The 72,089-nt window shown below is 39.7% G+C and overlaps 2 protein-coding genes across 6 annotated transcripts in view; one reads left to right on the top strand and one right to left on the bottom strand.

Annotated features, from left to right (window-relative positions):
* Positions 1-7,401, top strand: part of oprd1a (opioid receptor, delta 1a) — a 12,355-nt gene extending 4,954 nt beyond the window's left edge. For 2 of the 3 annotated variants that reach the window (XM_040121821.1, XM_040121823.1), the window contains exons 2-3: positions 4,619-4,974; positions 6,872-7,401. In XM_040121821.1, the coding sequence (XP_039977755.1) occupies positions 4,619-4,974; positions 6,872-7,401 (886 nt within the window). Of the gene's footprint in view, positions 1-1,462; positions 1,471-4,618; positions 4,975-6,871 lie in introns of all 3 variants that reach the window. The other variant, XM_040121822.1, reaches the window with a different exon arrangement.
* A 29,969-nt stretch (positions 7,402-37,370) lies between these two features.
* phactr4a (phosphatase and actin regulator 4a) lies at positions 37,371-71,703 on the bottom strand. Of its 3 annotated transcripts, none has more exons than XM_040121673.1 (14): positions 71,364-71,703; positions 63,557-63,599; positions 55,058-55,228; positions 54,890-54,970; positions 53,524-54,798; positions 51,105-51,485; positions 46,757-47,333; positions 44,215-44,447; positions 41,903-42,065; positions 41,543-41,598; positions 39,792-39,853; positions 39,534-39,671; positions 38,993-39,069; positions 37,371-38,842 (listed from the first exon to the last, which is right to left on the bottom strand). In XM_040121673.1, the coding sequence occupies exons 2-14, from the start codon at positions 63,567-63,569 to the stop codon at positions 38,827-38,829; spliced, it is 3,243 nt and encodes a 1,080-aa protein (XP_039977607.1). In that variant the 5' UTR covers positions 63,570-63,599; positions 71,364-71,703; the 3' UTR covers positions 37,371-38,826. The 3 variants fall into 3 exon arrangements, with proteins under 3 accessions (XP_039977607.1, XP_039977608.1, XP_039977606.1); XM_040121674.1 differs by lacking the exon at positions 71,364-71,703 and adding an exon at positions 68,043-68,129; XM_040121672.1 differs by lacking the exons at positions 63,557-63,599; positions 71,364-71,703 and adding an exon at positions 60,848-61,050.
* Between the last annotated feature and the right edge of the window lie 386 nt (positions 71,704-72,089).

Here is a 72,089-nt window from a genome sequence, read left to right as displayed (position 1 = left end):
ATGCTAATTTAGCTCAATTTGAATCTACGGGGCGCTGCGAAAACGACAAAAGGCACTAAAAGGTTATCAGAAGAGTCAAAAATACAATTGAATATGTCACCGAAAGGCTTATATCTAGTCAGTTAAAAAAAATAAATAAAACCTTATTCATTTTTATTTATTTTTCACTCCTCTGTTTCTCTTTGACTTGCTCATTTTGTTTTTTCAAGGTTTTAAAACTTCTTTTTTTTGGGTCTGGGCTTATATTTATTCATGTATCAATTTTCAAACGCTAATTAGAACTTTTAGAATTATAACTTTTTAAACTAATGACTAATTTAAACTAACTATCTTTTTAAACATATCGTCACATTATTTCCAATGTGATGATATGAAAATAAGAATGAATCATTATTCATTATATGAAGCGCACCAATCAAAGTTATTTACCAACTGCACTCACGCTGACAGTCCACAACACTGTGTCTTTCCCACAGACTGACAGAAACAGTTAGCACGGTGTGTCTTTCAACTGTTAATTAGCTCTAGCCTTTCATTTTCGTTAGTGTGAGCTTTTTATAGTTTATACAATGAAACTAGTTTACACAGTGAAACTGCAGCAGCTTGCTACACACTCCTTGGATTGCTCCATTAATGTTACACACGCACAGTTCTATACGTGTGAGGACCAACAATGACATAATGAATTCCCAAGCCCCTTAACCTAACTTTAACCATCCCAACTAAATGCCTAACCCCTTTACTCTAAACTGAACCTAAACCTAATTCAAACTCAACCTTAAAACAAAGTCTTCACCCTCAAATAGCCCTTTGAAGGTCAATTCCACAGTGAGGACCAGCCAAAATGTCCTCACTTGGAAAAAATGTCCTCACTCCAAAGGTCCAAAACTAAAATTCTTCATCACGGGAAAAGATATACAAATACACACACACATTGGACTAATTGTAATCCCAAATATGGATACGCCAATCTAATTATCATATAATGATTGGAAATGTGGTGAAATAGGGAATAGATAAATTAATAAATGTGTGCCAACAACCAAACAATAGGAAAACTAATAAGTTGAAACAAATTAAATATTACTTTTATAGGAAAAAAAAAAAAAAGGCAGTAAATAATAATTTACTGCCTTTTGTCACTTTCACGACTCCATAGATCTGTGTATAACTTCTGCAACTCTGGCTGGTTAGTGAGGATTTACATAGTGCCCGAGCTGGCAGCATTTGATTAATGGCAAGCTGGATGATAAACCAACACCAATGGACCGATGATCAATGGCACTCCATCTAGGTGAACAGGCAGAAATTGTTCACATGTTCTTCCCTACAGAGACTAGAGTCCAGGATGGTCAATATTTTCCACTGTCAGTGGAGGCTCTACTTCACTGTTTGTCTAGGGATGAGGGCCAGAGAGCCCTATGTCATTTGCTGGTTTGAGGGTTTTTGTTTTTTTTTCCAGACAGGTCGGTACAGCACCGAGGTCCACTCACCCCGGTGATTGTTTACTCAAGGAAGGGAGGAAGTGGCAGACTTGCCACAAAGTTGGATCCACTGTGTGCAAGCCTGTCTTGTCAGCTTGGATTAGGCAGAGGGGAAAGCAATTTCTTTTGAATCACGGTTATGAAAGTGACTATGATGATAAACATAATCCTCTCCCAGTGTCAAAAGCTGAGCTGTAGGTGCTGAATGCAAAGCTTCATACAAAACCAAACAGAGAGCATTTTTTGTTGACTGTATGAGACTATAAAGTAGTTTTGATTTTGTCTCATTAAATGGCTGTGACCCACGACTCCAACTGGCCTTTTTTCATATCTCTTCCTATGCCATTATACATCCACGCCTATCTTTTCTCTTAGCAGGAGGTGGTTTTATCTGTTTTTTCTAAGGGCTCAAAGCATTTCATTAATATTGTGCTGGCTACACGGACAACACTCACATAATTATTAAAAGCTCATTGCTCTCCTTCGCTGCAAGTGGAACCTATTACAGGATTAGGATGGTCAAACATTCAAGGGAATGCTCAGAACCAGCCAGCTGCTGCTGACTTCACTTATTGTCTAGATTAAAAATTAAAAAAAAATTAAAAATAAAGCTGAATTTATTTTATAGAGTTGAAGCCTTCTGGAGATGTGTTGCAAATCCCCATTGGAATGAAAGGCATTAGACCCACAAGCCTCCCCAGGGGGGTATGGGAGAGTTGAGGGGGAGGCGCGGAGGGAGAGACGAGAGGCAAACATACTCTGTGAGGTGAATTTGAATCAAAAATCACACTCCTTCTCGGAGTCATAACTGAGTGAAATCGTAACACGCAGATATGAAACATCTCAATATCATTCAGTGGTCTTCACACTTCCTGAAGATGTCATTATGCCCGATCAACATGAATAAACGTCCATAATAGAAATTATGGGAAAATGACGCTCCAAAACTTTCCTGAGAATCATCTGATTTTTAAGTTTTCTTCAGAGTAATCACAGTGATAGTTGTTGGTACATCCATGGATACACTGCAAACAGGAACTGCTAGCAACTGATTCGGCATATACTTTTAATGGTACCAAACAGGAGTTGAAAGACAATGCCAGTACCTACATGTAGCTGACGTTACAACAGCCCATATGATGAGTTGTTCCTCTCCTGATGGATTTTTTTTTTTTCCGTCATCATATTGGTCCAAAAATAAGCTTGGATGTTGGTTGCAGAATGTTTCCATCTATCAGATTAACAAAAACATGTTTGACTTTTTTACCCTCCTTGAGCTGAACCGAGGAGACACACACGATACTGATTATGTCCGAGACTAATGCTGGAGTTGACAGTGAATAGTGGAATAAGTGATGGCACTCTTTGGCAGCATTGTCATTACATTTTCTGATTCACCTGAAGCATACATTCACATTAAACTGATTCATTATATCAGACAAAATTTTTAACACCCCGCATGGTTAAGTGACTAATATATTATCAACTGACCAACTCCGGACAGTGTCATCTGATGACATTAACAATTTATCTCTTGATGATCTGAGTTGTATCTTAGACACTGACTTTATGTATAATCTCAACAGTTTGCAATATCTTGTCAAGAGGAAAGCAGGAAGGAGGACAATCATACAGACATGGCATGAAGATCTGAAAGTCTGTTCTCCTGAAAGACCACAATGTGTCAAAGCCCCTTTAAAAAATTTTTAGTTATAGCTCTATTAGACTACGCACAAATATAGCCTTCCTGTAATTATATTTACACTTGATAGGGCTTTATATTTGTCTTTCACCATAGAAATACAACACAATGAGGCAAATCAAGTCTCATTGGAAGGATGGCAGTAACATTTCTGTCTGGACAAAGTATACATATACATATAACAATACAATTGATATGCAACTAAATTAGCTGGATTCTGCTTACATTTAAGTTTATTTATATATATTTGCTCAGCCTCTCTGATAAAAAAAAAAGAATAACTTCATATTTCCACGAGAATAGACAGAATGATATTTCAGACACATTTACAATACAGTGGGTGGAACATGATCTGTAATCTAATGATACAAGTGACTCATGGAGTCTGTATTTGTGCTTGTGTGTTGGGTTTGGCCATAACTGAAACCCCTTGTTCCAAAAATGCAGCACCCTCCCATCACTGTCACCCCAACACCCCCAGTTTATTGCCTATACAGCCCCTTTGAAAAATGACCAGAAATAAAATCAATATACATATCCACTAGACATTGGGGTTGGGTGTATTCTAATGGTACAAAACAATGAAAATCGAATCATTAATATGGATGTTATTTTTTTATTCTTTTTCCCATTCAAATGTCAGATACATTGGTCATTATCTAGTATCCTTGTTAATTCAACCAATTCTTTGTCATTCCAAACTGTGAAATAGAAGATAAGATATTCATAAAGCACTGTAGGTATATATATATTTGTATATACGTATGTCCGCAGTGTATGTGTGTTGGATTGTATTTGAATGTAATGATTTATCTACTAGAAAACTAAAGCTGAAATTTATATACGGTATGAAAACATCTTGCAAGGTTTCTGATTAGAGGTGCCTGTGTGAAAATAAGCATTATGCCCCAGAGGAGAATTTCTGACCCCAATAACATGATATTATACCAAATGAAATGAGTTCAGTCCTGATGACCAATATTTTTTTCTTCAAATATGTGAGAATAAATATCTTCATATGAAACACACAAAGAAAAATGCACAGTCCCATGCTAAAAGCAGAATCCAGCATATACAATATATATGAACGTCAATTCAGTAGCAGTAGCATTTTCTATTCGCATCTCTTTGGTGCTTTCCCTTCAAGTTGGCTGATTGATCAGATGCCAACAAGCCAGTTTTAACCATTATCTCCAATCATTCATATGAAAAAAAGCAATCTATGACGATCTAGCATGATATTTCCACAACTCTACTGCACATCTATAGTTTTAGGGAATTAGCTATTCCTCTAAGCCATAAAAACACACTGCATAGTGAATATCACTTTCAAGTCCCTTTATCCCATAACAGAGACTTCGATACTCAGCTGCTGTCATTACCACTGCTGCTTATTGCAATCACTTTTTTTCTGCTCTGTGATCACAACCAGGTACACCAAGATGAAGACGGCCACAAACATCTACATCTTCAACCTGGCTCTTGCCGATGCCTTGGCAACCAGCACACTGCCTTTTCAGAGTGCCAAATACCTCATGAACACCTGGCCGTTTGGGGAAGTCCTGTGCAAGCTCATTATTGCCATTGATTATTACAACATGTTCACAAGCATCTTCACCCTTACCATGATGAGCGTGGACCGCTACATCGCTGTATGCCACCCGGTCAGGGCACTGGAGTTTCGTACACCAGTCAAGGCTAAGTTGATCAACGTGCTCATCTGGGTGCTGTCCTCAGCGATTGGGGTGCCCATTATGATCATGGCTGTGACCAAAGTGGCAGATAATGGTGGGAATATGTTTTCTTCCACTGTTTTGTCTTTCATTTTTATTCAAAGTAATTAATGTTTGGTACAAGTGTTAACTGCCTTCCAGACTTGAGTGAGAGTTGAATCTGTATGGCTCACCTGACTGAATCTTTACCAAAGTGCTTGAGAACAGGTGTAATTAACCTTTGGAAAGATCCTAAAGACCTTCACAAGAGCTTACAGAAGAATAATAATGGTGGTTATGAATCCAGTTCAACCCATGACCCCAAACGATCCATTGTGGATGCTCTGAGTGACTTGAAAAGCCACTGAAACATTTAGACCACTACATCCCAAAATCCTCCTTTGAAACCAAGCATAATATTTGATATTCATCACTGGTTCAAGGGTAGTTCCTACTAGGGGAACTGCACTACTTTTCCTACTCAGCCAGAATCACAAAAACTCACAGATGCCTTTCTTGTGTCTCTGCTTCGAAGAGGGAAAATATCTTACTAATCTTTAGAGAATCTTTAGAGGAGAAAAACTGTGTCTATAACAGGTTCATGTTGGACGAATCACACAATTTACATCCAGTGCCATCGTTAAGTCCCAGTGCAGGAGGCAGTGTTTCCTTTTATGTAGCAAAGTGGAAGTGTCTCCTGGTTCACACATTCGGGCACTAGAGACCTGACAGGCTGCGATTCATAGTGAATGGAACCTCCAAATGACATCCAGAAGCAGCCCAATGTGGTTAAAAACTCAGAAGTCGTCCAGCAGAACGACCTGGAGGGGTTACAATAGACACCAGACATGTGGGAGTGACAACTTGGAGACAACCAATCATTCTTGTTTTGCTTCCATCAAGAAACAGAAGCACAGCTGCTTTCTACTCCAACTCTGCTATATAAATGCACTTAAAATAAATGGGCAAGAGGCTGATTCTTACACTTCTGATTTAAATAAGATATAATTTTAATGAGGGACTACGACTTGTTGGGGAAACTACTTTGTTGTGCACCAGTATAGTTGCATCAGAAGAAATAACTGTCCACTTAGAGCTGAGTATGTAAGTTACGATTACAATTTATCCACAATAAGCTTCAAGCTCGTAAGAGATGAGAGAGTCTGCTACTATGAGTCAGACTATGTGCTGTAAGTCTGACCTTTTCCTAACCCTAACCAGCTGCTTAATGTCCTCAAAGGGGCCAGACAATCCGACATTCACACCCTCATTACACAGTGACTGGCCAGGTGTGCAGAGGTGGGAGAGTTAGTGACGTTTGAACGTATCCCTCAAGCCAAGTTTTTCATTCTTTACACATCTATTCCTGTCCCTTTCTGTGTGAACAAGCAAGTGCCATTCTATGATTGCCTTCCAGGAGAGACTGAAATATGTGTTAATCTTCATAACTGAACTATTATGTCATCTCCCGTTGCCTTTTGACAGCCAGCTTTTCACCTGGCCTTTGTGTATGGCTGTTCAGAAGAACTATATACTGTATGATACTTTGTCTTCCAACGTGGTCAGATGGCACATTGTTCGAACTAGTTCTTTTATAGCATTACCTAGCCCTAACCATACTTTAGCCATAGTTTATTTGCATTAATCATACCATGGATGCAGAGATATTGTAGAAATAAGTTATTTTAAAATGCTTGCATTGGAAGTTGAAAAATGTCACTGAAAGTAATCAAAACATTCTTTCCTGGTGATAGGGTTAGAAAAACTACTCACATAAAATGTATTCTTGATAACCTTTAATTTGTACAGCAGCAACAACAATTGTATTTTGGGGCTGAAGTGTGTATTTAGTAAAGTTGTTTTTCTGTAGCTTCACCTTTTGAAACAACATACCAATGTCAGTCTAACCCTGTTCGACAATGTAACCCTACATTAACTAATTCTGTCTAATGCTACCTGCCCTCTTTTTCCAGGTAAAACCATGTGCATGCTGAACTTCCCTGACCCTGACTGGTACTGGGACACAGTGACTAAGATCTGCGTCTTCATCTTTGCTTTTGTGGTTCCCGTAATGGTCATCACCATATGCTACGGTCTGATGATCCTTCGTTTGAGGAGTGTTCGTCTGCTATCAGGCTCCAAGGAGAAAGACCGCAACATGCGCCGTATCACCCGCATGGTGCTGGTGGTGGTGGCTGCCTTCATCATCTGCTGGACCCCCATCCACATCTTCATCATTGTGAAGACCATGGTGGAGATTGACAGCAGGAACCCCTTCGTGATAGCCAGCTGGCACCTGTGCATCGCCTTGGGCTACACCAACAGCAGCCTCAACCCTGTCCTTTATGCATTTTTAGATGAAAATTTTAAGCGATGCTTCAGAGATTTCTGCCTCCCCTGTCGGACCCGCGTTGAGCAGAATAGTCTGACCAGAGGCCGCAACACCACCAGGGAGCCCGTGTCCGTCTGTGCTCCAACAGAAACGGGGAAGAAGCCGGCATGACTAGGCATGGACTGGGTCCCCCATAGCTCTCGCTCGAGGAGGATCCAACAAGATCTGCAATCAGAGGTCACTCAGATCTCTACAACAGAGTTTTAAGATATCTTTACAAGAAAATCTAGTCTCAAAATACTCCAGTTTCACTCTCTAGTTTGACTAGACAAACTGAAGGAATAGCTAAAGATAATGGAAATGCAGGAAATATGATGCTTTACAAAGGCAGTGACAATGGATGGGGTGAAATTGATAGATAGAGTGAAAGGATAAAAAGACGTTACAAAACAGAAAATCGCCAGCTCATGATTTGTCTGCCCAAAGGAACAGAGTACGAGTGTACAGGGCCTCTTGATGGTGCAAAAAGGACAAGAAACACCTGCAGGTTTCTGTCTTGTCAAGCACAGAGTGCTTTGTTCAGACATGGCCCATCAGAGAGCATTGTAATTAAAATAGACTGTGTCTGTCAGGGTGAATAATGTGCAACAATGGCCGATTCAAGTCAAACTTTGTCTTTTCTTTTAAGAAACACCAGCCTGTAAATTCAAAGACACAAAGAAAATTTTGGGGATGAAGGGAGTGTTTTGAAGGAGAAATATCAACATCAAAGAGAAAGAAAACTTTAAAATCAACATGAAACAAATTAGCCTCACCGAGCAGAACTATACCACTTTGGTATTCTGTGTGATTCGGCCAACTTTTTAAAATTTATTTAGTTATTTATTTATTACAGCAAAAAGAGACACATGCCTTTTGCTTTTTCTCTTTAGACTGATGTAAAGGTCTGCCAATTTCAACTGTGATGAAAGAGAAATTTGGCGCCCAGTGTTCCATGGACAAAAAAGACTGTCATAAAAGGTATGAAATCATAATCAAGCCTACTTTGTGGGGGGTTGTGCTCAGATGGAAAAATCCACAATAGCCTCAAACCACCGATGCTTGGATTTTCTATGGACTTCTTTTCAGCTCAGCTACTTGACTTTCATAGGGTTGGTGAGCCCGCAGAGAGCCTCTGAGCAGGATTACTGCAGAATGATAAACTTGCCACTGAAGAACCCTGTTGGCAGCCACAACACTTCACTCTCCTTATTGGTTTATTGTTTAAAATAAATATAAAGGCAACAAACATGCTTCAACTTGGACTGAGAGCAGCTCCATCAAAGCGTAGACGAAGATGCTTGACCTGATGTCAACAAGCACACTGTTTCAAGGAGTTTATTTTTCTGCATTTAAAGGGGCAAAAAGCCTTTCATCTGTCACATTAAATCTGTAGCACTTTTAAGACAAAGTGAATCACATTAGCCGGAGCAGTAGATTATTCTGGATAATATATTTACTCCAACAGATCTTGACACCAATCGAATTGAAGAATCAATAAATGGAGGCCAGGAAGTTAATGACCATTTAAAATTTGCATATCAGATGAGGTACAGTATGTCAGCCGTAATAATGCAGGGTTGATTGCAGGGTTGCTCTATTTTGAAGGCTAAATATGTGTCGGAATATTAACGCTTGAATGTAAAGTTGGCATTCTAAGAAATGTGCAACAGATAAAACGCTAGCAAACAGAATATAAATCAAAAAAGATATTTAATTAATTGGGAAAAGTTCATAATTGTGAATTTGTAGATAATGTAAAGATTATGCATTTCAACAAATTTGGCTTCAGCCGCAGTTAAAATGACTATAAGGTGTGCCTGTGAGTCTGTATGCTTTCATCACATTACAGACTTCAGTGTTTCAGCAATGTGTTTGACGCAGCTCGCTCGAAATAAATGAATAAATAAATAAAATAAGGGAAGGAAAGACAACAGTCTAATGCTTGGAAATGGATTTCTGCTCTGTTTACAGATTCAGAAATTTCCTTGTGGGTTGAGTTACCCACAAAGACGGAGATAGAGACATTGAATGTTGACTTTTGTGTGTGCAGTAGGAGATTTTTGTAGTGTGATACATTTCTGAATATTTTCTCAAATTAACAGCGGTGGTTTAAAGTGTACTTTACTGTATCTACCTAGCTTTGACCAAGTGCTCCATCTATCAGGTGTGCAGAATATCTCTCATTATTTTTGCAAAATTAAGATATATAAGGGTAGAATGTATAGATTACAAAAATCTTTACAAAAAAAGACAAGTTATTATATTTTGGGAAATCATAAAAAGAAAATCCCTTCCAATTAGTTGATGACTTAAAATAACTGTAATAAATACATTCAGGGCATGATCAAAGTTAAACTGTGTGGGTCTGTGTGCATGAATTTTCATTTAATTATCACATGAGGATGACTAATTAAAAAATGTTTCTTTATGTCATTTTTCATCACACTGTAGATGAAAAAAGCAGAATTAGTGTCATTGTTGATACAAAAGATTCAAATTGTTTCAGTTGTTGGATACAGTTAGTTGCATAAACCTGTTGTCATTGTTGGAATTTTGGCTGCATGGTTGAATTCAAAAGGAACAATCAGTAATATTTACCACCTCGTTGCACAAGTTGCCAATAACAAAGTAGCGGAAGTAGTATAAGTGTTACTGATCAATGCTGGACATCCAGTGTTGTCTTAAAGGCTGTGACGATTTCAAGCAGTCTGTTCCACACCCAAAGCAATTCAGTAAAAAAAGTCCCACCTACTGGAGACCTTTTACTATCATGAAATATGGAAGAGCAAACAGCAACTAAGTAAGCTGTAATGTCAAAATGTCTCCCAGATTATCCCCTAAAACACGTTTCCCTGGCAGCTCTTCACCCGTTACTCAGCCGTTACTCAAATATTCTTCTTAATGAGCCTTAATTAGCGTAGTTGCATCGTGCAGCAAAATCGTCTCAGTCACAAAAATCTTCACCAGAGCATTTTTGTTTGGTGCGTATTAAGGGTCATTTAACCGGCCAAACAACATTTAAAAAACATTTCACAGGTGAAGAAAAAAATGAACATATGTGATCACAGAAAACCCTGGATTCTGTTCCAAGAGAAAGTCCAACAAAAAAAAACATTGGTCTTTTACAGTATCTGTGCATGGTCCCTGTGGTATGGTTAAGGCTAAAAAAAAGCTGTGTCTATAGCAACTAAAACACTTGGTTAAAGTTATGGAAAGATCTGCCAATTAATTAAAAGACCAACATTAATTGCCACATCCCATGTACCACTCCACATTAAGGGTACACTACTTCTTGCATTGGCACTGAGCGTTTGAATTGTATGTAAAGTCTTCAGAAATATCCAATATGGATGTAATTCCAGGGGAGACTGTGCTGAGATGTGAAGCTTGGAAACAGGTTTTGTTTTTTGTTAAAAAAAGTACCTTTTTGTCAGTTACCTCATGGATGTTTGCTGACATCAATGTGATTCTCGGTAGTACCAAACCGTTTTATGGCAATTAGTTATCATATCTTTGTTTGTCATGTTCTGTTAATTACCTGTATCTTATTGAGTTAAGTTACACTGTGTGAAATAGTTTATAAAGTGTGTAGCAGAGATGGGAGGAAAGGATGGCGGAGCCTGTTTAGTGGGGTGAGGTGGCAGAACTGAGGCTGTTAGCTAGAAATGTTAAAGAGGAGTTGTGTGCACTGAATTCCTAGTGATTCAAATCAATATTGCCGGAGAGTTCATATTACTGATTGCTCCTTCAATCTGTCTCCTTTGTTCAGCTCTCATATGCTTCTTTTTGTACCTTCGAAATGTACCTTGCATTAATATTGTCATTAACTATTTTGTCTTTTTTTTTCTATTTGATAGACAACTGCTTTACACTGTAAACTGAATCCTAAAAAGCCTGTGTGAATATAAATAAGACTGTACATTTTTGTAAGATGCTAATTTGTTGTATAACCACCGACAAATGTGCTGATAATACTTGAGACTATGGTAGTTCTGCTGCAGTGTTAACATGTTACTCCTTAGCCTCTTCTTGTGCATCTGTTGTAGAAAAAAAATTCTAATGTTTCAAGCCTAAGTCAGATTGTTGGTAAAAATAAATAAAATAAAATGACGGTGAGAGAAAATTGCATGAGCTCTTTTTCTGAAAAGGCTCCGTTCAGGTTTCCTGGAAACAAGAGGAAATGAAATAGCATTATAATTTCTCGTAAATTATGGGGCCCATAACACAATAATCCATCTTGTATGACTTTGATTCAATTAAAAGTGGAGAGTGCTTCAGAGTAGGCCATCGTGACATCAGATTGCAAAGTGCTTTTGCACTGTTGCTCAGATAAACACAAGAGATGGCTGCTCCGAGTCCCAGAGTGTGCCATCCATGACTGTCAGAAAATTAAACATCCAGCTCGGCATCGCCTTGGCAAATTCAGACCAGCATCTTGCAGTCGCCATGGAGACTGGCAGCAGCCAGAGCCGCAGAGTGCTCCAGTGAACGAGCTGGAGAGTTTCGATTTAATTAGGGTGGTTTCCTTCACTAGCAGCCACTTCAATTATCCTCATTGCTCTATCCACAACAGCAGAGGAGCCCCCCTGCAGATTAACCGAGGGAGGGGAAGGCTCATATCCCTGTTGTGATATTCAACAGCAGTGTATGTATTCTAATATAATATTACATTTATATAGAGAAATGTAATACTGCCTGAATTACAGTTTTTCTTTTATCAGCTAGGACATTTTTTAATGAACGTATCTTCCAAGTCAAAACATTCAACTGACAATCTCCGCTCATGGCAACTAAAGCATGATTAATGGTTTTAATAGTTTTATGCACTCATAGCACTTGGTCTTTGTTAAAAGTGAACAAGACTAGGAGTCTACATCCATGCTAGCAGCGCTGGGAGGCTGTACTTGTGCACAGTACTGCCTTGAGCTAAATGCCAACATCAGCATGCTGGCATGTTCACAACAACAATGCTAACATGCTATGTTTAGGAGGTACTGTATAATGTTTACCATTGTCAGAATCTTAGCTTAGCGTGTTAGCATGCTAGCATTTGTCAATCAGCACCAATCACAAAGTACAACTAAGGCTGATGAGAATGTCATTAGTTTTGCATACAAGTATTGGAAAAACCGAAAATTTGACCTAATAATGGAGCCAGACGAGTCAGAGTACCACCAAAGTTATTACATTTCATCCTGAAAGGCACATGAAAGTCTGAACCAAATTTAATTGGAGTCCATCCAGTATCAAGACACTTCATCCAAAACCATAAATGTAAACCCCATGGTGGTGCTAGAGGAAAAGGCAGGGGATTACCCAAGACAGAAAGATACATTGTGTGGGGACAGTAAATGTCTGTACAGAATTTTGTGCCAAGCCATCCAGTAAATGCAGAGTTATTTCCCTGGTTAACTGAAAATTCTGGCCTACTGGAGGTGCTAGATGAAAAGTCATGGGATCACCAAAGAGCTGGAGCTGGACACTGGGCGCGAGGCGGGGTACACCCTGGACAGGTCGCCAGTCTGTCACAGAGCCAAAAAACCACGCGACCACACACATAGATGTTATTCTTAAGCACCAGTCACAGAGTACAACTGACGCTGTTGAGACCATTCAATTCAAAAATGTGTAGAGGACAGGCCAGTGGAAATGGATGAAGAGACGGTCCTTGAGTCTAAATGCCTCTGAGAGACGTTAATTAGCTATGCCCCTCTTATCTTTAGTGAAAATACTGCAGATCAGAACTTATGAACAAGAGATTGATAACATGCAGTATAGATGGCATTATGCTCTTTCATTGTGTCAAGATTAAAAAGAATGGCAGTGGAGAGAACAAAGTACAGTATTAGCAAAAAAAAGAGAAGTGTTTGAAGATTAGAGAGGGCCAGAAGTAGTGAATAATATATGTGCCACGTTCTGTATGTGTGGAGAATAAGAATGCAGTCGAACAGAGACAAAGGGATTTAGGCAGCATTTATGGCAGTCCTCTCTTCTCTCAGCTGCTTCCCAATTTATTAAAAAACTTCTTCATATGCATTTCAATGATTATGATGTAACCGAATGTAGAAATCAGCAAATACAACACAACGGCAGCAGTAAATAAGCTAAATAAAAGATGAGAAGAGTTGGTGGAGTTGCTGAATGCCCACCAAGGTTGGTCAAGGTTGGTGTTTGTTTTTTTTTCATTACCATCCTCATCATGCTGTTTATCGCAACCACTGACATGGCCCATTAGTCTCACCTTCACTCCCAAGATTACTGGCCCACTCACACGTAATCAGTATAACTCCTCCTGCATCTGAACTAGCTGGACTGACAATGGATTTGCAGAATCCCGGGGTTAAGGATTTGGTCTCACTTTATATTACATATAGTTTTTTCTCAAACTTCTATTCCACCAAGACAGTGTTTCTCCATGCACAGCATTGATTGAACACTTTATATTGCTGCTCCACAGAGCCACTTCAGTTAAACCAACACACTAATCAGTACTTGTCAACACCCAGTAATTGCAACCAAAGAAATCTATACTTACTAAACTTGGAACATTTATCATGTACTAGCTCAGTTTTGGTGTCAAATTAGGTGTTTATTGTATTGGGGTGGCTGAATTTGAATCAGTTCACATTAGTGAGAGTCTGTGAGAGGGAGAGAAATGGAGGCTTAATTAGTTGGAGACCACAGGGTGCATGTGCGCCACTGTTTGTCTGTATGAAGGCTCTCTTCTAAAATCATTCCTCAATGGTTTTTTTTTGTTGTTGTTGTTGCTGTTGTTGCAATCTCTGCTGTCCTGCTGTTACTATGAACCCTTCTGAGATAACTGTGGCCTTTCGACTTGATCGTGGGCTCACCTCTGTCAAGCTGTGCTGTTTAGCATCTGGCTCGGGCCTCTGGGAAATGGTGCTTGTTAAAGGCAGCTGAAAAACAGAAATATTAAATAAACAATATTGGATTGTTTTTCACAAAAACTACCGTCCTTATCTAAACTTATGCATAAACACGAGAAAGCCACACAACATGCTGTTGAGAAGGGCTCCGTTCCAAGGCTAGATTTTCAGTCATTGGCCTTGTTACAAATGTCAATGGGATTTGGGATTAAGTTTCGGTTTAACTTCGTCTGTCTAAGCCATAAAAAATGGTAATACTTGATTTTCCCTTTGGAAATGATTTCTCTGTCTACACAGACATAACCACATTTTGATGAGTATATACACAGGTAGAGGAACCCTCATGAAACCAAGTGATACAATTTTTCTCGTTCTGCCTGTTTTCTAACAAGAGAGCAATGGAAATGTAATTTGCAAAGCAGGTCTGTATGCTGAGATTTATAGTCCGTGGCTGAAAAAAACATCCAATTCGATTTTAGGCAGATTTAAACACTTTTGAATTATGCAAAGGTGGTCCACATACCGTATGAATGTAATCAACTACCGTATGTAAGTAAATCTATACTGTAGTCATTCCCAGGTGCTTTAGGAAAACGCTGTCAAGTGCTTTTACATACCGTATCTCAACTTTAAAATTGCTGCACATCATTATCCATGTCTCAGCCCTGTCATGGGCTCAGCTGAAGTTGTCACGGCTACATAAAGCTCCGCTAGTCCATAAACAGTGCGGGCCTCCGCCAGCATAGGCATGACTGCTGGACTGAAGGTTGCTTTAATCCATGGAGCTAACCTCTGTGAGGGATTGAAATCAAAAGCAGGCCTCATCGTTTACACTAGACTGCATGAGGACATAATGACAGGGCTTACCCCGCAGCTTACATTTAGGTGCCCACCTTATCAGACTCATACAGGGCTTTACTCTGGCCTGTGTGTGGCTGTTGGTGCGGACAGAGGCAGCTTTGATGAACCGCATGAGTACATCTCTGGCTGCTGAGACAAAAGAGAAGAGAGACGAAAACCGCAACAGTTATGATTGTAGGAGTGTGCGTTCTCTTCATTCGTCCTCTTCTTTCCAAACCTGAAGTGGTGTAATCATGTGTTCAACTGACGAGGGTCAGCAGCGTAAGGAAGAAAGGAAATTTCTTATTCGAATGATTTCTGCCAATTATTTCATCAGGATACAGCTGTAAAAACCATGTATCTGCATAATGCCAGCCTTTCTTAAAATAAGAAAAAACAGTGACAGTGCTTTGTACCGTAAGACACAGAGATTTGTCCGAACCCACAAAAGAGCATTAACTTCTTCAGTTATCTTAAAAACTTAAAATTGCTAAATATGGAGATGGATGGTTTTCACTGGATAGTGACACTATGCAATATTTCCCCCTAGCAAACAAAGCTAAAAGCGTTTTAAATGAACCATTCACAATTGTGTCAGCCACTGGTTGTTTTAAATTGCATGCGTTCACAATAAAGCATTAAGAGTCATGAGTAATGAGGTCATAAAACATTAATGACATTTTCTCTATGAATGCATTATAGATCTCAGTGTGCCTATCATGAGCTAATGATGTGTCATATCCAGCTCTGCCACAGCCAAAGACAACGTTGGATTGGTTCTCAATCAGCCACAAAATCAAAACCAGTTACCATTTTAATGTTGTGGCTGTATGGTTTATAGCTGACTTAATGAAGGGGGAGGTTAATGGAGGTTTTGCTTATTGGCCCAGTAATAAGAAGACACGATCCAAATGTCGGTGACACAGACACCATTTGCTCCCTTTCAGCGTGTCTTCTCTAACATCCGTCCAAACCTTTTTCCCCACTCCCTCAGCTGTAATGGCACAAATGGACAAATGTCTAAAATGTCATTACATTTTAGACAAAATGCAGCTCACCTCCTGACATTCCCTTTTCATTTTGTGTCTAATTATTTCACATGTATGACTGTTGAGTCAGCGACTCATCAGCGAGAGTGTCCCGATCATTAGGGTGAATCTGTGAATGGTGAGATGAGGCGAGTCAGGGGCCACGATGGTTTGCGTCCACCGGGTTCAGAAAAGGTTTCTGTCATGTTCTCTAGTCTCTGATGGAAGCTGCAGACAAGCTAAATAGATTTCTCTCCATCCATGCTTTGGCGTCAGTTACAAATGTGTGAATAGGAGCTTGTAGCTTCTGATGGGGTGGTGCTATATTCACTGTTGATTGCTGCCCAGAGACTAGAGGCATCCTGGGTAGTAGAACCTTTACTGTTGTATTTCATCTTTCACAGACAAGAGATGATATATTTATTTTCCAGTTTTTTCTATAATATAACATCAGACTGCCACATTCATATCAGCAGTTTTCACATATCTCTACTTATATTTCACATTGATTTTCTACTTCTACAGAAATATATGCAAATGAGAAGACTGGGGAAATGAGAAGACCGTTGCTGGGGAATATAAGTTCAGTGGCAGATGTCGGACCTGTAGAGTATCATGCTAAGGAAATCCTAGAGTGTCATCCACCGTCAGTCTAACCACATCAGGGAGTTTTTATGTTGAGTTGCCATATTTGAAATTCTGTTCATTGATATATTGACGGATTGATACACTCAAAGTGTCATCAGTTATCAGGAAACTAAAAACATTTATCACTGGGTCTAAAATACAGAGGTTAACATAGCATATCTATTTTTTGTTTCACTCCCACTATCTATCTATCTATAGGGGCATCCACTAACCGGAAGGTCGGCGGTTCAATCCCCAGCTCCCCCAGTCCGCATGTCGCAGTTTCCTCGGGCCAGATACTGAATAGATACTGGTGGCACAGGTTAATTGCCCTGATGCCTGTGCCACCAGTATGTGTGAATGTGTGTGAATGTGCTGTATGAATTTGTTTGCCAATAGGCGAATGTGGCATGTAGTGTAGTTGATTGGTTGATAAGACTGGAAAAGCATTTGAGAAGTGCCTGTATATAAAATGCATTAAGTCAGTAAAACTGCTTCTTTCTCTCTCTCTCTCTCTCTCTCTCTCACACACACACACAAACACACACACTATAAAAAGCATGAACCACTTTGCAGCGCTCACCGCTACACGTCAGATAGCAGTATTTCATGTGGCACTGACAGCTTTTTTCTGATGACACGATGAAAGAGATTTCCCGCTCTTCCAGTGACTAAGGGTGAAAGCTCCGGAGTTATGAAGCACACACTAACATGTGCATGCATAGAATTTCCTATGCAGCCATCTTGTATTGCTACAGTACATATGAATTTACCACCTATGCTCGCTGTGCACTTCCACATGATGTGCGGTTATTAGCAGGGAGTGGGTAGAATGTATATTAACAAAATCTGCCTTGACAGTCAGCCCTAACCTGATTGGTGCATCCCTATTAGGACTCGTGACAGGCCAGTGGATGGCACGTGTCACTGTGCTGCTGCCAATTATTTGTGCAGGGGTTCTGGGAGACTGCATTTTCCATTTCACATTTCTCTACAAGAGGACTTTATGCTTTGGTCCTATTAATCCTACTCACAGTTAAAATTGGTGCTCGAGCTTTTTTTATTCACCGGGAAGAAGACAGCACCAGACTTCATCAGCCCTCCTGCCCAAGACCCATCTGGGATAACTGAAAAATGTGACTGTAAAACTTTTTAAAACATTGACATATAAGACTTTATTTTTCCACCATTTTCAAAGGACTCATTATGCAGAAACAAAAGTGATGCACCTGTCCTCTGGATAATCCCACCACTTTTGTATGAAGTAGTTAAAAGTGTTACTCCCAGTATTTTTAAGATGTTGGCTCAGTTTCACCTCACAGCCAAAGTTCTGCCTTTGAACCTGACTGGGTCTTTTCTCTGTGCAGTTTTCAAGCGCTGCCTTGTGCTAAGTGAGGTTTTTTTTTTCTTGCTTTTCCAGTTACCGCCCACATCCCAGACATGATTGCACAGTATGAATTCTCTGATACATTAGTGCAACTTTTGTTACTATATGTCACCCAGTTTTACCTGGACCCCTCGATCACAGAGCTGAAGAAGACCGTTGGATAAGGTCAAAAGCTCTGGAAGAAGGTAGTAAGTGAACATTGAGTTAGGAACATTTGGTCACAGAAACAACGCTTTTATTCTGCAACTTAATCTTGGGACAAGGTTCAAGACTAGCTACTGTACGTATCTAAGCTATGATTGGACAATTGCGGTTCAGGGGTGGGGTTTAGTGAATGGTCAGTTTAGTCTTTGCGTTGTTTCTTGGACGCTTCAGGAAGGAAAGGGCCATAGGTAAAGCGTCCTATTTCTCAACCCTACCGAAGAGGTTTTTTTCAGCTTGGTGTCGGAAGGTAGACAAAGAGCATTTCTAGCACCTCATACCTCTTTACATGCAGTGCAGGGAAGCATGTGGTGAACGGCGCAGCTGCTGAAGCTTAGCCGGGCTGGGCGTGTCACACCCGGTGACACTGTGCTCACAGGATGGCCGGAGAAAATGCTGCCTGCGATGAAAATCGGGATCCATCCTACTTTTCATTTTCTTTGGTACATGCGGAAGGCTCCTGTATGTACAGCATGTGTGTATAAAACATGGCTACACCGAAAATCCCAGAGACCTACTGATACACTCATTGTATGAACGTCATACCGTATGTTCCATTAGTGTTCACTGTAAGTAAACATTAGTGTTCCACTGGGGTTTTTATACATTTGATGTGGTGTGTTCATTTGAATACGAAGTTTCAGTCTTAGATCATATGTTTTATTTTGTTCATTGTTCTGAGCTTTCTCTTTTCTGTTCCTGTCGAGGAACGTACTTAGCAAAAGGGATTTGATCCTCTGTGGATTTGGGCGAGGTTATCCATTTTTTTTGATGATCTCATTTGGACTACTGTGAATCCTTTTACATGAGCCTCAGGCAAACCTTGTTCGTAACGCAGTGGCAAGGATCCTGCAAAATGAGCAAACCATTTATTTACTCTGGCTGCCAATGTCGAGAATTTATTTTGATACTTTACCTTTCATTCTGAAAGCTCCTCTGAAACCTGAAGTCTGTTCATCTCATGTTTATTTGTGGAGCATAAAGAGAGGGTGCACTGTGGAAGGAAAATACAGGTGGTCTAACACAGAGATGTTAACAGGCTTTTAACTAAGGAGGTGAGAAAAGGGGGGGGTATCAAATTTTTACATGGACCCACTAATCAAAACCCTGTTCTACTATGCTAATAGTAGTGAAAGGTCCCACTATCGTCCACGTATAGATTTCTTTTTTTGCAATGAAGAGGTTTTAATTAGCAATAGTGCATTAAAATGAAAAAACTGGTGGCTCTGCGCATTTACATCATCAGAATACATTAATAAAGGCAAATAGGTTTAAGGAGATGTGATGTTCCTAAGAGCTAGTTTTAATTTTGTCAGCTATATTTAGATTTAGTCTTATTCTTAGTCCTCAGATCAAAAGTCTGTGTCAGTGTCATATTTAGTAAACCTCATCCTTTTTACTTTGAGTCCATGTTTAGCCATAAGATTAGTTGACAAAAATGTTGTGAAATTTTTAGTTTAGGTCAAGGCCAAGATTAAGCGTTTCAGTCAAACTCAAGATTTCATCCAGCTGATTTTAGATTAAATGAAAATCAGCCACAAATGACATATTGTATTATTAAGAATGCAGCTTTGCAGAGAGAATGTCTGGTCTGTTATTGATTAAAGCACAATGTCCAGTCATGAAAGAGGATAAAACAATGACGTCTGGAATGACACAATAGCAATAGCAAGTCCCATGCAATCTAACTCTCGCAATTTGAATCAATCATTTCTGTGATCTCAACTCTATGTCTAATAACACAAACCCCGAGAATCCATTAAAAAAAAGAAAAACCCAACACAAGAGAACAAAAAGAACCCTGTACAAGGGCCCTGCAGTAAATCCTACCCTTATAATGTGCAATTATTACCTAGTGTCTGTGTTGTGTGCAAATGTCAAAGGACATTTGGCTTATGTCATCGTTTGAAAAAACAGGCCATGTAATTTCATATCCTCTTTTCCCGTCATGAAAATTTTTAAACTCCATTTTAGTCACCTCTTTTTTCGTCAGTGATCATCAACATCACGTCATGGGGAAAAAGGTCATTGACACATATACTTTGTCACAATTTTTATTAAGGAAATTAACACTAAGAGCAGCCTACAAAAAGCCGAGCAGGATCTAATGATTCCATCAAGATTATGTATGTGACAGCATCCCTTATTACTGCCAACAGCCTATAGTCACTATTGAAATGTGTGTGTTGGTGGTAGCAACAAATGCAGATGGCTGTCATGTTAGCACCCCTAATTAATGTATGATGGATTGAGGAGGAAGGTCTTTTATATAGTATTCATGGTTTTATCCTCAAAGGCTTTATCATAAACCCTACAAGTATAACAGAGGGTTTCATTAGAGAGACCAATAATGAATATTAGAAGTGCAAATAAATCAGTACGTATGGATTTATTGGACTACACACACTGTCATATATATATATTATATTTATACCTGCACAGTACTTACTGACGTATGCCAGCCTGGTAATGTATTAAATCTGATTAGTCACTGTCACGCATATTCATCCATTAACATGTCTAAAATCGATAGCATAATTCAAGTTCATCCGTCAAGTCTTGTCAGACAGGTTGAAGATGGCTGAAGCACCAGTAAGTGGATTAATCTGTCCATACAGTCAAATGTAATGTAACGCAGGTATCCTGCAGGACAGTGGAGCATTAACATGATGAGTAGCATCAATGCCACATCACTGATACAATGAAAATAGCAGTGATAGAAATTTTTTTTTTTTAACCAACAAACCAGTTAATGGAAGCCCCAGGCCCTTTTTTACTCTTCTGCTGTGTGGAAAAACCTAGAAAGAACCTGAGTGGGATTAGTATCATTTCAGCAGCAACTTTAGCAGCAACTTTATTCTCTTGTACCCAAAGGCAAATTTATCTTGCAGCCAGATGAAACAGAAAACTCAAACATGACACTGAAAACAGAGGACTTGAACACAAGATACATAGTTAATTATAAAATAAAACTTTGAAACATTTACGAAACCTAGCACGTAAGCTAACATAAAATGGCATCGCATTGCCACCCTGTGATCATTAACTGTAAAAGAATGAAGAGACATGTTGAAGCTTGCTTGAGGTTTACTGCTCTCTGCCGTCTTGGCGGTTCTTGGATGTGATACTAAAAATTTAGTCAAGAGAGAGGACATTTGGGTAACTGGTATGGGACCGGAAACCAGCTCCCATCACTGCAGAGTTTTGTCCAGCTTAGGAAAATGACCTTACTACTATATTGATAGTAGAGATTCTTGTGGAGACAAATACAGAGATTTGTATTTTTGATAGAGATGGGGTGACTTTTTAATGAATTCCTACAATATGTGCTCTGAATCATCACCAAGTGGATATTAAAGGCAAATTAATGCACTTTCACACTGGCTTCTCCTCATCATTTGCCTCTATCAGAAGGGCAGGAGCACCAGAGCAATTAGCTCTTAACAAAGAGCTGCACAAGATAAAAGAAAAAAATAACACAAAATTTCTCTTATCAAAAAAGGAATTAGGCTTCTAATGTCAAAGGCTAAAAAGTGTGGCTCTGTGCGAAAAGTAAGAGGTTTTTTAAGCGCAAGGTGCTGGAACACTGTGATCCTCCGTGGATGTCATTATGTTTAGCAGGAAGGAGAAGACGAGACAACATCATCATGCAGCTGATTTTAATGTCAACGGAAGTGCTGTGTGTTGAGCAGCTGCATCTTTTAATGGCGTAGCGATGAGAAGCTGCAGTACGAAGACGGAGCTCTGAAAGCTGATAATCACAGGGAGTCAATTCTCGACTCCTTCACGACTCCTCTCTGTGTTGCGCTCCTCCTTGTTTATGTTCAATTAACATCTGATATAGTACATACACTACACTAAAGACTTACTAGAGGCTAATTTATTTCAAAGCTCCCTTCCTGAAATCACTTCATCTGACATCTATTCAGCCTCAGCGTTGCCGGCCCTGATTATTCTGTTGTATTCCCGAAAAAACAATTTAATGGATCCCTTCGAAGAGACGCACTTTCAATCATGCTAAAGACCTCAGTTAATTAAATGCAGAGTCCAATTTGCATTATTATGTTGCTGTTCTTTAGGTTAAGGTTTGTTCATTTTTCCCGCTATTTTTGTTCCTTCAGAAATCACAGTAATATATTACAACATAATTTTGATTTGATTTGTTTGTGTGAGAAAGAGAGAGAGCGGAGCAAGGAGGAGCTGAGCCAATCAATGCACGGCGCACGACTCCACAATGAAATACATCAGTGGTTGGAAAAGTCATTATGAAACTGTGGTGGGACAAATTAGACTGGCGGGCCACCACAGTCTGGGAGCAACATTGAAATAGTTCAGCATTTTGGGAATTACACTTATTTGCACTCCTGCCAAAAGTTAGATGAGTCTGTGGGTTTAAGAAGAAGCTACAGCCAAGAGGCAGTTAGCTTAGCCAGCATACAGACTGAAAGCAGGCAAAAAAACAACTTACCTGGCTCTGTCCAAAAGCACGAAATTTGGCCTACCAGCACCTTTAACGCTCATCAATAAACACTCTTTAAAACTAACGTTTCATTAACTCATTTGTTTAATGTGTTAAAAAAACAAAACAATGCTTGTTACAACTTCATTTTTCAAACTTTGTGTTTTTTACAGATTAAACAAAGAAGACAGACCTTAGCTTCAGATGTGCTGGCAGGTGTATTTTGTTACCTTTGGAGTAAGCCAGGGAAGCTGTTTCCCCCCATTTCAGTTTAAGCCAAGCTAAAAAACCCCAATGGCTTCAAACTTCTCATCTAACTCTCCACAAGAAAGCTGAGAATACAGTATTTCTCAACATGTCAAACTTTAGCTTTAATTTACTATGGCAATAAAAACCTGTGTGAATCAGCCCGTCTGTCCCCATGAAACTGAGCTGCCGTATATTATCAGTGTGACAACTTTACTGTCAAGAGCCAAACAACTGACCTGCTGCTTGACTTATTCATGATAAAGAATCATTGCAGAGTAATCCTGACAGTCATGAAAAAAAAATGTAATTGGACAAATATCATAGACATGACAAAACTATAATGGACAACAGTCATTTCCAGGCCAGTAAGAATTTTCTGACAAAATTCTTACTGGCCTGGAAAATGAAACATTTCCCCTTGTTTCCTCTAAGGTACTGCACTGGAATATATTCTTTTTACTGTTAGTAAACACACCTGATGGGCAGAACAAGGGAATTACCAATTCACGTGATCCTGACCTGTTATGTATTGATTCCGAGGATAAAATCAGAATTCCGTCCAATTGTTGAATTTCAGCAGCTGTGGGCTGTAAATGACAAATGACCGGCTCTCTGGCTCCGCTGGGCTCTTGCCACATCCATTCATCTCCATGAGCCCAGGCTAGAACATACCTACCTAAGCATAGTGAAGCGTGGCGTTGGATAATCCTGTGACAAGAAAGTCACTTGCCTGCTGCTGTAATTCAGCCACAGCTGGCTGGAGGTTGCGATTTAGAGAGCAGAGTTTGGTTCACACATGCTTTGTTGCTGATTTATTTGTTTTTTGATGGTAATGAAGTTAAGGGAATAATTTGACATTTTGGGAAATATTTACTTTCTTGACAAAAATGAGCAAAGAAGATTGATACCGCTCTCACGATTGTGTGCTAAGTACAGAGGTGAAATCAAGGGATGGTGAGCCTAGCTTATCATAAACACTGGAATTGGAGGGAAATAGCTAGCATGGTCTTGTTTAGTGCAAAAATGTTTAAAAATCTAAATCAATCAAATCAAAAATGTAAAAATCATATCTAAAGCTCACTAATTAACACATTGGGCCCTACTGTCATGGTGTCGCAATGACCAGGGCAAAGAACAGAAATGTCTACAACCATGCTAGTTGCTCTGTGAGGCTGTACTTACTGGACAAATATTCATTTCAGCATGCTAACACCGCTCACCATGACAACACTAGCATATTGATATTAAGTAGATATAATGCATTCCATGTTCCCCATTTTAGATTAGCATTTTAGCGTGTAAACATTTTCTAATTAGGACTAAAAACAAAGTACAGCAAAGTGTGGACCAAAGTGGTGGACCGATCAACCAACAGACCAACATTGCCATTCCTAGAGCCTGCCTCTAGCATGCTGGAAAACAGATTTGCCTTTTTTTTTGCCCAATAGGGCTTCTTTAATTAGGCGGGTAAAGATTGTAATTACAATTGTTATGTAATTATAATATTGGCTATATTCCAGAGGTTATCAAACTGTAAGGGAGGCTTGGTACACTTGGAGGGAGGTGCAGAGGGAGTGGCATGAGGCAAAAATACCACATGAGTTCAAAGAGACAAGCGCATGCAGGTGTTCTAAAAACAACAGGAAGTAAACTTATTGTAGTATGGCTGCTTATCAATATGTTCAACAGCTGCAGCAGCCGGAGCAGCAGTTATGCACAGCTCAGGGAACTTAGTGCCAGACTGCAACGTTAGGACTCAGATTTTCTGTCAAAAATCTTAGTCCTGACTCAGTCAGATCTGACCGCACAGAAATGATTTACATCGTTTTAGATTCAGTGTGACCCACACTTTCCAAGGATAACTATAAACCCACTAAAAAAATCATAGAAGCAAATCCAGAATTTACCTGAGAATCATCAGATTTTGAAGTTTTCTTTAGTATCAAAGTAGATAGTTAGTTGTCTTAACTTCCAGTCGTACATATAGCAAACAGGAACTGCTAATTGCTGATCCAATGTACTTAATTTTCCAAAACATAAACGTACATAGGCTACAAATTGGGGCTGAAGTTGTAGCCCACAGCGTAACTCACTGAATCCATTACATCATACTTCCTGTTTCGTGTAAAAGAAACTAATTTGAACCTCTGCTCATATGAATGAAGACTAATGTAACTCTATCCAAAAGACCTGAAAAAAAGAATCTACTTTTATTACTTTTTGTCAGGCAAATCTTGCAACACTGGACGGGAGTTACATGCTTAAACTATAATTTACGAACAACAGCAAGCCTCTGTGTTGTTGTTGTTTGATAAGTTCTAACTAAAGTTTATAACTCCTCGTAAAACCACAAATTGTAATTTTTGCGTTGCTGTTTGCATACAGATAAAACAAACATGGTAAAGCATGTTCATTAGTGAGCTCTAGAGGTGCTGGTGGATGTATTTTTGAACATTGGACTGTGCCAGAGCAGATGTTTCCCTGTTTCCTGCTTCTGGTCTGTAAGCTAATCAACTTCTGACTCCAGCACTGGGACAAAAATGACTCATGACTGAAAGTTACTATTAGGGCAACTTGGAGGTGCACACGGCCTACAGGAGTTTTTGTGCTTTTTAGTTTTCCCCATTGTTATTTTGAAAATGTTATTTAATAAATGTTACTAAAAACATGCAGAATATTCTGGCAATGAGGCTGAACTTGGCTCAGCTTTAAACACAATGTAATGCAATGCCTCTTGGCAGATTACTTTTTAACATGAATGGCGTATTTCTACTCTTTACCTGGTGATTGGTAGAGGTTTTAATAATTGGCACTCTGAAAACTTTAAAGAGTTGTGAGGTCTTGTCTCCTGGTAAGTGTTTGGGCATCTAATTAGCTTTCAATAGTTTGATAATACTCACACTGTAGCTGAAAAAATGTGCCCCCGCCAATGCTGATCCTTGTCCTTTTTTTTTTTAACACAAGGCTCTTTTCAAGCTAAACAGCCGGTAAAATGACCTGCGTTTATATTTCCCTAATCTTCCCCAAGGAGTATGGCTCACATTTAGCGAGATCAAAAGCAGAAGTAGCGTGACGTTGCATGTAGTACTGAAAAACCTTGTAGGGAAAATGCTGGCGTGGTTGGTTGGGTCGACATAGCGCTTTGACACGGGCAACTGCTGTTTGATTGGTTTCTTCTACAATGGCGGAGGTGCTCTAACTGTACTGCCTTTTATTTTTCAGATAAGATCAAAATTGTATTTTACCGTATTACTGAATATACTTGTAATTCAAGGTGAAGATAACATGTGCCTTTTCAATGAGTGCAATAAGGATTAGATAATAACTAAGTATGTGAACACCCAAACATTAGACCTATAGCCTATGTAATTGTTAAACATGGGCTTCCACTCGTCTGGTTTCAGGCTTTCCATCAGATGTTGAACCTGGCTGCGGTGATTTTCACCCTCAGCCACAAGAGCGTCAGAGAGGTGCAACGCTGATGTTGGGTGATAAGACAAAAAAAAGTCTCAGTTCCAGTTCATCCCAAAGGTGATGGATTGGGTTAAAGTCAGGGCTCTGTGCTGTTCAGTCAAGTTACTTTCACACCAAGTGGGAAAACCATTACCCAGCAGCACTAAAATTTCCCCTAACTGGCCCAAACCACAAAAACAGCTCCAAACCAAAAGATGACTAACCGTGTCTACATAGTTTTGACCATACATCCTAAAATCCTTTTATTTTGAAAGTTACCTTTGTTTTCACAATGTTCAACACTGATGTCTGGCAAGAAGCCCTGGCTCACATCCGGTGTGATAAATCATTAAAAAAAAATCAGTATCACAGTGATCCAGTGATAGTTGTCTGTACACCCATGAGTAGACTGCAAACAGGAACTGCTAGTGGCTGACAAACCAGGGCTCAAGTTGGAGCCCAGAGCTAAATAACTGACTCCATGGCAACGTTACACCACCGGGCGGCCTCGGCTCAGGAGATAGAGCAGGTCATCCGCTAACTGTAAGGTCGGTGCTTCGATCCCCGTCTCCTCCAGTCCGCATGTTGAAGTGTCCTTGGGCAAGATACTGATCCCCAAATTGCCCCCAATGTATCGTGTGTGTGTGTGTGTGTGTGTGTGTGTGTGTGTGTGTAAAGCGCAGTATGTATAGAAAAGAGCGCTTAATGAATGTGTGTGAATGTGGCAGTAGTGTAAAGCGCTTTGAGTGGTTGATAAGACTAGAAGAGCTCTATATAAGTGCAGTCCATTTACCATTTTACCATTCCTGACAGCGGTGGAAAAAGTACCCCGATTCTTTACTTAAGTACAGTAAAAGTTCTGATACAACACTGTAAAAAACGAGGACATTATGCAAGCGGATAAAAGCGGACTGACAGCTTTTCTGTGAGAGTCTGAGGTGCGGTCATTGATCTGTGTGCCATGATGGCACTCAGCCGTCAGGAGACGAGCAGTAACACCAGTCTTTGTCTGGCTGCACCAGACTCCTGCATCCTGCCTCTCCCCACTAATGCCACGCTGCTTCATAATAGTCAGTCCCCTCCTGGATTCTCCAGCTGCAAGGGCTGCACATTTCAGACACAACCAGACACGGAGGAATTCCCTGTGGAAATAAATGCTATATTCATGAGTATTTGAATAGGAGCTCTTTGCTTCTTCAGGATTGCATTTGGGATGGAGACAGCATCTTTTACACTCCCTGGCAACTGTTTTCTTTGAATTTATTTCTTTGAGAAAGCAAATAAAGGAAGATAGCAGTGAGCAGTTGTGAAATATTGTGGGCAGTGCAGCCTGACATACAGTAAGCCTGGCATTCACAGGGAACTATGCAGTTTCTATCACTGTTAGGGATTTACCGTTTTCGGAAAAAGATTTTTCCTCTCTCTGACACCCCTGACCACCGAGACAACACTGAGACAACAAGCTGCCCACCAGTTGGCCGCATCCTTTCTATTTGGAGGTCGCCTGTTCTCCCCGTGTCTGCTGTCGTTTCCTCCCAAGGGCCAAAGACGTGCAGGTGCGACCCAGCAATTCTAAATCGCCTGCAAGTGTAAATGTGAGTGTGAGCGGTGGTCTTGTTGTCGCTACAAGCAGATATTGTCTTACCAAAGCAAATATTTTAGGAAAACGAATTATGTATGGACATTGTGTGACTTGGCAGATTCATCTATCAACAGTGTTTCCTCATTATGTTGATAAAGTACAGAATCTTGTCGACGTGATGTTGCCATCAAAATGTATTTGCTGTTGCAAATTATATACAGAGTTTCTAGGAGACAGTAATTTGTCAAATCAGGGAAACCACTTTATTTTTGGCAGTTCACGCTGTATGTCTTTATTCCCGGTACTGCCTTCTTTTATTATCTTTTTTAATTAGACTGATTAGACTGACATTGATTATTGTACTGAAAATTTGATTCGATGTTAATATGAAAACGTATTTGTCAAACAAATATACAAGTATATGCTTTTTAATCAAGTGTCATGAAGGGCAAGACAATAACACACAAAATGTATGTGGATACCTGAACATTACATCAACTGGTGATGCTGAACCATGTTCCTTAATTGGCTGCTATAACAGCTGGTCTCAGGTTCTCCACCAGATGTTGGAACCTGTCTGCAGGGTTTTGTCCCCATTCAGACACAAAGGTGTCAGTGAGGTCCAACACTGACGCTGGCTGATAAGGCCTGACTCACAGTCTGAGTTCCCAGTTCATCCCAACATGTTGGGTTTGGCATGTAAAGGTCAGGACTCTATGCAAGCCCGTCGAGTTCTTCACCAAAGTCGGAAACCCATTTCTTTACGGAGATCATCGTATACTGCAGCACTAAGATTTCTCTTCACTGGACCTCAGGAGGGGCGGCACGGTGGCACTGTCGCCTCACAAGCTAGAAGGCCCCGGGTTAGTTGGCGACTCTATATTACCTGTAGGTGTGAAGGCAAGCTGGAATTTGAGCATGGTTTTTTGTCTCTATGTGTCGGCGCTTACCAGTACGTGACCCGCCCGTCGCCCAATGTCAGCTGGGATTGGCTCCAAATGACCAAAAACTGTCTTCAGTTTTACTTATTTCAGTAGACATTCTTTGAGTGTGAATTTATCTAATTTCCTGCATTGGAAAAGAGGCGCACAAAATACCCTGAATATAGAGCTGTGAGGGCTTTCATATTTGGGACCTGAGTAAAATTACATTTATTACTTTGTAGCAAGGCATTCGAATTTTTTCTATGGGAGCTTTTCTAAAAGGTAAATGTTAATCTGCAAGCCTCTTTCTCTCAATGCCTGAGTGCGCCAAAATGGTGATTTTTTTCCCTTGCTACTCTTTTACATAAAACACTCAGTGCTCGTATTTGAGCTTCTGGGGGAGATAGAAAGGCACACAACTCAGGATACATGAAGACAAATCAAGTAGGTGCTGGGACTTAAATTTCATTTGAATGTAATATAACAAATATTACAGCCGTAACTTTTACATGTTAGTTTATCAAGTTCAAATGTTATGTTTCTAGGGCAATAATGTCAAATCTTAATCAGACGTCACATCGTGTCATGTCATGGTAGTTACGCATTACAGTTTTCTCATTTAGTGATACAATTTTTTTTAAGTAGCTTCTTTATTGTTCAACTGTTACCTGTTCATTGTTTATTCTACAGAGTACAATATTAACCTGTAATGCTGAAGTGAGTTTTTATGCTTTAGGGAGGTGGTGATGGTAAAATTTGGTTCATTAAAAGCTTTCGTTATATTTTGCTGACCAATTGCTGAATAATTTACCAGATACAGCACATCCTCATTTTAATTACTGGAAATTGTCAATAAAATTGTAAAAATTACTAAAATGAAAAACATCAGTCTCAGAAAAAAAAAGAAAAAAAAACCTAATTTTGAGGAAATACTCTGCTACTACTATCATCAGCTATGGAAGCCTATTTCTGCCAAGAAGAAAAAAAAAATCACATGAATACTTTGGCATACTGAGTACAATTTGACTACTACTAAATTAGATCTATAAAATACGTCATAACAATGAGGAACTAAGTCATAATTATGACATAGTAAGTAAAAATTAGGCTACTAAAGTCAAAATTATAAAATGATAGGTCAAAATTATAAGATACTAAGTCAAAATTTACTCTTAGTACCTGACAATAGTATTTCATATGTTTGACTTATTGAGTCTATCTCGTCATTTTAACTCACTATCTCATAATTCGGATTAAAACCTGATAACTCTGATTTACCAATTGATATATTCATGTCTGTCATACAATAACCTTTCATTATATATCTTGTCTTCTCTTGGCAGAAATGTGCCTCCCCATATAAAAAGACGGGCATCCAGGAGAACATTATGTTTTGTAAAAAATTAATAGTTGGTATTTATTTAAAAAGAGAAATGCAATAATCTCGCATATCTGACCTCTTTGGTTCAATTACAGGTTTATCATGAAACTCAGTGTGAAACCGAACTGCGAAAGACAGTCATTTCCAGAAACCAAGAAAATATATGTCCCCATGCAAGATTTAAAAAGCGCTCTTCCACCACCACCATTTTCAGATAACATCTCTCACAAATGGTGTTGGCGCTACCTGAAATTCCCCTTTCGCTTTGCTCTGAAGGCGCCTACCCTTTTAGCTTGGAACGATTCCAGGTCAAGTGTACGAGGCTGCTGGAAGTTAACAGGCACTTTGAAGATTACTTCACTGATGCGTCGACATGCTGCTTTAAAGGTGTGGGTGAAACGCAGGGTGAAAGTGATGAAAAAGCTAATGATGTAAAATATGAGATAGCCTACCTAGTGAAAGAAGCGCTTCAAGCATTTGAACTGCAGCGACTGGATTGGACCATCTGAAAGTTTTATGGACACCTTCATGGAAGCTTTAATGCTTTCAACTGACCATGTATGATCTATTGAACAAAGACATAAATAATGGGAGAGAGTGGGTTACATCCCCTCTCCTTTCCTTAACACTCTGACCTCATTGGACAACATCAAGACCTGAAAGAAAGATGTGACGAATTCATGAGACAATAGGAAAGCAAGACTGACAGACTGATGCTCATAAGGTATAATATTTTTCTAAAAGTTCACCATTTTACTTTGTTAGCATGCTATTGGCTCTAAACACAAAGTGCAGTTGAGGCTGATGGGAATGTCATTCGTTTCGCTGGTATTTGGTCATAAACCACGGTATGCTGATCAGGTGATCAGGTCCTCATCAGGGTTCATCTTGCCATGATGGGGCTTTTTTAAATATGAAATAGAAATGTTATACAACTACTTAGCAAAGACATGAAAAACACAATATCTAATGTAGATTATTAGCTATTATAATTTATGCCAAAGTAATTTAGAAACTTCCACAAAACATTAAAAAAAAAACCCCATCATGTCTCATTAAATCATTACGTTATATTCCCGTGTTGTATCACACTGCTGTGGTACGTTTTGTTTCACCTATGTTGAGTTATAAAACATAATGTTGCTATATGTATTTGCGGATACAAAGCTGTACATCACCTTTGGTGAACAGTGCAGTGTCACTGCAGCCTCCGCGTCGCCAGAGAAAAACCTCAAACCTCACTCGCAAGACAGATAGTGAATCAACCTTATTTATTCATCTGTTTGCCCCTCAGTGGGTTTGGCATATTTTTTGTTTGTTTCATATGGAGCCCTTGTGGATTGAGAACTCAGCAAAGCTTTGCTAATTAGCCTAAATTGCGAGGCATGCAGTGGCATTCCTCTAATTACACCACAGTTGCCATCACGCCTGTTAGAGCAGAGCACAGCGTTTTGCCGCAGCTCCTGGGCACTTTAAAGTGGGGACGAGGGGGGAACCATCAGTGCTAAAATGCAGGTGTTTAACACATACTTGGGTTCATGGGCAAGGATTTTTGAAAAGAAATGTAATCAAATGAGATGAGCATACAATTGGAGGCTGCGTTGTGAAAAAGCTTGATTAGAATGACGCAGATGAAATGAATTGCTCTTTGCACTTCTGTGAGATGTGTGCTGCAGGGCAACAAAGTGTTCCCTGCCTAATATGAGGGCTGATGGGTTGTCACTGGAGATCCATTTTTTTTTGGATGCAGCACAGTCCTTATGGAGAGTGGGTCTATATAAGCACATCAGTGCTTCAGCCCCCATTTCACTACTTCATTTCTGGCTTCCCCGAGCTATATTCCCTCTCTTTGCCCCCCACTGCGTTTTCTTTCTCTGTGCAGCTCTCATTCCTTTTGTAAAACAGTCATTTTTCACAAGGGCTCTCTCTTATTCAGCCTGATACAGGCTGGACGCATGTTTCAAACAGCCAGATGAAAGCTGAGGCAAATGGAAGCCTCACAGTGGAAACACCATGCATGACTGAAGATGTGGTCTCAGACTGGCTGCATAGAAAATAAAAAGATCCAACACTGACAGGTCTAATTTCCAGCCGTGGGCAACTTCATTTTTTATTTAAAGCAAACGATATTTTTAGTGATTGGATGAATTCCCAAAATCATTTCGAAATTAATGTATAATGCAACATGTACGTAACATCCCATTACATCGTTGCTTCCTGTTTTATTTTTAAATACTCGCCTGTCTTGTCATTTCTGTTCCTGCCCTTGTGTGTCTCCTGCACCTTGATCATCCACACCTTCTTTTAATCATTTACGTGCCCCTGGTTTCCCTATCAGCCAACTCTGTATGTACAGTATACTTCGCTGTTTTCCCTGTTCCCTTGCCAAATGGTCTTTGGTCCGCGTGGGTCAGTGTCACCTAAATTTTGTCATCTGCCTATGTCTGTGGGGGTCTACGCGGATCCCTCTGTGTGGATGTCCACATGCAGCCCAAATTCTGTGACCACACAGCCTGACCACGCAACAAGTGCACCAACTGTGCAGTAAAAGTAAATCGGCCCCTCGTTTTGTCTTCTGTGTTTATGTACAGTTAGTTCAGGTTACGTTCTCGTTAAACTGGCACACATTGCTTTCTTTTTTTTGACTTTTTCATGTTGTTCAGCCAAATAAAACAAACAAAAGTCTTTTTTCTGTGCTGTCAGGAGATGGCCATCATGTTTTCAGAATGTGTCTGTGTACGCATAGGCCCCATCTGTAGTATGCACTGTGTAGAAGTGCGTGCACATGCCCGTCCGTCCTGGATTATGATCAAGGTTTAAGAACTTGGTAAACATCAGCTGCTAAACATCAGCATCTTAACATTGTCATTGTGGGCATGTTAGCTGTAGATACTTTTTTGCATTAAGATTTTACACAGAAAACCTATGATGAGTTTGTAAAATATGACAAATTGTCACAAATTAAATTACCCAACATTGTATAATGTAGTTAGCTTCATCTAAGCTAGCCATAATATTAAAATTCTGCTTTCATGATGAATAAATTATAAAACATACTAAGATATAACATTGACATATTACTTTTACTTTTGATACTTGAAGTACATTTGGCTTTATTTAAAGTAATGCTGTTTTTTTTAAGTAAAAATTTCTTCCACCCCTGCTAAGTACGCCCTCACACATATGTCTCTTCTGTTTTCACCCTAAGAAAACGAGCGTAAATTACCTTTCAGGAAATATAAAGAATATGCAACATGCATATTTGTGCATCAAGCGCTAAACTTTCCAGTGACGTATATACTACTCTGAGTTGAATGACATATTTTGAAAAATTTATTTAGTTCATACCGGGAAAAGACTGTGTAGGAAATGCATTTTCTACATACATATACAGCACAGTCTAATACATATGGCTCCCACTCGGAGTAACCACCTGCCAGAAGCGTACTTAGCACACTGTAGGAGGGAGTTGTGTACAGCCTTATATTAGCACTTCCGACCAGTAGCTGTGGTGAGTGGGCACTGTATGGGAGAATGGTAATGTACACATCAACTGCTCAGGATGCACTGTATCTGTACATTAATTCCAGAGATGGCTGAACTCACCATTATCTTTTCACCACCATCACTCCGAAGAGGACAATGACATTAGAGGGGTGTGCACTTTACTGATATTGGGTTTCCTGACTTCTGGGTAATGAAGTCATTTGACCTTTCAGAAACAGATAGCAGTAACATCCGCGATCACTTTAGCTTCCAGTGTTAGAATTCTTGTCTCCTTGTTTGCTTTTAATTGAACTAATTGTTGAGTCAAATCTTATTGGCAACAATGGACAGGCCAGATCAGATTGGGTCATTTGGGCTCTCAAACCTTATTAATTGAAGTGAAATCAATATAGTTAGATCATAGGAAGTTATAATGGTGTCATGAGGGACCCAGTAAAATTCTTTTATCCTGCGCTTCCTGCAAATTACATTCTAGGCAGAACCACACAACCTACCTTGGAATCACTGACCCCTGCTGGGGAGGACTTGTTACAAGTCGATGCGTTTGAGGTTCACTCTCAGGGTTCCATTCCCTGTCTCACTCCATTTATCTTCACCAGCTTCCTGATCTAAGGCCACACAGCGTCCACATCCACAAGCGCCAATCACCATTGGTGAGGCGTCCCCGGCTCACCACTGCGGTGTCGGAGAGTGTCAGCAGGCTTTGTTATAATCACTAAATGTAATTACAGTCTTGCGTCAACAACCCCCCCCCCCCAAGTCTTGCCCTGAGGAGCCACTGTTTGGAGACTGCCAGGGCTCTCTAATAATTCATGGATGCCACCCCCTCCATCAGTCTAGCCTCTGTTACAATCCATCTCATGCTGCTTCCAAAACAGCTTTCCTCTGGGCTACTGTCTTTACAGCTGTGTCTTCATTTGTGCTTTGTCAACAGCAGTAGTAGGAGGGGGTGAGGCGTTTGGTTTTGCTGTAATAACCCGGGATTTGATTATTACTGTAATCCTTAAACTAGGACGTGACTATCACATGAAAGCTAATTCATGTTAAAAACCCAAATCCTGCGTTGCAACATAATCATGACCAGATGATAGGGAAGTATTATGAGATGTGATGTTCTGGTTAGATTATGAATTGTCAATGATAGAGGTTTGTTATCTAAATGTAGCTGCCTTCCACAAAAACTCAATGCATTGATTAGTCTCCAGGAAGACAAATTGGACATAAAATTTTCATTGCTCCAGTGCAGTCATAAATATTAAATGCTCATATCCAGGATGAAGCCGAGCTCAGCTCATTTTTTCTTTTTCTTTTTTTCCACAAGAATGTAATAACTCACCAGTAAACACATTTGCTGACAACATTTGGGATTAATTGCTAATTAGACATTCATGCAGAACTAGTTTCCAAGAACAGAAGTACTTGATAATTTTTGTTTTTCTTGCTTTGTAATTTCTGCGGTTTACTGGTGCAGATAGGAGTAAAATTATTCTGTCTTAATTTTGTGACATATTACCTTGATATTTTGTGAAAATAATGCAAAACATTTTAAGGTTGACTTGTCCTTATGATGTAAAATTAAGAAAATAAATCAAATTCCTGTCAAAAGCGATGTTACTAAATTAATAAGACTTTGCAATTTCTGTGTATCTACAAGAATGGGAAAATGCTTATCTGATTGATTTTTACTTTTATTTGTGGCTGCTGGTCTAATATCCGCACAAGGTTGGCTCTGATGACGACAAGACAAAAAAAAGTATGGAACAAGATAAGAGCTAGTTTACCATCTTAGTTTAGTGTGTTAGCATGCTAACATTCGGTAACTAGTACTACTTAAACCTGACCTAATGATAGTGCTAAATGAGAAGTCAGAGGATCACCAAGGTTTTTAGGATTCACTGTCAGGGAACTATGAATGTCTGTACAAAATGTTCTGCCAATCCATCCGGTAGATTTTGAGATATTTCAGTCCAGGCCTATACACATGACTGCCAGATGCTGCTTCCACATCTGGGCCGATTCTGGCTGTTATCCGATGTCTTCTGACAGGCAGCAAGGTTATCAATAAGCCACCAAGAGCTGCTGATGTTTCATTCAAAACCACAAACGTGGACCTGCTGGTGGAGCTAGAGGAAAAGTCATAAGACCATCAAAGTCATTAGGATTAATCCTCTGGGGACCATGAATATCTGTACTAAAATTTCATGGTAATTCATCCAATGTTTTGTCGAGACATTTCAGTCTGGACGTGAGCTTTGATGTCTGCCAACAGATACTTTTTTTTCCCAGTGCAGAAGCCCCGATTCAGACTTTCAAGAGTAGTTCAACTCATTAGCAATCCGCTGTCTGAGAATCTGCATCTGACCCACCATCATGATGGGCTCCAGGTATGCACCGTGGTTCTTCCGTGTTTTGGCCACAGCACTGGTGTACACTTTGCTGGCATCAGCCACAATGCCAGTCCACGCTGCTAGCATGGACAAAAGCGAGATAAAAGCTGTTCTCCCTCTCTGGCTACATGTAGGCCACAGGCCAAGATTTCAGTAGCTGTAATTAGTTCCACACATCTTCCTCCGTTGAAAGGGCTTGACAGTGTGATCACCAGCTTACCAATTAAGAGATGAAGTGTACTGACAATCTGTTGATAAGGAGCCACATGCTCAAGGTTAATGTAATTATAGGACTCATTTAAACCAGCCTAATGAAGGGCCCGAGACGACTTATCAAACCCACAGGTTGACCTGGTATGGCTCGCTCTAAATCAGGGCACAAGGAGACATTTAGTCACTGTTTAACAATTCTCTAGTCTACTGTATCTATCTATATCTATATAGTCACTTTATACATTTATCAGGTAACTTCATACAAAGTGCCTTAAGAGAGAAAAAAAACTTCAAATCAATACCCGGTGTGTCTCAGTATCCTCTGTCTCTTCAAGTAATCCCAGACTGACTCCCTGATGTTGAGATCAGGCCATCAGCTGCTGGTCTCCTTGTGCTTCTTATCGCTGCAGATAGTTCTTTGCGACTCGGGCTGTGTGTGTGTGGGGTTGTTGTCCTGCTGCAGGATTAATCTGGGAGCGACCAGCCGCATCCCTGATGGTATTGCCTGATAGATGAGACTCTAAACACGTTTGGTAAAACATCCATGCATTTAAGGGTTAAAAATATCTTAACCTTAGATTAAGTTTTCTCTTTCGTGTTGGTGCGTGTTACAGGCTGTTCATGTTTCTCTAAAATATCTGTGTTTTGAGGTATAAATGTATTCATTGATTACTGGTCATTAGAAACTGGTTAATGACACATTTTATACCTGGGAACATGCTATTGTTCAATAGGACCTGAGGATTCTAAAATTAAAGGTCTTGCCCTCTCATCACTTCACTTTTAATAATCATTCGACATCCAGTCACTGTCTGGAGGAGTAGAGGAGAGCTGCATCCCCGTGACTGACTGACTCCATGTTGATATACTGATAATTAGCATCACGGTGGAGGTTAAGAAACAAACACTATGTTTGTTCAAAGAAATGTCAGATTTATCTGGACCAAATTACACTTTAATTAAGGACAGTGAACCACACAGGTCCAGAAATCTGTGAAGGAGGAAATTATTATCATTTTTAACATGACATGTCTTTGTCATAGACCACATTATTGGATTTAGGCTCTGAGACGGTGGTGACTGGTTTGTGAATTTATATAACACTGCCCTCATCTGGTCATTTTAGGAGGCCATATGCTTAATGTATCATTCACTCCAAATCACTGTTCCATATTAAATCTCACTCCCCTGCAGACAGAAGTATTACAACGATGTAGAGTGAGCAGACCGGCTGTAAGAGACTGGGATAATCACACCACGTTGAAATGAAAATCACAGATTATTTTAATATCTGAGTGGACTGCTCATTTATACAGTGTGGCTGCAAAAAGTTTAAAGATCTCTGTATCAAAAAAAAAAAAAAAAGTAAATTTTGTACCATTACTACTCGGAAATAACATTTGAGAAATACTTTACAATTAAAACATCAGCATTACTGTAGATATACAATATAAAGTTAATCAAATCTATATATTGATCTATACAATTGCAAAGTACAATAAAACAGACAGGAAAATAAAAATATGTACATTTTCCTGCTTGAATAATTCAATTATAAACAAGGAATTTGAGGCTCAAAACTTTCAAATTTTCTATACATCCAATTAAGGAACATAAGGTGCCTTATTAGAAGATAATTTAGTGATATGTGGTCATTTAAATGATCAAGTAAATACAGTAAAATGCACACCATAGGACAGTAGACTGGAATCAGTGCTCTGAAGATCTACACACAGAGCTCAACTGTTGATTCAAAAGTAGCTACACACGGCTGTACCAACATCTTTCACATTTTGTCTAAATTTTAAATTACACAAATGTTAGATCACATGAGGAGTAAGGCTGGTGCCGTGTGGCACCTTTGGGGAGACATTTCTAGTACCAAACATGCACATATAAACAGTGTTTCAACAGACTCCGGATTCATTCAGTGGTAACAGCATCAGTGCCAACAGGAACTACAATTATTTCTGTATGTGCTTAGTCTTCCTGTTCTGCAAGGAAGGGAGAAATTATGTCATGAAGGCAGGTAAAGGCATGGTGAGAGTGGTTTCCCCTGAGGGGGACCATGAGATAACCCCTTCCAGTTCAGTCTAACTCTCTCTGAGCACCCAGCAGTGGGATGGAGGAGGAATTTCCTCACTCTTTTAGTGTTGGCACAGGCCACCAAACAAACTCCTCCTGTCCTGAATTCCACAGTCTAGGAACTAGAGTATGTTTGAGAACCAGCTGTAGTCGAACCGATCGTGGCTTCTTTCACTTTGGTTCCAGTTGATCAGCGACAGTGGTGTCCTTCAGCTGAAGCAGGTTAGCAGTCAGTCAGTGAAAAAAACGAACCAAGTGGGCCACATCTTCAGCTCATAGTGGGCTGAAGGGCGTGTACCGCCCCTCTACTCCCAGTTTAAGTGCTTTACTGGTCAGCACGGACAGCTAAGGTCGATGGAATCTGGAGGAACGAGAGGGAAAAGTTAAAGAGGTTATTCTAGACGTTTCAGCACTTCAAATAAAAAAAAAAAAACACAGCAAATCTTCAAAAGAGAAAAACAGAACAAAGCAAAAACTGATGAGCCTGCAGAATAAACTTTACGAGCCTGACCGGGTATAGATCCTGCTTTCTTCGTGAACCTCCATCTCTGAACTCTTGAATTCATTGAGCTCCTTGCGGATGGCAGCCTGAGAGGAGACATGAGAGAAACAGCACTTCAGCGGGAATGGCCTTCTCCATTTTACAGCCAGGCACAAAGGAAGAAAGGAAGTGTGTGATCAAAGCTCTGTATATTTAGATTAGTTTCCACCAGACCAAATCAAAAGGGAAGGTTTTTGACCCTTTAAGAACAAATTCAACATGTACTTGAAATCCTATCACTTCCAACTTCAACATACATATAATTTCTGTTCCGACATATTTTCCAAGCTTCACTGGACCAGGTATTTCACTTCGTAAAACTCAACCCAGTCATCACTCAGCGTCTGTATTGCATTCCTGGGATTCTTCTTCCATACTGAATCTGTCCAGAATGCAAATCCTCTCAGAGATGACCGAAGTAAAAAACGTTGCTCTTAAAAACGCGCATGGTTCAGGCGCTGTCTTGCTAAGAAGCTCTAAGCTATTTCAGTGAGGACCTGCTTAGTCTCACCTTGTCAGCAGGAGTCAGCTTGGTCCACGGTTTATCTGCTCGCCGATCGTAGTCATGGGCGTGGGTGCACTCCACGTATTCGTGGAAACGCAGGATCTTCCTTGCCTGGAGTTCGGCCACAGTGGGTCTCTGGGACAGCTGATGGTAGAATGAACAGAGGTATAGAAGCCAGGTGTCAGTTTCTAGTTCATAATAGTAATGATGACAACCCAGATATATTGTCAGATGTATGATACAGTTACTTTGCTGCATCCTGACCTTTCTGGTGAGCCTCCGTTTGATCTCGCATCTTTCTAACCGTCGATCTGCTTCATTCTTGGCTGCAGGAGGAAAAGACATTCCGTGAGAGAGGGGAAACACTGCAGTCAGGCAGTTTCATTTCATCTGAGCTGCTGTCCGCAGACAGCAGTAACAGGAATCTTTAATCACTGCCTCACTCTGCACAAGGCGCTGCATTGTTTTAGCGCAAGTGCAAAGCATCGCCTTGGCCCAGCCATTGGAGGACAGGCGGGACACAGCGTGGTGGTATGGATCCTGGATCAAAACGTGGTGACAGATTCTGAGAAGTATTATGTTAATACTCAGTTCTGGGATCCAAGCTGACTGAGTTTTACTACACTCAGTCTGCTGCACTAAATGTTCATGTGCTCTAAGTATATTGTTGCCTTTTAGCTACAATACGGTCCAATTAATTTTCACACTGGCTTTTTACAAATGAAGAGGAGTCAAAGAGAAGTTTTACATGCTGCATCCATTAAGAGAAATCAAATTCTGGTGACTGACAGCAGTTCATGCAGCACTAATGCTTCTTTAGTGTATACGTATGTTCTCTAGTGAAACTAAATAACATTAACTAAACTTAAATAAACAGTTTTGTTGTTAATAAACCGCATATTATAAATAATGACAAACACAGAGACAGGAAGAAAAAAAAATGGATGGGGGGGGACTGGATGGACAGCGCCAGCAGCGTTACACACAACACACACACTGCAGCTTTTCTTGCTTCTGACTGTCTGATCGGGGAAAATCCATGCACTCGCATAATGAGGCGGACACCTGTTACCATTGTTACCAACAGATTGGCAAGTTCCCTGAGTCGACTAGGTGGCATCCTTACCCAACCATCCTTGCATTTGGCCATTACAGACAGCTTCACTTTTGACAGCCCATGTTGTGTTAGTAACTCAATAATCACGTAAGGGAGGTGATCAATAGTTTAGTTTATAGAACTAATACCAAACTAGACTAACTGCATTAGTTGTATTAGTGTTTGAGACTACCTGGCCAGGGCCTGCAAATGGACATCAGCTGTAGCTACAAGTGGGACAATGCTTCTTTTCTCTTTCTATGAGATTAATGTGCCTCACAAAACAAAGGATAAAATCAAAAGATTAGAAACTGGGGGAAAGCGATGAAACGAGGGAATACACCAAATGTATGATAAATAAAAAGAATATTAAATCTGGGCATACGAGAGTCGTTAAAATAAGATTACAATGTGCATTTGACAACCGTAAATTAAACTCTAAGGTGAGTAGACTGAAAAAAAAAAAAAAAAAAAAAAAAAACCTCATGCACACCGTGAAACAGTCTAAAAGAACATTGGATGAATATTTGATTCAGTCCCTCACCTCCCTGTTCCATTTGTACTTTACCTGATCACATGAACTTCCTCCAGAAATACATGTACGTCTGGTCTGAAGGAAGAATGATGTATGCACGTTCTGACTGCACAGCCTTCTTTATAAATAACACCTGATGTGTCGGAGTTTTGGCACATACGTGTGATTTATACATCTGGTCCCTGGAGTTGCACTATTATTCTAATCAGACACAATATCTTAATAACCTGACCTCACCACCAGTATTGTACAAACTGCTGTGTGTTTAGTGGACGAATGATTCAAGCAGACTACTGAGCTCAGCAAGGATGAGAAAAGTGAAAAGTGTGCTTATAAAACACACCGGAATGAAGACATGAGGGGTAGATGGAAGGAGAGTCTTACCTTGAAGAATGTTCCTCTGCTCCAGCTCCTCTGCTGTCGGTCTCTGACTCAGCCGCCTGAAGATGGAGAACACTGTTGATTAACCATTTGCGAAGGCTGATATGGATCATTCTAAAAGAAACATGTTTTATCTTGAGAAGTTCAGCTGACAGACTAAAGGTATGAGTGCATTTTATCCTTGGGGGGGATGGAGAGCCTTTCCAACAGTATGAATTACACTATGAATAATGGATGTAATCAGTCAGACGATATGACAGCTGTTACATCAGATGGATGACACGGACTTGCCACATCCAATTTTCAAATAAGGATATACATTATCACGTACATCGGTCAGCTGATATGATGCGAGTCCTTTACCGTGTCAACGTGGTGCTGATCTTGTTCCTCACTGCGACCCACTGCTCCCTGTTTTGCCAACTCATGCTGTCGTGGTTCTCCTGAGCGTCCCTCTCCTCTCTCTCTTGTCTCTCCAACTTCAGGGCTAACGTGTCCTTCCTCTTCACACGGCTCGCCAGCCCACCTTTTACACACATGGCACAAATACTTATATATACAGACTTGCTAAAAATCAGAACTTTCTTCAGTGTATTGCTGTTAGAGTACTCATTTATATTGTGTTACCATTTATATGATGTTAAATCAGATCCAGTGTGCTGGTTGGAGTATTTACTACAAAGCACAGCCCTATTTCTCAATAATGATCAATCTTAAACGTTTGCTGTAAGTGCTTCTATAAATGCTCTCTCCAAACTAGCACTTAAGAGCAGGTGCACACGCATGCCGTTAAGAGTTTCTTAACTTTAGCTGTCCGCGGTGCTTAAGCTGAGGATGAATACTGTGCTAATTTAATCACCACTAAACTGTGCTATATATTAAAAAATACATACATTGCAAAGTGCTGTAAACAACACAAAGGAATGTCTTATGCAGTATGAAAACACTAGCTAAATGTACAACAAAGCTAAATGTACAGTCCACGGCTTTCAGCTGGCTGCCCTTTGTGATTTATGTAACTGGGTAGAAGTCAGTTAAAGAAAGTCAAATTTCATTGATTTAGCTGCTGCTCAAGGAAGACGTTACTCTTCAGCACATATTAAACCTTAAATCCAGAACTGACTGTTATCATTGGTTTCACAAATATGGACGTCATCTATTGTGAGTGTCAGTCTGTCATCATTTCTGTATTAGACGTAAAAGCCTGTGGAAAGCAACATACTAGTGGTGGAAGAACAAGTCAGATCTTTGACTTAAGTAGTAATACCACAATTTAAATATACTTTGTAACAAGTAAAAGTCCTGCATTCAAAACCCTACTGAAGTAAAAGTCTGGAAGTATAAAAGTAAAAGTACACATTATGGGCTCTGTCAGTGTCTTATTTTATTTTTTATTAATGTTTATTCATTTACAATTTATTCTATAAGAATAAGTATGTTATGGGATCATCAGAGGTTTTTAAAATCCTCATCTGGAAAGTAACCAGTAACTGCAGCTGTCGAATAAATGTAGTGGAGTAGAAGCATAAAGTACCATAACACTCAAGTAGAGTACATGTGCCTTGAATTGTATTTAAGTATAGTACTTGAGTATATTGATGTAGTTACTTGCCACCACTGCAACATACACATCACAAATAAAAAAAAAAGAGAAGATACAGAACCTGAAGGAAAAGAACAAGTTCATATTTCCAGCTACATAAATAAATAGATAAATAAATAAATTAAACAAAATAAAAGATTGTGTGTGTGCACTAGAAGATCAGTGTTTGTGATAATAGTAAAGACTTAAAAATAAAAACTTATAAAAATTGTATTTCTGTGTTTGTCCTGCAGGTTCTTGAGGTTTTGAGGAGTGGGGAGGAGGTACTCATTCATCTAGCATTATTTGTATCAGTCACAATGTTTTGGGAAACACCTCTTAGGCTTAAGAAGGTTTGTAAAATATATTTTTGCAATCCTAGCCAAAGATGCTTTTCAGCAATGGGTTTAAAAGTATTTGATAAGTCAAAACTAGGGCTGTAACTAACAATTATTATTTTCTGAAAATACATGAACAAAAGGGGCATTACAAAATCCCAGAGCCCAATCCTCAATCAATTGTTTTGTCTGACCAACAGTACGAATCCCAAACTTACTTCATTTGCTTTAATAATGACAAAGAAAGGCAGCAATTCCTAACATTTCATAAGCTAAAGCAAGGACATGTTTGGCATTTTTGCTTAACAATGATTAACCAATCATCAAAATGGTTGAATTCAAACCTTTTTTTTTTTTTTTTTTTTTTTAAATACTGCACTCAACACAGACTGAAAACACTGTTCTTACATAAAGTGCATGTAGAAAAAAAAAAGGCGCTCCAAGTATAACAAGAGTAAGAGATACATTATATTAAAAGACTATATTTGAAGGTTACAGTTTCAGGGGAGGGATAAAATTTTATTTAGATGGCTTTATGTGAAATATGCACCATTTCCTCCACTTGTTTATCAACATTTCCTTATTGGTAATGGACAATGCAGGAGGTGACTTGAAGGTGTGACTACTGGCTGAAAGTTGTGATAAAAAGGTATTTTGGGGTAGTTTTCACAATGCTGAAGGTTAGAAGTATTTTTAACCACTGCACCATCTCTCGCATGACCTTAATGTAGCAGTATAGGAAAGCTGAAACTTACTTGGAGGGCCCTCCTCATCGTCCTCATCCTCGTCGTCTCTGTACAGGATGGGACCGTCAGAGTCAGACTCCTCCTCGCTTTCCCCGGGGCCTCTGCCCTCGGGGATGACGCTGACTCTGGGGTCTCCAACCAAACCCCTCCTGCTGCGGGGCTCCAGTTCAGGTTGGCGGGGAGGCCTCTGAGGCTGAAGTTTCCGCATCTCCTCCTCCATGTCAAAGTCATCGTCTTCTGGCCTAAACAGAAACACAAAAGCTGTGAGAGTGCTGAAAGAAGCTCAGAGGCTCAGATTTTGTTGTTTTTCTGTTATGTTTTTGGGGGGTTTTGTAACCACTCTGTCCTGATGTTCAAATCTGGTATGCAGCCAAGTATTATTAGACAGCTGAAGGCAATTGTAAACCCTTTTGCCTTCTGAGGGAATAATGCTCAGTTTTTTGCTGAAGAGATTAAAATGGTACAGTTCTACAGATTCTGATTTGACTGAAAAATGCTGATCTGCTGCCGGTAGCCCTGGAGCAACAGACTACCTTCAGGTCAACAGCACAGGAAACAAAGGACTGATGTCTTTTTTTTTTTTTTTTAATTAAAATGGGCACTCCAGTCCTTTAGAATTGTGATTTCATAAAGTTGGAAGACTATTGAGAGACAGATAAAAGAAAAGAAAGGTCAAAATTGAACCAGCAGAGGCCAGAGTATCCTGACTTTTAGTCCCTAGTAGTTTGTAAGACGGTTTTTATGTTAAAAAGCTACATTCTCCAGTGAGCTGAGTTTACCCTGATGACACTGAAAGTTGTACCAGTGAATTAAACACAACGCTGTCTAGTCTCCCGGATTCAGTTACACCTCTGACCAACAAAACTAGACAGTCAAGAGGTCTATACCCTGCTTTACTGAAGAAATGCGTGCCCTTAAGCAGGCCCGCAGGAGATTGGAGTGCAAATGCCAGAAATCAAAACTGGAAGCTTTCTACCTCCAGAGGCACGGTGGTGTATTGAATTACAAGCATGCTCTCTCCGCTGCTAGAGCACCATATTTCTCTCGCTTTTTCAGTAACAACACACACAATCCTACAGTTCTCATTGGCATTGCAGCCAAACTTACTCAAAAGTGGCCATCTCTCAACTGCTCACCCTTTACGTCTGATTTTTTAAAGATGTTTTCTGCAGGAAAACAGATGAAATTCGATACAAAATAAGTTCCTCATCTACTGCTTCTTCTGCAGAATCAGCTGAGCATTATGTTGAATCCTAGATAGATTTTTAGACTATATCTCTTGAATAATTGTTTAAGTTGGTGATGGCTCCTAAACCTACTACCTGCCTATTCAACCCTCTGTTAGCTAATTTTTTCAAAGATATCTGGCCATTTTTGGGACCTACAGTGTTGAATATCTTAATTTATCACTCACTACTGGCATCGTCCCCACTAGCTTTAGAACTGCTGTGGTTAACCTAGTCCACATATCTAACAGTGATCTTTTTGAACCTTTTCAATCTGCTTTCAGGACCTGTCACTTCACTGAAACTGCACTTATTAAATTGGTGACTGATCTTCTGCTGTCTATGGATTCGGATTCCACTTCTGTGCTCCTCTAACTGGATCTCAGTGCTAGCCCTTATGTGGCTACAGTCGTATTTATGTGAAAGAACACAATGTGTTTCCCATAATAATACTACATCAATATTTTCTGATGTTAAATATGGAGTACCCAAGAGCAGCCCCCCTGTATGCGCCTCTAAAAGCTTATGACTCTTCTCAAATCAATAAATTAGAGGCCTGCTGGCAGCTGTGAAAAACTGGATGTCACGTAATTTCCTGCTCTTAAATTCTGATAAAACTGAGATGCTGGTCATTAGGCCAGTCCGACATAGAAAGCAGTTTGAAGTAAGATAATAAAAAAATTAATGAATAAATAATCAAGTAACAGTAAATCTAAACAACTTTCGTTTGGAGGATACAGATCGTGGTGCTATTAAACTGTATTGCTTTATACTGACAGGTGTTTCAATTATTTTGTCGATCCCCATTTATCAGTGAGGGTAGGTTAAATAACTGGAACAGCTCTCTTAACTAATTCGAACCATATGATCATCACTCCAAAACCCAATAACATTCAGTTTACTGTCACAGAAGACAAAGTACAAGAGCAAATGTTCACATTTAAGAGGCTGTAACCAGTGGACCACGGCTTAAAAAAGGACTTGAAACATAAATTATCAAAATGATTGCTGGTTCATTTATACATTTATTTTCAATCTCACTTCCTGCAAAAAAACTCCAACCTAAAAGTATGTCAGGCTACTAAAACTGTGTCTGTCCTGTCAACAGATAGCTTCCTTGTGAGTCCATGCGACTACAAGTTACAAGCCATGTGTTAACTCTCAGTAAGGCTATAGGAATTATACTACATTAAATCAAAAATGTCAAACTTCTCAATCATGGTCAAACCAAAAAAGACAAATTAAAGAGCGTCTCCCCTTTGTTCTCAACTTTCAAAGCAATGATGATGTCATGTAAGCATCTGTTCAGTATCTGGAACACTTACAGCCTGAGAGGTTCGATGGTGATAGGAAGAGAATGCCGTGAGTAACCCCCCACCTCGGCGAGGAAATCTGGAGGAGACTCAAATAGTAGAGAGTGGGCCCTCTGGGAGCCGTCTGGGTTGGGCTGAGCTGGGCCGGGGCTGGCCAGGGCTCTCTGTATGAGGATGTGTAGGGGGATGGCTGGAGGCAGGCTGGGAGGCTCAGTGGTCGGGCTGGGGGGATTCGCTTGCATGGTGGGAACAGGACCAGAAGAGGCGGTACTGGGTGGCTGGAGTGACTGAACCCTGGGAGGAGATGGCGGTATGTGGGACGGCGGCAAAGGCAGAGGTTCAGTGGAGGGCTGAGGAGCTGTCTGATTTGTTTTGTCCTCACTGTTATCTCCTTTAAGGACAGCAGGGTGCACCAGCACAGGCGCAGCAGTGGGGTCAGTGGTGGCAGATTCTGGGACCTGACCGGGAGGGGAAGGATCCACAGAGTGGCGTTTGGTGACAGGGGTCATCCTCTTTGGTGGGGTTGGTGGAGAGCGCTTAGTGGGTGCTGGGACTACAATGACACCGCTGCCAGGCTGTGAAAGCTCCGCTGTGAATAAACCATCCGACAACAATAATTAGTTACGGTCATAAACTGTAGAATGATGGCCACAAACATAACCTGCAGTCAGAATTTGAAGATGCACATTCGCTCTGTAGAGGAGTGAAGTTAGTTTCATAGTTTCATTAGCAAAAAAAAAAGCATAAAAGCAAATATTTCAACAATAGTTGACGGTCCTGTTACAGCTGAGCTTTTTGCTGAGTCAGTAGAGGGTGACATACACATATTAACAGACAACTGTATCATAGTCTTTAATGAACATGGGACCAACAAACACATTCAATGCACTCCAGCACACTAGATATCCATCCAGTTTCCATGCAATGTTGTCTTGACAGAATTTAGAGTAAGTTAGTTGAGCTGGAAACAGCTCCAATGGCTGCAATACGCATGCAATGAAGTAATGGTGTTAAAATGGAGGCGAAGAATTCCATATGCTTTGAAGCTGGTGGATCTATACCACCGGTCGGCAGGCTTTACTAGGATGGATTGAGATCTGGCGCCCCACTGGGTACCTGAGCTCCCTCTAACCCTGTGCCGCAGGTACACAGGTAGAGAAAGGTAGAGGCCGAGCTCACTCTGACGTCTCCAGCTGGTCCAGTAACAAGGCTGCCTGGCCTTAGAGCCCCTGTTCAATGAGGAAGCTGGCAAAAATGAGTGGAGATGTCAGGGATGGGGCTGGGTTTATATCCCAACCTGGGAGAGAATACAAGAGGGTGTTTTCGGATAATGGTCCAGAAGCAGAGTATACACCCATCCTTAGATAATAAACAACTGTGCAGATATAACTCAGTTTCTGAGCACAAGATAAGAAAAAAACTTTTGTGAATTCTCCTCATTACACAAAGTGACACACTGCAGTTTGGTACTTCCCACTGACACAGTTTCATTATGATGGTTTTCTTTCATTTTTGCTCATTCATGATAGTAAAATAGTTGTCTGTCAGGGATTTACTCCTGCCCACTTTATTCATCCCTATTACAGCTATTAGGCTGATATTAATATTAGCCTATAGCAGATATACTGGTACTGTTGTATAAGTCTGCCGATAAGTAACAAGACATTGAAGTACAGAAAGGCAAAACCAGGTTTGCATCTCTTTTACAGAGTTTCTCCACCATAAAGCACTGACAAGTTGATTTTTACGCTGTAAAATGTCCCACTTAGTATGTATCTTAGTCATAATTTGAAGAGAAACTAATCAAAGAGATCCTTATCAAGGTCGTGTGTATTTTATGTTAACCAAAATTATTAAATTTCTCTTGAGAGAAAACATAACTGACAATACGTAATATAAACTTCAATCCAGCACAGAAACAAAAAGGGAAAAAAAAGAGAAAACAGAAGATGAATTCTACAGGGACTGCCTGCATGAGACATATATATGTGTGTATCTATGCATAAAGTTTCCACAGTCCATTACACTGAGCCAGATACTCTCCGCTCACACTCCATTACCAATGTAATCTCAGGCAATAAAATAAAATGCTCTGTAATAAAAAAAACACCCACAGACTACATATGTAACAGTGTTAAATAAAATGCAATGTGGAATGTGTCAATGCCAGAGAGAGTGTTTCAAACGGACAGTACTGGGATGGGCTGTAAACAAGAGCAGCTGTGGCAAGCTAGGACAAAGGATATGAAATACTAAAAGCCAATCAGTTTCCGTCTACCCTCCAGGGAAGTGCTGGTATCGTATAAATGGTGCAAAGACAAGCCGGTGCGTGTCCCCTCCCCAGAGACTGGTGGCTGTACACACTGAGAGTGCACATTAGCAAAACAAATACACAGCAACAAGCCGCAGGAGCTGTGGATGTTGTTTTTTTAAATTAGAAATATAAAGTTAATAGAAATGATGACATCTACCAGCAGCACATTGACAACATTTAGCCCACTAGAAAATTCATTTTAGCAGTGTGAAATCATTACTACACGTAATATTTATTTAATAAACAGGTACATGTGTGTGTTTTATTCTTCATTATCCGTTTTCACATACCCTGCAATAAGGAGTCCATTATAACATGTAAAAAGCAATCTGATCATCAGAGAGTATACTCACTGAACTGAATTTGATGAAAAACATCAAAACAAAACAGATGAAATCTAGCTATCAATGACTTTGTTTGAATAAGGGGAATAACAATATTCTGCATTGGTAAAATTGCCTTTTTTTTTGTTTGTTTTTTTTAAAGACATACTATACTTTCAAAGAATATCTTGCTCCACCACCTGAGGTGTCTTCCTCACTTCTTTAATCCACACACCAACCACAGGTTAGGTCTGTCACAAAAATCAAAAAGTAAGATCTGCATCTTTGAAATAGGTGTGGGCTATAACAGACAGAGCCTCTCATTTATAAGAACTTTTCAGGCTGGAAAAATCACCTGCCTAATCAGAGGTGAGGCCATAAATACACTGCTCTTATGCAACCACAGGCTATTGCACCAGCTCAAAGCAAGTTTGAGCTTACACTTACTGGCAAAGTAAACACTACCTGCTACGCTGTAATTCGTTAGTTTCCCACTGAATTAACCACCGTGTTCAGTTGCACGTTCTACTTACACTACAACTTAACCGAGTCGACTAATCGAAACACTGTCACGGAGAGTGATGTTTCATCCAGCGCAGCAATCAGAAAAAAAACAGGAAACCAGTACATCAGACTGCTTTAATAAAATAGTGACAGTAGAAGACACTCTCCGTCATGCTTTGTTGAAGCGCTCTGTGATACAACTTGGTAAAAAAAAATATTAAATTATATGGATGTGGGTCAAATCGAATTTAATCGGTATAGTTAAGTCAATTATTTTTGCGTTGGACTTTGGATTGAATACTGTAGATAGATGTGGACTAATGGTCTGTATTGTCATGTCAACTAGTTAACAGATGATACAATGCATGTTCTTGCAGTACTTTAATAATTGAACTATAATTTGTCAAATGCTTCTGTTGTACTTTAATGTTTTTAGAGATGTGGAGAGGACTGTATTAAATAAATAAATATGGTCATAAATAATAAAAAAAATACCTAAGCAGTCACAAGCCTTCCTTAGAAACAAGTGGTGTTGACGGATATTCCAATCTTAAGTGAACACAGCATAAAATCACACTCTAGCCTCTCCTATTCCAAATAATGGGAACTGTACAGCACAATACTGAGCGTGCATGTCAGTGTCATCATAAATGTAAAGAGATGTAGTATGTCACAGGCAATGTGCTTCCTGAGTATATATTGAAGAAAAACTTTCTCTTGCTCTTTTATCATTTGTCTCTCCCATCCTTTGAACAGAGACAACAGTTATTAAGGAATGACTTCCACCGGCTCAGAGAAGGTGTAAATTTGAAGTTCTATCTTGACCATGTTTCTACTAACTTGTGTGGTGCAACTGGTTTTTACTTTTAAGTGTAACTCCTCTAAACATATAACATATACAGTATGTTTGAACTTACACATAGTTATGCACAAGACTACTAACTCTCATGTGTCAGAGTCAGAGCATCCAATACATTTGTACAGCTAATGAGAAGCACTGTAACAGCATTTTAGCTTGATGCCAGAATGGCAAAGTGGTCTATGGCCCTCTGTGGTGGTGATTACTCCCAGTATTTGAAATGCAGCTTGAGGTTCAGTACACAGTTTCCCAGTCATCAGAATCCTACAGAGCTTGTTTAACCAATAGTACAAAGAAAGAGCAGCTGTTTATTGAGAGAGGCTAATTTTATGCATGCAAAAAAAGTGCTAACAAACTCACCGAGCAGTGCAGCGTTGCTGTTGCGGTTGGTGGGTTTGGGTGGAGGGACAGGAGGCTGCTTGGCATGGGGAGGGACAGGGGGCGGCGGGTCAGAGTCAGCTGAGGAAGGAGCAGCGAGGGAGGGTCGAGGTGGGTCATCAGCTATTAGGGAGACAGTCCTTGGCGGCTTGGCCACAGCTACAGGAGCAGAGGATGAGGAGGAAGAGGAGGAGGAGGAAGAGGAGGATGATGAAGAAGTGGAGGGGGCTGGACTCCTGCCGAACTCAGTGGAAGAGGCAGTGAGGAATTTTGGGGGAAGCAGAGCTTGTTTGGGCGGGGGAGGTTCCTGCTGTGAGTCTTGTGTTGGATATGGGTCAGGGGCAAAGCGGACAGCAGCAGACTCTACAGAGGGGTACACACACACACAAACAGACAGATATTAAAGGAGAGGTCACACCAAGGGTTCTACTATCGCTCTAAGGAAAACTATTTAGAAAGGACACTCATAAGCGCCATCACATACAGTAAAACACTGAAGGAAAATGTGGGTTGTTTGTGAAATTTAGAAAATAAGCAGATCTTTCGGAGCTTAGCCCGGGGGCAAGTCTGATCAAGGCTCTATAGTCATTAGATGATGAAAGGTAACATGAATCAGTGGATCTTAAGTTCACACACAAACCAGACACAGGGGAAGATCAAAGAAGCACATCAGGGTCCTAAGAATTTGTTCTGTCCTCTTTTCATGTTCACTTTAATCCAAGTATCAAAGCCTGATATTTACTGTTTCAGCTTCATAACCGCTGTCAGTTACAGTTCAATCATTTACCCAAAATGCCTTCGCAGCAACATCAGGAGACTTTGGGGGGTTACTCATAGCAAAAGAGTCACTGACTGGCCATTTACTAAGAAAATGGTTTGCAGAACCTAAAAGACAGGAAGTCCATGCGTTAGCTCAGATGTCAACCTGCCATAACAAATGTGAGAACAAACAGGACTTAAATGTTTCATCTACTGACACTAGTGAATAATGGATCAAGTGTCCAATAAAAGACATCAAATCTCAACCTCAAGGCAAAGGACAGCAGTCTATTTTGTCTGATACCTATCATATGAACAAGTATTGTGTATTTAAGTGTTAAGTGGTCCAAGAAGGTGCTTTTGACAAAAAAGAATGTCAGTGATCTGAATTGTACTCAATCTATCTGTTGTCATTTCTATGAGCCAAGTAAAAATAGCACATTTTATTGACTCAAACTTCGTCAAATCACTGCTTATCATCTTAATATGACGGCAATTAGTTATCACTTTAAACATCAAAGTCACTGCCACAGTGACTCAAGCTTAGCATGTAGTTCAGCTTTGTTTCCCTGTTAGGAATGCAGATCTGATTCACTGTGATAGTGAGATTCTCACAAGCATCATCATTAGACTAAATGGTTGAGTCAAACTCAAAGAACGCCACATTGCCTGTTTATTACAACCCAAGTAACTTGTTTACATTCCTTCATTCACTTTAGGATACATGGAGATAATAAGGTTTACTCTGGAAAGTGGCTTTGCTGCCTAGACCACAAAGTTCAAATGAATCTAGCTCCTGGAGGGGAAACAATTGCTGTGCAAATGAAAAACAGTTTTACCTGAATTAATTGGGTTTGCATTATCTTACTGACTATGATAGAAAGCAGGATTGCCATGAGAAGAATGTTTGTTCTGGAAAAATATGATCTGACCAATCCGAGAGAGGAAAAGAGACTTACAGAGCCTTTATTTATTTTGTTCCAAGTTTTCATTCTAGACCAGCATCGTAAACCTCCATGTATGTAACCTCCATATCCCCGACATGCATTTACATTTTTGTGGATGTGCATGTTTGCTCTGGCGGTACTTCCATTGTCTCTACACAATCATCTAGAAGCTGGCTTTGATGCCCTGAGTCTAGTTTGAAGGTTTGAACTCCTCATAACTGCTCAATTTTACCAACTGAATAGGCCTATATGATCACATAACTTCAGCTCTCTGATCAATAGTCTTCATAAACTTAAATTTCAAAAGTAACACTTTTAGACTTTTTCAAGACAAACAGAAACAATAATATTCACAGGGGCCAGAGGAAATTTATTATGTCATACTTTATTCTCTCTGCATTATAAGAGCTTGAAAAAAAGGGCCTGATTTTTGTGCCTCATCCAGTTTTCACCCTGTTGTGAAACATCATAATCATTCGTGTCAAAAAAGTGTGCCAACAAGGTTATGTGACAACTAATTTTTCTTGATTTCTTTTGATAACCCTGTGACTCAGATTCTGAGAAACCATCAACTTTCTTACCAGTAATTTTTCAATTTTCATTGCACGATTGAATCTCACAAACCGGCAGGTTGACAAGTAGAAAAAACACAACCCAGATTGCTAATATAATGAAACTTAAGGAGGAGATCTTACCTGATCGCTCTCTGAACTCTGCAGCTGGAGTGTATCTGGGCAGTGTACTCCTCCGGTCAGTCTCAGAGGCAGGGCGAGCCTTCTTGTTGTCCTCTGAGGAGCTCTTCTGTAGGGAAGGCCGCAAGTCTATCTCAGACACAGGCCTGAGTATAGGCCTTGAGTCATCCGGCTTTTCTCTCCTTTCCTTCTCCTCCTTCTTTTCCCGTTCATCTCGGCGCTCTCTATCATTTCTCTTGGCCCAGTCATCCCATCTGTCCCTGTCCTCTCTCCTCTCTCTGTCTTCTCGCCTGTCTCTGTCTCGGTCTTCTCGCCTGTCTCTGTCTCTGTCTTCTCGCTTGTCTCTGTCTCTGTCTTCTCGCTTGTCTCTGTCTCTGTCTTCTCTCCTGTCTCTGTCTTCTCGCCTATCTCTATCATCTCTTTCTGCTCGCAGGTCTTTCCTATCCCTGTCTTCTCTGTCATCTCGGTTCTCCTTCCTTTCCTTTTCAAGCCGCCGATCCCTATCTTCTCTCCTGTCTCTGTGGTCCCTCCTTTCCCTCTCATCCCGATCCCTCCTTTCCCTCTCATCTCGATCCCGATCCCTCCTTTCCCTCTCATCTCGATCCAGATCCCTCCTTTCCCTCTCATCTCGATCCAGATTCCTCCTTTCCCTCTCATCCCGATCCCTCCTTTCCCTTTCCCTCTCATCCAGATCTCTCCGTTCTTTCTCCTCTCGATCTCTTCGTTCCCTCTCATCACGATCTCTCCTTTCCCTATTGTCTCTGTCTGTCCTTTCATCTCTCCTCTCTCGGTCATCTCTCCATTCTCGCCTTTCTCTGATGTCTCTGTCTTCCCTCCGGTCAACTCCCCCATCCCTTTCTCTTTCCTCTCTCCAGTCCCTTCTTTCAATGTCCTCCCTGTCCTTCCTTCCTCTATCTCCCCTGTCATCTTTTCCATCTCTTCTCTCTTCTCTGCGGTATCTATCATCTTGAGGCGGTCCTCGGGGTAAAGATCCTCCTCTCTTATCAACATCTGATGGCAGACGGCTTCGTCTGTCTACGTCCACAGAAAGCCGTGCATGAGAGTCAACATCCAGAGGTGCCCGGTTAGTTCGGGAGGCATCGGACAGTGCTCTGCTTCGATGTTCATCTCCCTGAAGCATCCTGATGGGATTCACCTTTATTTCAGAATCCCCTCGAGACACTCGTACCCCGGCTTCCGACACCCTGTCCACATCCGTTGGCATAGGATGCCCATTTTTCACTGGTGGAGCTTTAGAACGGTTCACATCATTGCTCTCTGTCCATGAAGACACAAAACAGTGTCAGTAAAGATGGAGCCAATTCATCCACAAAATATTCTTTAACAAAAACAACTAAGCTCTGCATACCATTCTCTGGAATGTCCTTTAGAACACCTCTTGCAATCAGCTCTTGACGACTTTTTCTAACAGAAATCTTTCTTTCCAAAGCTGAAAAAAGGAAAAATACATCAATAAACCAAGCACAGAGTAATGAACACAACAGGTGGAAATAGTAAAAGCTTGGACCCAGCATACCTATAGATGTTTCAGTGAACTTCTCACTTGGCTTCTTCTTTCTCCATTTCCAGGGCTTGAAGATCCTTCCCATTTTGGAGAACTTGCCTTTGCGTTTGGTTGGAGGGGTTCCCGCACCAGAGTTTCCATCTTCACCCCCTGTTGTGCTGTGTTGCAGGTTGACCTCATCGTCTGCATGAACATGTTTTTTGATTGACATCAGTATTGCATATAATCCAAAACTCCAAATTTTATCAATGAAGTAGTAGCTGTCTTCAGAGTTTTTATACCTTTAAAGGAATTGGGTTTTTGTGACGCCAAAACTTGGCACTCCAACTCAATTTAAATTTAATAAGAATGATAAAATTCATGCTGGATATCCATCTTTGCAAAATACTACTTATTTTAGGCCTTATTCTGTCAAGCATTTTTAATCTCTATGTATCCAGAAGGCCAAAGCAATCTCCAACAATGTGACACACACTCTCTGAACATTCACACATCAGATTCACGTTTAAAAAGCTGTGTTTGAACAACATTTCAGTAATACGGCACTTCAGCATTGATTGCACTGCTCACACATTTGATACACACATCTTGTTTTACAGTATGGTACAGTTCTTTGTCTTCATGTGAATGTAACTGATAAGTCTCTTCTACATTGTATTAACAATCCACATGTTCTCCAGCCTTATCACAAAGTTCTTGGCAAGTCTCTACTATAAATTGGGCATAATGGAATGTAATCTGCAGTCTTACAAATGCCTACTTCCAGATGACAAAAGCTAGTGATCTGTGGCTATATCCAACAATACAGTTCAGGAATCTTCTGTGTCAGTGCAGAAATAGCGACAAGGTCTTAAAACAAAATAGTTCATCTTTTCTGGCGACAAGAGTCACAAGGTAAGATTCCTGGTCAGCTGAGTATGTCCATACATAGGGCAGGAGTTCATATGTAAACTACTGCATAACTTATCATCATATTAAAAGGACCAAACATCTAAACATTACTGGTCCAAATTCCACTCTTAATGTCTGCTTAGCTGTTTCAGCTGGCCAATGACAGCCAGACAATGAAATATGGGCACAGTCTCTTCTGGTATTATTTACAAGGTGGTGTGAATTAATGTAATTTTTGCCATGATAGTGATAGGTATAGGATCATGTAATGTCCTCTGCATTTGTCACATTCACCATCAATATCAAGTTTTAATATTCTTCTTTTAAACCAGAATAATACAACTAAAATAGTGAGGAAAAAGATTAAACTGAAAAAAAAAAGAAACAACTGGGGCAGAAACCATGAGTGAAAATTCCCAAATAAGTCTTATGCTATTGAAAATCCAAAGACACCAATAACTGGGTGTGAAACCAATACTATGATTCTTGGCCGATGAGTAGAATGGCAGCAGTTGCACAACATTGTGCAACATAGCAGCAAGCAAAGACCCGTGCAGAAGGCATGTGGTTTAAGAGCAGTAAGAATAGAAGGGTGAATTTAGTGTGACTTAACCACTGTTTTGCAATCGAATGTACAGGAAGACAGTCATTAGAGTGGCTACACTGAGAACTGTATGACAGTGTGAAGGTGCACGCTTGATGAGAAGAATTTACAGACTCTTCAAATCACACATCAGTCAATTAATTATTCTTACATTACTAAATTGCTCACAGTCAGACAAAGTGTAAGTTGTGGTAGATAGGATGTAAAACAAGGTGAAATGAAATAAAAGAATGGAGAAAACCAACATAAACAGTGGAGGCAAAATGGGTTAGAAGAGACAAGACATGAGAAAAAGGTGCACAAGGTGAAGAGATGGGATCCCTGGTTTCCTTTCACCAGCACCATAACAGACAGATTCCTACTGAACAATATCTGACAGAATAGGAGTTGGTACTGGATTCTACATGTTTTTTCGTGTTTCTACGTGTTACGCTGAGATACTGAAAGTGGATTGTTACCCTTCCTAATCACTATAAAACCCATGTCCCGAAGATGAGTTTTTCAAGGTCACAGATAAATGTGGCCAATATAGAGGGTCAGGGAGGCTCAGAACATCAGGCTCCTTTGGGAAGGGGGGGGGGGACAAAAAAAAAAAAAAACAACAACATAATTTTTTCTTGTATCGAATTGAGGTGTTAATGATTAGTGCCTGACCTATTATCACCTACTGGAATTTGATCAATCAGGAATATAAGAGCTGATTGTGCAGATTTCCAGATATTGGTTCTGTCCATGTGGGTTTTTTCAGTGGCTGCCATCCAATTTCCATACAGTTGAGACAAATGTGCCATCTGTACAGTGGACAACCACAATCAGACCAAATGCAGCGGAAACAATATGAATAGGTTTCCATATGTCAGATAGAAGAGAGTTTACCCGGACTGAAGTAAACCTCGGTCCCACAGCTCTTATCTAACCAGTCTACAATAGTTCCTGCTTCTTTTGCCATTTTTTCATGCATATTACCTCTTACAAAACTGATCCCCTGAATTCTATGAACACTGAGTTACAACTCACCCCTAAACTACAACATGCTTATGTTCTTAATAATAAAAACAAGTCAAACTTTAGTCTGTTGTCGAAAGAATGGGGCAGCCCATTTTGGCTTTCTACTGATATTAAAATGGGCTGCCATTTGTGATCATTTGAGGGCTACAGCCCTGTTCACTGATACCTGTTTGGGGTTTGGCTCTTTTTAAGTGCTCTTCATGTTTAGTTCCAAGGCCGGTGTCTGTCTACAGTCTGCCACTGATGTCTTACTAACTGAGCTAACTATTCTCTGTATGTTTCCTGACCAGAATTCCACTTTTACAATTTCATGTGTTTTAGATTTGTATTGCGTATGTAAGTAGGACTCCAAATATTTTGATTTCGAATATAGAAAATAATCCGAGCTATGATTTACACAGCACTTTCACATCCAGATTAGAGCTGCAACTATTAATCGATTACTCGACTGAAGCAAAGTTAAATTGCAAACCATTTTATTCATCAATTAATCCTATTAGTAATATTTCATATAAAAATGTCAAACATTTTAATGTTTCAAGCTTATTTAAGATGAGAATTTGCTGCCCTTCTTGCTCCTACATCATAGTTGATCAAATGTTTTTGGGTTTTGGACTTGGGTCGGAATAAACAAGACTTCACCTTGTGCTGCTGGTTATTGTGATTGGCTTTTTCTCTGTTTTCTGACGTGTTATGGACCAAATGATTAAATCAAGAAAATAGCGAGTAGATTAATTGATAATGAGATAATTATTAGTTGCAGCCCTGGTACTTATTTCCAAAGGCTGTGCCATAACCAACTTCAAATTAACAGGGCTGCAACTCAATATTTTTATTATTGATTAATCTGCTGATTATTTTCTTGATTTATCATATTTTTTTGTCTATAGAAGTCAGTAAATCTTGAAAGTCATCATTTTATCAGCCAGTCAACTAACTGAAATCAACTAATCACTGCAACTCAAAACTAAAATTTTGAGACTGAATAACCTCCAGATTCAAACAGAATGTCTTCATCTGTCAGAGAGGGCATGTTCATGTTCATGTTCAGTGTAAACATGTTCAGTTTGACTATGCATTATTAGAGATCACAACACATGAATCAACTGCTGGATTAAGTACAACTTTTTATTACCATGCTACACTGTGTCATGTATCACATGACAGTACAGAAAGATGTGTACTCTTCAGCCTTGACCTTTTTAAAATGACTCTTTGTCTTCACACTTGGTTTAATTTATCTCTACTGGTAGCAGACAGAAAAACTTTATACAGGCAGGTCAGAATGCCTTCTATGTCAATAAGCAATATTTCTTACCCTGTGTATAATCCTGTTGATCACCCTTAATGTGTTACCACTGTTTTTCTGTGTCAGTGCAGTTTGTGTGTTTGGTATACATGTGTGTTTTGATGAGTTGAGACTGTCCAGCCATATGGAATATTTTAACAGTTTTAATCTGCAACTATTTTGATCACTGAGTTAATGTTTTAGTCATTTTGTTGAGGAAAATGCCAATCATTTTGTGTTTCCATTTTCTCAAATGTGATCATTTGGACTGCTGATTAGACAAAACAAAACAAAGCCATTTGAAGATGTCACCTTGGGCTGTGGGAAATTGAAACAGGATTTTTCACCATTTTCTAAAATTTAATAGACAAAATTATTAATTTATCGAAAAAGTAATTTGCATATTAATCAATAAGGAAAACAGTCGTTAGTTGCAGCCCAAGCACTGATAATTTGCCACAAAACACACTTTAGTGCTGGTTAATTTGCAGTCAACCTAAGATGACCACCAATGCATCAAATTCTGTTCATACAAAAGTCTCTCCATAAATGTTTACATTATTTTGTCCACCGACTGTGTGAAGTAAAGAAGGCTGTTGGATGCTTGAGAAATCCCATGCTGAAATGCAGGCTGACAAAGGTCAGTGAACTCTGTACAGTGCACTGGCCTCACAGCTATTCCTGAAACATAACCCAGGCACCAGTGGGTGGTAAACTGGGAGGGGTGGGGTGGCAGTGATCTGGGATAGCAGTGATGTGGCTTGGCTGCAACAGAATCAGTGTGTGATGTGGTGACCTTGTGTTACAGTACAGCATGGCTATTTGAGATGGCTTCTTTTCACAAAAGAAGCAGAGAATTTAAGACATTTACCCCAGACATTTAACAGATGAGGTGAAAGACGTTCAAGAGGAAAAAATCTTTCAATGCTAAGACTAAACACTAACACAAAGCGGTCTGCCACAGGTCAGGTCTGATAAACGGATTCTAAAACAGGGAACCTAAGACACTATTAACAACACAGACTTCTGTAAATGTTCAGCCATTCAAACTCAAAGACCTAATAAAAGCATGAAAGCTGCACTAACCAGCTGGCTCTAATGCAATACCCTGGACTCCTCTGATCAAGCTGTCCATATGACTCATGTCAATCACATATGTTGACACAAACTTCACAAAATCGCACGCCAGGGGCAAAAACATATCTTGCATAGAGAGCAAATATGTAACCAAGAGGATGATCTTATGTTACTTGTTTTCTGTAGGAAGTGGAGTTAGTGTGTTTAAAGAGAAACCCTATAGTAAAATATAAAGCCAATATTGATCCAACAAATTCTAAGGGAACGGACCATTGTTTCTGTATACCAAACAAAAGGCCATGACCAAATTAAAGTTTGTGATATTGCAGAAAAGAGGTTACAGACAAGTGGGTGAAGTGCATTACACAGATGCTGGATTCCAATAGCTGCAAGCTATATTGTTAAGAGGAATTGTAGGTGTGCAGACACAACAAAGAGGATCCTTCTTTTTTTTTTGACAGCAAAGAAGGTTCTGAGTGTTTGAACTGTTATTAGCTTAAACGGAGAGTCAGGTGCTTTTTTGGTTCTCTGTACACCTTTGGATGACAATATGACTTAAAAGTCATGTCACTTAAGTTAAAACACAGATCCATATTTGGAGAGCTGGTGTCAGTTGGTGCCTTGTACCCTCAAATCTTGTATTTCAAAAAGGCTTCAACAGGGAGATGGAGTGCTGCGTGCAGAGACAGAGGTTTGTGTGGTCTGTATATTTCACAATCACCACATTCCATCTGCACGCATACTTTTACACCTGTCTGTTCCTGCCACCTTCAAGTTTCTCTCTGGTTTAAAAAGACCTGCTCATATATGCTCTTGTTGGCTTTCCATTTTACGCAAATGCAAACATGTTCGCCATGTTGTTTCCACATCTAAAATCAGTCAAAGTTATGTTCAAGGGAACCATTGAGTGCTGAGCCTCTAGCCTTGGACTCACCCGTATTGTGTTGGGCTGGTTGCCCGGCCACTGTCTCACTGCTAGCACTGTGTCCCATGCTACGGCTCCTGTCCCCAATGGCCTGCTGGGCCCTGCCTCTCCTGAGGCCCACGGCAGGAGAGGAAAACCTAGAGCCACCTCGCTCTTCTCCAACCAGACATAGAGCTTCTGTAACTCAAGACTGTCTTGCTCACTTGCGTCGTTTAGCCTTTCTTGTCTCTACAGTCTTGCCCTCCCCCCTCCCTTCAGCCTGTTTTATTTGGTCTCTCCCTCCCTTCCTCCCTCCTTCTTTTGCTTTAAAATACAAGCACACTCAGTCACTCACTTCTTAGGTCCCACCCTTCTTCGAGCTCTGGCTTCATAAATAAGGTACACCAATAAGGTAATCCAGCAGGCTTGGATGCCTTTCATTCCTGAGAGCAGATTTTTCGGGGGCAAAGTTCACAGTAGGCGAGCTTTGAGATTTGGCTGGTCCAGCCATCGAGCCTTGAGGGATTTGCGATGCAGTGGGGCCCCCCGCCAGCACCATTTCACAGACTGATAAAACACTACTCCCTGAAGGGCGATGGGCGGGCTCTGTAGGGTAAGGTAACTCGAGAAGTGGAAGGTGAGCTGGGCCAAGGTGGAGCTCAGTACATGAGAAGAGGAAGTGACACAGCGGAGGTGTCTGGGGATTGCCATTTTAAACAATGAAATGCACGTGGAAACTGATACGACTTGTATTAGATATTAGCCACTCTATTTTACAGCTAGAACACAATTCCTTGACCATACCTCCCTCAGGTTTGGGTGCGAATGCTTTTATTACAATTTAATTTGTTGTTATGTTTAGTTTTACATATTGTATCTCTTTAAATTCTTTTGTAACACATTGAAAAGTAACAAAACAATATCTAATATTGAAATGTCAAACACACAAAACCTGAGCAGGCACAACATCAAAACTTGTCTAGAGGCCTTAGTCTCAGAAACATACCAATGCTGGACAGAAACAAGGCAACCAGGTAATCTGTGTCTGAACATTTTTATCACAGCACTGTGTGATTTTGTTATATGTAATCAGTGTTTGGGAGTTAGGCACACTGCTTCTTGCATGTTAGAGATTAAATTAGAAAGTAGGAAAAAAGATGTTAACTATCTTTTCCACTGCTAATCAGACGGAAGCTGGTTTATAGAAAATTATCCTCTCTGCTCAGAGTACAACACAGTACAGTGTAACAACATGTTTATGAAGTTTTTTCTCCCCAAATGCGGGGACGAGGATATGAAATTAATAGCTTTCCATAAAATGTAGGCAAAAACAAGATGCTATTGCTGGTATATATTGAGGTATATTAGATTGTAATCTAAAATTTAGCTAAGAAGAGGTTTGGTAAGCAGCAAGAGACAAAACTATCCCTGTGTTTTCAGACATTCAATGCATCAGAAGAAGCTCACTTCATAACATGCTACATAACTGTTGCTCCCTCTACAGTCCAATTAAAGCTACAGCATAGAAGAACGACTGACACAGGAATGTGTGGAATGCAAGTCTGCCTTTTGATAAAAGGACGATGATTAGGACAATAATCCTTGAAATCACTTGTAAATAAACAGGGATGACAACCAATGACATCTTCTAATTTATGACTCATCATGAAATTTAAATCTTTTTTTCACTCTTTCTAAAGAAAAGCAGCAGATGGAGATAAAACATATTTCTTCAGGCTTTTAAACAAACCTGAAAGTGAACATGGAGGCCAGCTAAACAAAAACAACTTGATGATTCAGAAAAATAATACTATGTCATCATGACAACCCTAAAAGATACAATATAAAATAATATGAGCCAATACGCTGGATGACTTTGCCTTTTCAGATCAAAATACATGGACATGTGAAGCATGCCAGCTGCTTAACAGCCATGCCTTCATCTCAGAAACACATTACTTTTAGAACAGGGTCGAGGAGGAAGTCCAGTTTATCTGAACTGTATTACAGTTAACGGAATTGAAAGATGTTCAAATGTAAATCCAAATGTATAAAACTGAAATGTAAATGTTCTAATTTTCACATCCAACAACAGACAGAAAGCAGGTTCACTCACAAATATATTCAGACTGCACAGCCATCCCAGGTATTCCTCACAGATGTCAAAATTTCCCGACAACAGTTCAGCCTAAGAACAAAGATCCTCTGACCAACGTAAGTCTATACGTGATACGTTGAGGTTGTCAAATGATCGAGGTCAGTTGTGAAATAGACACAAGACCATGCGTGGCAGAGAGAGAAACCGGCAGCTCTGCTAACCTACAGGTGTGTCCTCCGGGTGAGAGCCAATCAGATAAGTGCAGTATCAACAGCACAGTGCATCACAGGGTCAGCCCCTTAATGGACTGCTTCATAACATAGCACTGTGTTTGTTGACTCACCACTTTCTGTCATCACGATACTATGATTGAGATAACATCAGTCTCACTATAGTCAGCATATACAGTATACTAAAATAAAATCTTTAGAAACAGATGGGTTTTTTTCCAACTCCAAGTTAAACAAGGTTTTCTACACAAAAGAAAAACTTTTGTGTAGAAAAAAAAAAGAATTTTTAGTTTTTGTCGTTGTATGAAACCAATTTTCAGTATTAATAAAAAAGGCAGTATTAATAAATACAGTATTAATACAAAATACTGTATTTATTACAGTAATTATAAAAAAGGCTGTTTTTATTACCAGGATTTTCCATCGGTGTCCAAAACTCAGCAGTCAGCAGCTCCTGAAACACATGAACAAATGGAATCATTATGAAATGTATAAATTTAGGAGAATACCAATACAACAGATTACTTCATTATAAGAAGTATGTATCTAAGAGTTCTTCAAGACAAGACAGGTTAAACAAAATGTTTTACTTCATTAAATCCTCTCCCTTGTCGTCATTTTGATCATAACTAATTTACAAAAAATACAAAAAAATTCAGTCACATGAAACATAATGCAGGGGTTAGGGAACTAAGTAAATCTGAAACTAGCTGATATTTAAGTTAAACTTTACTAGAACTAACAAAAGTCATTCCAATAACTTAAGACTCTAGTTTTCCATTATTGCTCTGTAAATAAATGAATGACTTTCAGGGCACTTCAATAGACTAGCAGTTCTCTGCAGCTAATGGGGGGCAGATTGAAGCTGAACAAAAGCTCTGCTGTGTTAGCTAAGAAAAAATAGTGCGTTAATAAGCTGACACACTGCAAAAAATCCATTCTGAATCCTTCTACACTTAAAGGCAAAGCAACATGTCTAATTCCAAATTTAATTTAAAGAGACATGAAAACAGCTGTCAAGATTTAGAAGTTATAAGCTGATTGCAGTGTCCAGGAGAATAGGAATACTGGTACATTATTTCTGAAAGGAGATGAGGAACAAAAGGTAAACAATTAAACACACAGTGAACACTCTTAAAAAATACACTCTTAAACAATTAAGCCCTTTGGTTAAACAGATAACATACTAGATGGGCTGGTAAATATGAGCATGTTGTGTGCAGTTTTGTTTTGTAAATCATCTTACATTAAGTGGTGTGTAAAGCTCAAAGATGAGACAAAACAGTTAACTGTTTTACTCTGTTTTACACAATAAACATATATAAACCCACATACAACCATTGCATGGTTTGGAAAGATGTAGTTAGTAATAACTGCAACTGTGTGATAGAATGAGACATGCAGTGACGCAGTCATTTTTCTCAAGCTGAAGTCATAATCAGTTTATGGGGACTTCTAAGGTTGTTTTGGGACTTTCAAATTACACTCATTTAACAGTTTATTGGGTAAATCTGGCTGTTGAACTGTACTGCGTTATACAGAGAGGAGTTTCTGTTATTCAGTCTACTCTCATTGATATAAATTGGGTTGACAAAATAATAGAAATATTTGTCAGTATAGTGCAATACTATTCAACAGCCACCTAAACTGCAGCCTCCAAAATGAGTATACAATTGAGTCAAAATCTCTCTCAAACAGTTTTAACAAAAACTGAACATTATAACCTTCATGAAGGAAGAATTTATTGCAGGGCTGTTGTATTAGACTGAATTAGTTTTAATTACGTGTACCCATTGAACTGACAACTGTGTATGTTTTAGGGGGGGTATTTTCCAATTGTTCTGTAACACATTAAACTTTTACATGGTTAAAAAAAAAACAAACAAACAAACAATTTTATACATGGACAACAAACAACAAGAAACTGACTCGAGACAAACATATAATACAGAAAATCATACATATATTGTAGATATTGTAGACTGTAGGTCAAAACAACGACATCTGTCCCTTTTGGTAATTCTGACCATTGAGAGTTTTTTGGTCTCATGGTCAATGGACCCATAGTCAAAACTGGAGTCAAAAGTCCTGAGTATTAACATGTAAGATTTTCAACAGCAACCAAACACAGCATTTCAAACTGTCAAAGAATAATGTTACAACATTAAGCTTAGTTTTAATTTTAGACATGATCATCCTGTACATTTCCAGCAGCAATACAGCTATAAAGTGGTCTCTGTAAAGGTAACTGTCCATGTTAAAGCTACAGGAAGCTTAATCTTTAATCATGGTTAGTTTTATATACACACACACACACACACACACACACACACACACACACACACACACACACACACGTGTATATATACATATACATATACATAGATACACACATTATATATATCTATATATATCCATCTATGTCCATCCATCTCCATCGATCTATCTCCATCTCCCCACATATCTCCATATCTCGACCTACCTACCTACCTACATTTGAATTTACAGAAGAAATTAAACAACTTTGTAATACACAAATTCTTAAGAATTAAGTGTGTTTCTATTTTATGCAAATTAAAACAGGACATCCGTCAAAATAATGCAAAAACATTTCAAGATGTCAATAACAACAGCATACTGCAGTGACAGTAACAAAGCAATAACTTTAACAACTTAAACTGCAATTTCAGCATTCAACCACTACCGGTCCACACTGCAGAAGATAAGTGTAATCATACTGTATTTTAAATCAGGCTATTATTGATGTTGGAAACAACTGAAGGAGCATTCTCAGAGATAGCACCCTTTCCCATAAATAAGCCCACCCAGATAGATAAAATCACTCGGTTTTAGCTAGAATGATTAGGTACCTTATTTCACTCTTTTCAAACAAACTCATTTTTTGCCACACACTTTTCTGAGTTGTGTGCACTGCAGTAATTAAGTGGGAACTAGAGGCTTCTCTGCGCACAGCCACCTAGCTAGGGTCTATCCATAGCCTGCATGTGAGGCATTTACAGGGCATCTGTAAATTGTAGCTACAGAAAATAACCTGGGTCAGTCTCTGCATGCACATCGATCACACATTGTCCAACCCACCCACCACAAGTAATTTGTCAACCTGTGGGAAACACTGGATAGGCCCATTTTTCTTTCATATAGGCTATTTATTTTATATTATTTTTCATTTTTAGAGATTTTGCAGCTGTACATTTTTAAACAGGGAAGGAAACCCTGTCTTTGCATTTCTTTTCATCACAGTCTGTTTTAATAAAAGTGCTTGTAACATCTCACACATGGCTCTGACTTACAACTGAACATTTAGCCCACTTCATAGGTAATACCGAGATATATATCGTGTATCACTACTCAGCCTAAAAATACAGAGATATGGCCTTTGGTCTATGTCGCCCAGTCCTACTGTTAAGCAATAGTCATTAAGTCATAACTAGGAGCAGGAAAAATTTAAATTACTTTCTATTAACTGATGGCATAACACCAACACCATTTAGTTAAAAATTCACAATTTTGAATGTCCTGCAGCTTTAAGACTGAGCAGCTAGGCAGAGGGGGACTGAGCAGAGTGTCAACATCAGGATCATAAGGACAGATAAGCAGCTGAAACTGACAAACATACAGACAATCTGTGTTGTCTCTCCCAGTGAGCTACACAGTAGCTATTCAAATGAGGGCCCTACCTGTATTTGGTCAAAATCTGTAGGTGTGTCTATATCATGACGTTGACAGGGAAGGGTCCAAACAGCAGTATCAGGCTGCACTTTGGAATGTCAAAAGTCCATTGACAACAAACTGGTAAAACCCAATCTGTGTGACTAAGTAGACTGCCCAATGCGTACACTGCAGAATGACAAGGAGAGTGTAGCCTGCAGGCAAGTACTTGACCCTCTTGTCAGATGGACTAGACCAGCTTCTTATGGTGCCACAGGTTCTCTGTGAATTCAGCTTTCAAATGTAGTCATGATGAAAGAAAATTACTATAGGCTAACTGATTCAGCTTAACGTACTTCTACTGAGGATCACTGATCTTGGATCTTTGAAGTACTGTCCATGCAATTTGGCTTTGACTTCTGGTTCCAGTGGGACAACTTAGCAGCAAATTGATTATGGCACTCCTTTTGCCAGGTCACAGTCATCACCACTGACAAAAATACCAAGATATTGTTATACTACTAAAATGAGTCCATTAGCTCCCATGCAAACTACAGAACCAACTCTGCCTTGATCTTTTAAATCAGCTAGAAATAGCTTTTTTTAAAAGGAGCAGCCAACCCTCTGCCTGGTCAGTGTTGGTTCAGTCCAACTGGTTTGACAAGTCCTGGCATTTAATGTACACACAGCACATGCTCAACAGCTGCAAGCAGGATTACATGTTTGTAATGTACACCACTAAAAATGATCCATTGAAAAGGCTAAAGTCCACTTCTCTAGTGTGCATGTTACTGCTGCATATCTTCCTCAGGGTATGAAAGTAATGTCCACAAGAATGATCAAAAATGTTAGCTTACACTATTTGTTCATTTACTGTGACGGTACAGAGGGGACATGAGAGCATACTATGCTAAAGAGCAGTGTGACCCAAAGGGAAAAAACAAAAGCAAGAAAAAGTATGAAAGCTCTCATCAGCCTATATAAATATATTGTCAACAAGCCTGCTATTTGTTGACAATATATTTCTGCCTGGATATCAATGTCATAAAATACTCATTACTAAATACACAAAATATCTATTAAATCTGAGCTAATTAACAATGACAGCCCTATTTGATTTCGTTAATTTTCATGCCATTAAAAAAAAAAAAATGGCATAATCAATTTGTTATCCATTGTTTCCAACATGCACATACAGAGAGAGAAGTTGATACACATTTGAACTCACAAATAATTCACTAGATGAGGTTCAGCACCACTGCAACCCAATGTTGTTCTCAAATATCCTACCGGTGCACTGGGCCCAGGCGAGCTCCAGCTCTGAAGGGCAACAATTAGCTGGTTCAGGCTGGCAGCAAAGCAAACACTGAGTCGAGTTAATGTGCACCGCTTTGTGAGCATACAAGCCGGGAAACTACAGAAGCTGAGCCAGTCTCCATATTGTAATGCTGAAGGCCTAAGGACACCACATAAACATGTACAAACGCACACAGGTTCACACCTAGTCCTGCCATTATCTTACAGAGAATCCAAAAGTTGAAGAGGTAACTTTCTGATCTCAATTAGCTTATGTCCGGTTTTAATTCGTTGCCTCCACACATTTCTTTGTGTATCAGGTCCACCGGAAATATCTCAGCATTAGAAGGAGTATAACTTAGAGAACAGTATGCAAAATGGCTGCTCGATTTTCAGGTTTAGTAACAGGATCCAACAGAGGTATTTCAGCACTTTCACATGAGTGCAGCTGTACGCCTTTTTTATATTTCTTATGGAGGTGAGGGTTCAGACTTGTTTACACAATAAGGTTGCAATACTTTGAGTAATGTATGAACTATTTAGGACGCATTATGACCGACATTTCAATGTGAATAAATTCTGCAAAAATGTCAATGCATTGCTATTTGTCAAATGTACGTTTATAGCAGAACAATTTTAAAAAAAAAGACTACAAGTCAGGCTGTAAATGAACAAGAGGCTAACAATTATGTTTTGCATGTTTGCACTATAATGCTAATGCAGGCAATGAACTATAAGCTTGTAAAAGATTTCCAACCACTGTTGCATGGAGGTACACCTTCCTTAATCATGCAACAACCGAGACAATTACACTTAAGGCAGATTGTGTTATTTTATCCATCTGATATACATGTTTCCTCTTGAAAATAAGGAAAATAAGGAGCGAAAATAACAGGAGCGAACTCCTGTTTTCTGTGGTTTCAATGTCTTAGCAACGATCTTCAACCAAAAAATCTCATTCACAAATTCCTTAACCATCATTTGATTTTCTAAATGTTTTTTAATTCACTTTAACCACCATTCTTTTCCACAGTGATAATTGATCTAATTTTTCAAAGATGAGTGCATATTATATCAACTTATGCCTTGAAAATAAAATTACTGGTAACTGAGCCATGGTAACCAGGGAATAATTCACTCCCATAAATCAAAGCACACTCTGGAAAGCCACAGACAAGATTGCAAACCACCACTGTCAACTGGTATAATGCTAACTGGACAAGCTCACTGCCAGGCTTGCTGCTTGTCATCAAAAATAAAACACAAATAGTGCATCTCATCTAAGACTGCAAGAGCTGAACACAGACTCCAAACCTTGTTAATGTACATTTTACTCAGTTCAAATGGAACTTACATGTTGACGGCAAAGCAATAAAAATTCCTGATATTGCTGAATTATGATATAATTAAACAGGTACTTCTTACTATCACTGACATTCTTAATAGATAGGGTTCCTTTGAAAAGTCACTGTTTAAAATCAGCTCTGCTCTGTTTGCCACTGGACAGTAGTTCATAAATTTTACACAATCTTGTTTGTTCACTGTAAGCTCCCAATTAGCTCATTAAGAACTCCCAGTTCATCGGATAATGGGGCAGAGCCCTGCAAAGCTGAGAGGAGTACAATCAGCCATTGTGCCAAGTTTCATTCTGCAGACTGAGTAATCACTAAATAAAGGGCTAAGCCGAAGTTTGTTTGGGAGCGAGCTGCATGGATTTCAATGAGCCACTGTCAACTGCTAGCTGATAATGGCGCACACACACATCTGATTATATAAGACACACACTGACCCATAAGATTCAAATGCTCAAATAATTTCATCTGAACACGTTTTTGGTTTATTTCTATTCTAAGAACCACAGTAGCTTGTTTTACCAAATTGTACCACCTTTACAGTTTGTTTCCAAAATCTAAATGGACTTGAGAGAGAGAAGATACCTCTACTGAGGCTACAAAATGCACTTTTAGAAATATCTGATCTGCATCTGGATTCAGAAAATAAGTGCTAAACTTACCATCAAATCTGATTTAAAAATGTTAAATGTTAGTGTTTTTGAGACATACTCCTAACTAACATTTTAACCGGACTGCAAACATTACCTCCTTGGGTACAAAATTACCCCCAGACAAACAGAAGGTACAAGGTACAAGATTACAGTGACATTCCACGGTGGGTGTCCACTTCCACCATTTGAATCTTTTGAAAAGCAACGCCAATCCCCTGCAACATGCCCTATCACTGCCGATGTCTCAAACTCATTCCACATTGCTACCCACCTTTACGTATTTAGATTGAGATTAAAAAAAACATCTCTTCCGCTCGGCAAGTGAGGTGTAATTCTTGTGAGATGCAACAATCCACGACTGTCTGTATACAAAGTACAATAACATGAATGACCTGATTACAATGCTGCCTATCTAGAACAAATACAATAAGCTGCAGCTCCTTTTGTCCTCTCTCTTCTAACAGTCTGTGTTGCCCCATAGGGCGTATTGCTGCTTTCAGTCAGTACTAAAAGCACTGGATGCTTGTTGGAACAAGTAGACGGGCCTGTGAATGGAATGCACTGGAATGCTTCACAGATGGGGAAGTTGCCACAAATAATATACACCTGAAGCCTCCCTTCAGTCATTGTAATTTAATGCTTCAACTGCCATGCAAACGTCCGAGGGCTCTGTGACGCCTCAAATTCAAATGTACTGAGTTAGAAGAAATACAAAACAATAAATAAATATATAAATATATATATAAATAAATAAATAAAAATTATTATTTTTTTTAAACATAGGTTTTAACATACTTGCGGTGGTTAAGTGTCCTGTGAACAAACGTCCATGAAGCCATGAGTACGGTTTTTTCAGATCTTCAGCATAGCCTTCTTGCATACAGTATATGGACACTAACAAGCCAATCACACAGGTACAGGTAGCGGCTAATTGTGGCTAACTGTTAGAAAGTTAGGTATACTGTAACACAGTCTGAGTACCGTCCTATAACCTGTTTTCGATCTCCCTGTGCATTCTCCCTTTGTAATTTGACCAACCAAAAGTAGGTTTGTGCGCTAAACATAGAAACGCATTACAAACAGTGCTGGCATAATGCTAATCCTTGGCTGTTGCTAGCTAAAGTACAGTCAGCAACAGGTGGCTACTGTCCCTGTACTGTAGCATTAGCTTTTTTCGCTAAAGTAAATTAGCTAACACTTGTTCTAGCTCAAAAGATCTACGTATATTGGCGCACAAAGGCTACTCACCTTTTCTAACAACCGCTTAACTCGTGTGGAAATCTATCCAAAGGCAGGAGACGTGTTTTCCTCGTATCTCGTTGACCCCTGATTACTTCTGACACTTGTCGCTGCTGTCCATCACAGTGAGAAATAAAGGCGGAACTAGCTTCACTAACTACCTTTTGACCCAAGTAAAGTCCTAAAAGTAACTTTCCAAAGCGGGGAAATTAGATAAAGCATACAAGCATCGCCTGCATTTTACTCCAAATGCCAGGAGACAATTTAAATGTTTAATTTAAAACTTCTTTTTTTTCCCACTTTGCTTTCAAAAGCTGTTGCACGTAAACTCCGTGGGAAGATTAAATACTGTTGCGCATGCGCACATCTACGCAAGGTGATCGCTCCCCCACTAGTAAAAAATCTGACCACACGCCCCTCAGGAACCACGTGACCAGTGTCATAACAAAAAAAACAAAAAAACATTTCATGGTTAAGGTTGGGTAGCGCAGGGGAATGACATACAAAAATATGGTTAAGGTATGTTTAAGTTTCGGGACTAAACCCCTTTGATTGGAGGTAGGGAAAGTGTCGTCATGGTTACAGTTAGGCAGTTCCACATGGTTTGTCCCCTCTCACCTGGAGCGTCACTATTCGAAATGATTACAACAGTCTTGTTGAATTCGAGGAAAATTTGTGGTCCTGAATAGAGTTTTCCAATGTTAAAGTATATCTTTTGTAAATTAGTTGGCTTAT

Source organism: Xiphias gladius, chromosome 24 (assembly GCF_016859285.1).
Source record: "Xiphias gladius isolate SHS-SW01 ecotype Sanya breed wild chromosome 24, ASM1685928v1, whole genome shotgun sequence".
In the NCBI taxonomy this organism is placed as follows: Eukaryota; Metazoa; Chordata; class Actinopteri; order Istiophoriformes; family Xiphiidae; genus Xiphias; species Xiphias gladius.
The sequence above is the reverse complement of the archived record's forward strand: the minus strand, read 5'-3'. Positions and strand labels throughout refer to the sequence as shown.

What these genes read in the sequence shown, in the direction of transcription:
- phactr4a (XM_040121672.1), bottom strand. Translation starts at nt 60,905, where the DNA reads ATGGGACACAGTGCTAGCAGTGAGACAGTGGCCGGGCAACCAGCCCAA. An exon ending in AGAGTTCAGAGAGCGATCAG is followed by an intron (nt 51,486 to 53,523) that starts GTAAGATCTCCT and finishes ACCCCTCTGTAG; the next exon opens with AGTCTGCTGCTGTCCGCTTT. An exon ending in AACGGAGGCTCACCAGAAAG is followed by an intron (nt 39,672 to 39,791) that starts GTCAGGATGCAG and finishes TTCTACCATCAG; the next exon opens with CTGTCCCAGAGACCCACTGT.